The sequence below is a fragment of the Colobus angolensis genome, unplaced genomic scaffold (genome assembly GCF_000951035.1).
Source record: "Colobus angolensis palliatus isolate OR3802 unplaced genomic scaffold, Cang.pa_1.0 Scaffold16, whole genome shotgun sequence".
Lineage (NCBI taxonomy): Eukaryota > Metazoa > Chordata > Mammalia > Primates > Cercopithecidae > Colobus > Colobus angolensis.
This window is the reverse complement of record NW_012114710.1, coordinates 7,152,390-7,224,478: the sequence shown is the minus strand read 5'-3', so window position 1 is coordinate 7,224,478 and position 72,089 is coordinate 7,152,390. Positions and strand designations below refer to the sequence as shown.

The 72,089-nt window shown below is 36.4% G+C and overlaps 2 protein-coding genes across 4 annotated transcripts in view; one reads left to right on the top strand and one right to left on the bottom strand.

The window, feature by feature from the left end:
• Nucleotides 1–14,216, top strand: part of OSGIN2 (oxidative stress induced growth inhibitor family member 2) — a 25,506-nt gene extending 11,290 nt beyond the window's left edge. For both annotated transcript variants that reach the window (XM_011937074.1, XM_011937073.1), the window contains exons 3-6: nt 135–271; nt 618–809; nt 7,425–7,516; nt 10,852–14,216. In XM_011937074.1, coding sequence (XP_011792464.1) covers nt 135–271; nt 618–809; nt 7,425–7,516; nt 10,852–11,875 — 1,445 coding nt within the window. In that variant the 3' untranslated portion in view covers nt 11,876–14,216. The remainder of the gene's footprint in view (nt 1–134; nt 272–617; nt 810–7,424; nt 7,517–10,851) is intronic.
• A 5,508-nt stretch (nt 14,217–19,724) lies between these two features.
• On the bottom strand, nt 19,725–70,408 carry NBN (nibrin). Of its 2 annotated transcripts, none has more exons than XM_011937071.1 (16): nt 70,217–70,408; nt 68,390–68,523; nt 67,074–67,222; nt 66,430–66,589; nt 63,836–63,939; nt 56,708–56,825; nt 55,888–56,081; nt 49,589–49,686; nt 43,595–43,724; nt 40,132–40,404; nt 38,089–38,536; nt 34,110–34,181; nt 32,448–32,603; nt 29,586–29,699; nt 23,259–23,308; nt 19,725–21,842 (listed from the first exon to the last, which is right to left on the bottom strand). In XM_011937071.1, exons 1-16 carry the CDS (start codon nt 70,251–70,253, stop codon nt 21,812–21,814), a joined length of 2,268 nt encoding a protein of 755 aa, XP_011792461.1. In that variant the 5' UTR covers nt 70,254–70,408; the 3' UTR covers nt 19,725–21,811. The 2 variants fall into 2 exon arrangements, with proteins under 2 accessions (XP_011792461.1, XP_011792462.1); XM_011937072.1 differs by having other exon boundaries at nt 23,259–23,286.
• Nucleotides 70,409–72,089: the final 1,681 nt, after the last annotated feature.

Here is a 72,089-nt window from a genome sequence, read left to right as displayed (position 1 = left end):
ATGAAAGATCTGGTTTTAAGAGATTAGAAAAAGATTGGTAAAAGAAAAGAGCCATTTTCAAAGTAGGAAGAAAGCCAAGGAACGAGAGTATTAAGATGCATGACCTACCCCTTTCCACCTTTTATTTTTAATAGGAAATGGACCCTCAGGAATATGCCTTTCTTATATGTTATCAGGCTACAGACCATATTTATCATCAGAAGCAATACACCCAAATACAATCTTAAATAGTAAATTAGAAGAAGCAAGACATCTTTCCATTGTTGATCAGGTATTATTTCTTACATGTCAATTAAAAAAAGTTGTTTATGCTGAAACAAGACTAGTTTTTATTTATATAAGCTTTGTTTCTTAGTTGAAACCCTTTATTCTAAATAACACCTTATATAATTTTTATTTTAGATTTGTAAATATATTCTGAGTTACTTCTGTTTATTTTCTTGAATTTATTAGAGCAGAGTTTTCTGAATTATTTCTTAATGGCGATTTAGTAGGTGCTCTGTGGTCAAGTTTGGGAGTACTGCTTTTTATCATTGGAGCATCATGGTAGACATTAGAATATACTATCTGGGAAATGCTGGCTTTTTTCAAACTCTATCTCCCTTTTGTTCATTCAGGACTTAGAGTACTTGTCTGAGGGCCTTGAGGGCCGATCATCCAATCCAGTTGCAGTGCTTTTTGACACACTTCTTCATCCAGATGCTGACTTTGGGTATGATTATCCATCCGTTTTGCATTGGAAATTAGAGCAACATCATTATATCCCTCACTTAGTTCTTGGTAAAGGTCCACCTGGTGGAGCTTGGCATGTGAGTATATTTTTCAGCATTTTAGTGTGTGTGAATTATTTGTCTTGATAATACCTAGTTGATTCTTAAGCATTATGATAATGTTATATATGATGTTTATAACATTTTTATTTGAGAAGAATTTTAATGCTGTTCAGTTAGTTAAATATGGGTTTATTACTAGTAGCAGTAAATCAAGCCAAATTTTATTACCGGTACAGTCTTAGAATAAGCATGTCTTTATACTCTCTTACAAGAATTATGTAGAAGACATTTTAAGAATGTTTTGTTGTTTAATACAAATTTAAAACTCACTTATTCATTTTAGACTTTACAGAATCTCACGTAGTATTTCAAAGCAGTATCCATTATTTTCTCACATTTTCAGAATCTTAAGTGAAAAACATAAAGGAGGTTGTATTAGTCTGCTTGTCTGTGATAACAAAATGCCATAGAATTGATGGCTTAAACAACATACTTAGTTCTTAGTTCTCACAGTTCTGGAGGCTGGAAGTCCCAAGATGAAGGTTCCAGCCAGTTCAGTTTCTCATAAAGGCCCTCTTCCTGGCTTTCAGATAGCTGCCTTCTCAGTGTGTCCTCACATAGCAGAGAGAGAGAGAAATTTTCTCTTCTTATGAAGCCAGTAATCCCATTCTCAGGGACCCACCCTCATGACCTCATCTAGCCCTAATTACCTCCCAAAGGCCTCGTCTCCAAAAGCATCACACTGGGGGTCAGGACCTCAACATAAGAATTTTGAGGGTAGATACAATTCAGTTCATAGCGGAGGTTAAACCAGAGAACCAGTGAATTAAAGATTCACTCAGTACATTTCATTAGTGGGCCAGTGAGTAATAATTGTTCATCCTTCCTGTGTTCTTAGCAGTTAACACTGTGTCTAGTGTGTAGTGAGTGTTCATTTGTTATATAAATTGATGTTAAGTAATTTAGTTTGCTATGTTATAAATTACAGACTTCATGGGAACTTTAATATATCACATACCAAATTTTTAGTAGAAACTTCAGTTGGCTATTCGTATATTAGTGCACTTTTGCACATCTGAAAAGTTGTTTATGTTTATAAAATGATTGTTTCAGGGTATCGGGACATTCCTAGATTAAATACATCATGGGTTTCTTTTAAAATCTTTATTCTCTTTTTAATAATGAGTAGGAACTACCAAATTGTTGCTTTTAGCTTAAGTTTTATGATGTTTACTTTTTTATATCAACTTTAAGCTTAATTTATTTATAGTAAGCTGCATCCATTTAGAATGTATAATTTGATGAGTTGTGACAAATGGCTGTAACTGTGAAGCCACCAATACAAGATAAGAAAGAATTCTGTCATGCCCAAAACTTAAGCGTTTATATTTGCTGTTAATTAGTAGCATTCTTAAGAAAAAAAAAAAAAAAAAAGCCATATTGTATTTGGAGGTGGGAAGGGCATTTAGACTGCCTTCTCTGAATTCCTGAGGTTTTATTTTACTTATATTTTTCTGCTTTGAAGAATGTGCAGGCGATAATTGATGTTTCATTTCTTTCACTTATGTATAAAAAAGTTAAAGTATGGATAAACTCTGATTACCAAAAACGCATTTTGAGCCAGTGGTAAAAGTTAAAATATACCTAAAAGTTGCTGATTTTTTTCAGGCATGTATTCACTAGAATAGGGCTGTAAGTAAGTAAGATTTCAGCTGTGTACCAGTTGTCAGTCATCACCTCTGTGAAGGTTCCTGATGTTCCCAGACATAATTACTTGATTCTATCTGCATTCCATATCTTAATCTTACTGTGCTTGCCTGTAGTACTATTTATCTGTTTATGCGACCATCTCCCTTGCTATAGTTTATGTACATCCTAATTAACCTGAGTCGTGGCTTAAGATGTAAACTCCTTGAGTCATCACCCCTCTCCCTTACTTGTCTTCATATAGTTCTCTGTTTCTCTTGTGATCTAGTTTCTCATCACTCTTCTCTCTTCCAAACTTTCTGTGGCCCCTTGAACCAATTTAGTGGTAAACAACTTGTTTGCTTTGCCATATCTTTAACCATTCAGTCAGATGCTGCTTGTGCTCCCTTTCTTGAAAGCTTGCTATTTCCTAAAGGTACCATTCCCACTGCAGCCCTCTGAAGTGGAGCCTATTCATTCTCCCATAGCCCCATGTCCTATCAGGTTGGCTAATAAGGTTGGTCTTCTCTTCACACCCCTATGCGCTTGTTAAAAAGCCCTGTTCCATTGAACAGGTCATGCCATTTTCTAGCTTTTCTACCATTCCAGACTGTCTCCAGACTGTGTCCATTTCTGACTTTTTTACCATTCCAGACTGTCTCTAGTTACTGAATCTGTGGCACCTAATTCATGGTCTTCCATTATATCCCAAGTTTTATTATCACCTTGAATAATTTTACGTCTACAAACATGACACAGAACCAAGATCTTAACCTTTTAGTTTCTTGGTCTCCTCATTCTCGACGATGTTGTATTCTTCTTTGGCTACTCACTCCAGTGGCTCCATTGTAGATCTTACCTCTCATAACTACTCAACTTGTAAAAACCTAAATTCTCCAATGTCTTCCTTTCTGATCACAGTTTCCTGTTCTTCAAGCTTATCACCCAGTTATGCACACTCTACATAATCTTTGAATACAGAGCGTGCTCCAGGCCGTGATCTTCATATTACTTATCCAGCCCAGCTTCTATAGTCCATTGAGTTAACTATTCTCTTTAATTCCCTTAACCCATTGTCCTTGTATCACATGGGTTTGTCAGATAGGCAGTTCATCTAACTATCCAGTTTATCTTTTCTTGAGCAGTCAGACCCCCAGAAAAAAAAAAATACACAACTGTGAAAATATTCTCTACTCTCAGTTGGGGCCAAAACACTACTATAAGCTTCGATATTTCCTTACTAACTGCTTTTCAAACCTTTATCTCTTTTTTCTCTTTCATGCTGAGATAGAAGTGCTCTTGGTTCTTATTTTACAGAGAAACTGTAATCCATTAGGATTGAACTTTCACAATTTCACACTCAAACCTAAAACTTACACATTAATGCTAATTCTTTTTTTTTTTATCCCGTTATAACGAAAGAGATATTACTACTATCTAAGGCTCACCTTCCAGCTACATTGTGGATCCCTATCTTCCCAAGAACATTATTTATTTGATTTTCCCCATTTCTCTTATATCTTCAGTTTATCTGCCAGCTTCTATTGGTCAGTATGTAAACATGCGGAAATTATTTCTATCTTTAAAAAAATTTTAGGTGCCAGCTGATCTTCATCCTTTGGTTTCTAACTAACTTCCTGAAAGAGTTGCCTATACATCCTTCTCCCTGCTTTGCCTTCTGCTCCTTAGCTTATTCACTCTACCTTCTGCCACTGATTTTCCATTGGAACTCTTTTTTCTGAAAGTCAGTAACTTTCTTTTTTGCTTAATTTGATGATGAGTCTCTAAATGTATCTTTTCTGACCTCTGCAGCTTTTGACAGTGTTAATATCTTTCTTAGGTTCTCTGATTCTTCAGTCTCCTTGTTTTTCTTCCTGTTTGGTCACTCCTTTTCTGATACCTTTGTGGATTCTTGTCTTTTTTGTTGTTGTTTTTGAGACAGCGTCTCACTCTGTCACGCAGGGTGGAGTACAGTGGTACAGTCATAGCTCACTGCAGCCTTGGACCCCTGAGCTCAAATGACCCTCCTGCCTTAGCCTCCCAGTGCTGGGATTGCAGGCATGTGCCACCACACCCAGCTGACTCTTATTCTTTAAAAATGTGCTTCCTAGACCTTATGCCAAGCCTGGGTCTTTTCTTCATGCTCTTCATTCTCCCTGGGTTATCTTACCTACTTCAGTGGCTTGCATATTGATATTGATTCCCAAATCAGAATTCCCAAAATCAAAACCAGCCCGGGTTGCTGTTTCTCATATATTCCCTTGATTATTCTGCAGGTGTCCTGAGACTTAATCTGCCTAAAGCTAACTATCTTTATCATCAAGTTCCTTCAATTTCCTTGTCATTAAATGACATTCTTATGTAGTTACTCAAGCCAGGAACCTGAGAGTCTTCCTTGATTTCTCTTTCTTCAACTCTCATTTCAAATTAGTCACCAAATCTTTTTTTTTTTTTTTTTTTTGAGACGGAGTCTCGCTCTGTTGCCCAGGCTGGAGTGCAGTGGCCGGATCTCAGCTCACTGCAAGCTCCGCCTCCCGGGTTTCCGCCATTCTCCTGCCTCAGCCTCCCACCTAGCTGGGACTACAGGCGCCATCTCGCCCGGCTAGTTTTTTGTATTTTTTAGTAGAGATGGGGTTTCACCATGTTAGCCAGGATGGTCTCGATCTCCTGACCTTGTGGTCCGCCCGTCTCGGCCTCCCAAAGTGCTGGGATTACAGGCTTGAGCCACCGCGCCCGGCCACCAAATCTTTTTCATTTCTGATTTTTGGGTCCATCTATTTTGTTGCTAATATTGGTCACCACTATCTTTCACCAGAATTACTGCAAACCCTTTCTAAATGGTTTTCTTACTCATTTTGTCTTCTCCAATCCATTATCCATACCAAAGCTAGACTCATCCTTCTAAATTACCTGAGATGTTATGCCAATGCATAAAACTCTTCAGTTGCTCTCCATTCATCTAACATATAGTATGTAGACTTTGTAATGTATCTCACCATAGTCCGATCTAGCCCTTACTTAGGTTTCTTATCATATTCCTCTTTTTATCTCTGACATTCTGTTCTCTAGCATGCTTTTGTTGGGGAGTCCAAGTTCATTCTCAGACTTGAAGATTCAGTAGGATTCACAGGACTCAGTAAAGATGGTGTACTTGTGGTTAAATTTTACTACAGTGAAAGGATACAGATAACAATCAGCAATGGGAAAAGTCTCACGGGGCAGAGTCCAAGTGTAAGTTTCTAGATATCCAATCGTAGTAAAGTCACAGGTGTGGTGTCTAGGGATGTTTTCTGTGGGGTCAGTCATATAGGCCAGCAGCTCCCATGTGACTTACCTCTGCCTCCCAGAGCAAAAACTGATATTCATATAAATCACATTGTTACGATAAACTCTCAGGGTTACATTGGTATAGCATCGCCAAGGCCTTAGGCTTGCAAAACCCATGCTCATCAGGTAGAGTATTCAAGGGCTCAGAAGTTATTTCTGAGAAGGTGGCAGCCAAGCTTGGTCCTGAAGACAGGCCTTTCTTGGTAATGTGAAAGGTTGGAACAACGCAGGCCTGCTCAGTTAATCCTATCAAGCACAAGGCTGATTTTCTTTTGTCTTCGTGAAGGATATTCATATTCGCTGTCTTTATTAAGCTGCTGCATGAATTTTTATTTGGCCTTGAATGTTTTCCCTTTCTATTGGTACACTCCTCAGCCCATTTGTGTCCTTGAAGAACCAGATGCTTTCTGTATGCTCCTACAGTACTTGCTATTTAGTTTGCATCCTTTAATACTAGTCTCCATGACAGCTTGTCATGGCATATAGGTTACATGGGGAAAAAAGAAAGGTAGGAGAAAAGAGATCAAAGCACTAGGGCTCTCAACCAACTGGAAGAACTTGTGCAGTGGGAATAATGTTAAGAAATTGTTGTCAGAAAGTGAAATAGTGGTTTTTTTAAGGTTTTAGAGTTACAGGTGAAACTCTCAGGTTCCAAATAATCTCCGATAAATAACACATTCTTAACAGCTCCTTTTATGATGATTCCAGGTTCTGAACTTGGTATCAGGGTTAGCTTCCCTCAAAGCAGGGTGGCAGCTTGCTACATTCTCTTTCTTGGGTGATTTGTATACAGTCACAAATGATGCTTCACAGGGCCTAGCACATAGTAAGTACTCTGTGAATGTCAGTCAGTTACAATAATAATAATATGTCCCATTTTCAAACTGGGTGATATAGAAGCAGGGCAAGAAGTTAGGAGAAAAGAAGCCACTGCCTAAAAGAGTTGATTGAAAGAGATCATAGAGGTCAAGATATAATAGATACTTGGCCTTTGGGCTTTTCTTGCTTTGTATTGAACAAAGCAGAAATAAGTAGGTCAAAGGAGCTTGATGGCAAGCAGTGCCTCAGCAGTGGGTATGTTTCTCAGGCATCCACTGCCTATTTCTGTATCTTTAAGAAGAGATGCTGCTGTATCCACATCAGCCTAGATTTTAGAATTATAGTTGATGGAGGGGGCAAAAGCTTGGTTGCTAATTAAAAAAAAAAGTTAATATTAAAATGCAAAGCCATCTAAAATTTTGGAACTTAATGAACATTTTTCCTTTTGTTCAAAAAGTGAATATAGTGAATTTTTGTTTCCCTGACATAATATTGTACATCTGAATTATGTTGATCATAGACCAAAGTTACCAACATTGTGTAGACATTGGGTAATACTGTAAATCTGTTTTCTAAATGTGTAACTATATGAAAGAAGGTTGTTGGGATAATATCAAATGATGAAGGCATATGAAAGTTTATTGGAGTAATGTTTTTGAGGTAAGTTATCCAACCATTTAGGACTGGGGGAGCGTACCTTATCCAGAGTCATAATTATTGTAAATGAGATGGATTTGGTTAAAAAGTAGACAAACAACAACAAAAATGTTACTTCTTGGTTTTTGACTGTACTTTTTTTTTTTTCTTTAACTCTAATAGAATATGGAAGGCTCCATGTTGACAATCAGCTTTGGAAGTTGGATGGAGCTACCTGGACTTAAATTTAAGGACTGGGTATCAAGTAAACGAAGGTAAAGATTGAACTGTATTAAAATTCTTTGGTGTACATTGAAAAAGAGAATGTGGAAAAATTTCAAAATATTTGTGATTTTGTCATGGCTGAAGAATATAAATATACATGTCTTTCAAATAAAAATGTGTCCTTGAAGCAGTGATTATAATATGCTAGTTTTCATTTAGAGATGTTATAAAACTAAGCACAGAGGTAAGGGGTTATTGCAGATTGGTTTCCTGTGACTTTTTGTTAATCATGGATTTATCTACTCTTTTGTTAAATCATCCTCTGTTTAGTTACTTTCTCATCCATCCATATATTATTTTTCATACTTTATTTTTATGAGTTGATATATAACTTTATGCATATTTCTTATACGAACACCTAAACTCTGCATACCTAAAGTGTTTGACTTTTAGGGTAAAGACTGTATGTTGTATGATTGATAATTTAAAATTATGGATAAACTAGAATCTGGCTTATGGATGGCTAATTGGGTATGAAGGGACGTATTTTTTTAAAAAAAGTGTAAGAGTAGAACTGAGGGCCTGGCAGAGTGGCAGCATTTTGGGAGGCTGAGGTGGGAGGATCACCTGAGGTCAGTTCGAGACCAGCCTGACCAACATGGCGAAACCCCGTCTCTACTAAAAACACAAAATTAGCGGGGCATGGTGGCGCATGCCTGTAATCCCAGCTACTCGGGAGGCTAAGGCAGGAGAACTGCTTGAATCCGGGAGGCAGAGGTTGCAGTGAGCCAAAATCGCACCACTGCACTCCAGCCTGGGCAATAGAGCAAGACTCTGTCTCAAATAAAAAAAAAAGTAGAACTGAGAGGAAATCTCATCTTGGAAAATTATAAATGTATTTATTTTAAGGGAAAGATCCCAAAATTTAAAAAGAAATATGAAAATCCTATCAGTCATTTTCAAGGATAGTAAATATTAGAGAAGAATTACTAATACAGAGAATCTACTCTAATTTGACTACCCACAAAAACAATAAGTGAAGCAAGAAGTCACGTAACCTTTGTTAGAACAGGATGTAACATTTGAGTACTTCAATTCCTGTTAGATAACAACCATGTTAATTCATAGAAATTTTCCTTAATTTGAGGAAATTCAGGGAGAGCAAATTTATATCATCATGGGTAATTGAGATTAAACCTTTCAAAAAATTCATTTTAGATTTTTAAGAAGAATTATATATGGGTTTGAAACTTGGAAGTAAAATTAGGCAGGTTGTACAGTTCTTGATCTTCGTAAGTTGGCAAGTGAAATTGCTTAACACATTCTTCACTTTGTAAAAGGGTAAGAAAGAGAAAGCTTTATGATTTATGTACCAGAAGCATTTACTTTTCTAAATTATGAATATTGTGTTGAAGTAATATGTGCAGATGAATTTTGTGATAAATTTAGGTTTAGTTGCTGCCTTTGCATAGTGTTGAGAGAAGACTCTTAGGTCTCTAGAGATTGGTGGAGTTTGAGTTCTGACTCTGTGACTTCTAGTATTGTGATCCTGAACAAATAAACTAGTCAATTTTCCATTCTGTAAAATGGAGATGATAATACAGCCATGTATTGCTTAATGATGGTGATACGTTCTGAGAATGGAGTCGTTAAGTGATTTCATTGGGCAAACATCATAAAGTGTACTTACACAAACCTCCATGGTATAGCCTGCTATACACTTAGGCTATAGGATATAGCCTGTTGCTCCTAGGCTACAACCCAGTACAGCATGTTGCTGTACTGAATACTGTAGGCAGTTGTAACACAATTGTGTTTCTGTATCTAAATATAGAAAAAGTACAGCAAAAATATGACATAAAAGATTAAAAATGGTATACCTGTATGAGGTGCCATACCAAAAATAGTATACCTGTATAAGGGCACTTACCATGAATGGAGCTTGGAGGGCCAGAAGTTGCTTTGGGTGAGTCAGTCAGTGGTGAGTGAATGTGAAGGCCTAGCACATTACTGTACACTAAGGTACACTTTATAAACACTGTACACTTAGGGTACACTAAATTTATTTTTAAAAAAGTAATTGTACCACAACTTTAAGATGGCTATGATGTCACTAAGCTGTAGGAGTTTTTCAGCTCCTTTATAATCCTTTATGGGACCACTGTTGTGTATGCTGTCCTTTGTTGATTGAATTATGTGACACATGACTGAAGAAGTAAAAATTGAAAGTTAATTCTAAATCTTAATTATAATTGTTAAATTTTAAAAGAAAAATTTTTGTGAACTTCCCATTACAAGTTACAAACAGTCCCTGATTAATCATGGTTTGACTTAAGGTTTTTAGACTTTAAGGTGGTACCAAAGTGATGTGCATTTTATATAAACTATACTTTGGGTACCAATACAGCTGTTTTGTTTTTCACTTTCAGTATAGAATTCAGTAAGTCACATGAGATATTCAACACTTTATTATAAAATAGGCTTATTGTTAGATGATTTTGCTCAACTGTAGGCTAGTGTAAGTGCTCTGAGCACATTTAAGGCAAGCTAGGCTAAGCTTTGATGTTCAGTAAGCTAGTTGTTATTAAATGCATTTTTGACTTAAAATATTTTCAACTTACACGATTGGTCTATCAGGACAAATCCCATTGTAAATTGAGGAGCATTCATATCATGAATTATGTCAAGTAATTTGTTTCTCATCTCTGATTGGGGCAGGGGATGTTGCTTGTTGCTTTGAACTTTGGAAAATGACATATAGACTAATGCAAGTTTTTCATAAAGAACAGTTATGTTTTAGCTCTGCTTATGAGTAGGAAAACACATAGAGTGAAATGTCATCTATTATTTACCTAGATGTAAGATGACTTTGTTTAGCAAAAGACAGATCTGAATTATTTTCAGTTATTAGGAAAATAGCACTGTATTAAAATTCATTTCAAGATGGTATATTTAAGAAGCATAGATATTACAGTTAGACCTGCTCAATGATTGTCATGAAAATAATTCAGTTGATAGTTATAGATTATAATTATGAGGTGAAGTAGTCCAATTTTCAAATATCCACATTTTAATACCTTTATTTAATGAAAGTTTATCAAGCAGTGTGTTTGAACAGACACTATGCATGGCATTGGGGAAACAAATGCATTAAATATAGTCTCTGCTCTCATGGAACTTCTTCCTCTTTTACTAAAAGTAATTCATGAAGATTTTGAACTAAAAATAGAAGTTTTTTTGTTTTTTTTTTTTTTAAGTGTTAGGATAATGTATAGCTAAGACAGTCCAGCGGAATTAAAGAACTATAAAAGCTTACTAGGTAGATAATAATCATGTAAACTGAAAGTAGTATCCTTATAGGATATTTGTCCTTTTCCTTTTTTAGGAACCTAAAAGGGGATCGAGTTATGCCAGAGGAAATAGCTCGCTACTATAAACATTATGTAAAAGTCATGGGTCTTCAGAAGAATTTCAGAGAGAATACTTACATAACTTCCGTATCAAGACTCTACAGAGATCAAGATGATGATGATAGTCAAGACAGAGATATTTCAACAAAGATAGAGAAGTCAAACTTTATCAAGAGAAACTGGGAAATTAGGGGTTATCAGCGAATAGCTGATGGTTCTCATGTTCCCTTCTGCCTCTTTGCTGAGAATGTAGCACTGGCAACTGGAACGTTGGATTCTCCTGCCCATCTGGAAATTGAAGGGGAAGATTTTCCTTTTGTGTTTCATTCAATGCCTGAATTTGGAGCTGCTATAAACAAAGGAAAGTTGCGTGGCAAAGTGGATCCAGTGTTAATTGTAGGTTCTGGGCTTACTGCTGCTGATGCAGTACTGTGTGCTTACAATAGTAATATCCCCGTGATTCATGTGTTTCGCAGACGAGTAACTGATCCAAGCTTAATTTTCAAACAGCTTCCCAAAAAGCTGTATCCTGAATATCATAAAGTTTATCATATGATGTGTACTCAGTCATACTCTGTAGACTCAAATCTTTTATCTGATTATACCAGCTTTCCTGAGCACCATGTGCTTTCCTTTAAGTCGGACATGAAATGTGTTCTCCAAAGCATTTCTGGATTGAAGAAAATATTTAAGCTGTCTGCAGCAGTAGTATTGATAGGTTCTCATCCTAATCTGTCTTTTCTGAAGGATCAAGGGTGTTACCTAGGCCATAAGTCAAGCCAACCAATCACATGTAAGGGTAATCCTGTGGAAATAGATACATTTACCTATGAGTGCATAAAAGAAGCCAACCTTTTTGCATTGGGTCCTTTGGTTGGAGACAATTTTGTTCGATTTTTAAAGGGAGGGGCACTGGGTGTTACACGCTGTTTAGCTACAAGACAGAAGAAAAAGCAGCATTTGTTTGTTGAAAGAGGAGGAGGAGATGGGATAGCTTAAAGCAAGTTTACAAGTAATTAAAATGGACAGTTTGCTGTTAAAGATTTTTAATAGTGGTTTTGCAGTGTGCTGGCTTGAATTTTCTGGACTTGAGTTAACTGAAGGAGAGAGCCTCAAACTATAGTAACTTCATTTTTAAAAGTTACTAGAATTTGGTATCTTGATTTACATTGTAATGTTTCAAAGGTGTCAGTGTCAGACAAATAGAAACACTGCCAACTTGGTGTATATGAAGCTTTCACTTAACTAAAACATTCTTTTCTTCCAAAACTTATTTTTCGTGATCGTTTTTGGTTATTTATTATACTCGATTCCAAAATAGTACAGCCTTGAATCTATAAAACTGTGCAGTCATTATGCCAGAAATTATCTTAAATATATAATGGGCCACCTTGCTGTTCAAAGGGTGGTGCAAGGTCCTGCAGCATCTTCTTCATCTGTAGCTTGTTAGAAATGGGCCCTACAGCTTACTTCCTGCATTTTAACAAGATCCCCAAGGGATATGTGTGCTCATAAAAATTTGAGACACACAGTGTGTTAAATGAAAATGATATAACGTATGTATACTGGGGGTGGGGCGAGGGTAGGAGGCATTTACAACTCAGATTTTATTTATTTTGAAATTATCAATTGTATAAATCTAATTTATTACCAAATAGGGTCTTTTAAAAAATATTTTTATTGTTGAAACCTTGACAGGTACTTCATATTCTAATAATTTCAACAGTCCAATAATGTATTATATACTTTGACATCCAAGAACTCACCAAGATATTTTTCAGAGATTTATTCTAGATTTAACTATCATAGCATTTAACGAGTCTGATTTGTAGTTCAATAAATTGTGGGTTGAACTACTTATCCCTGTGTGAACACTGAATTACTTTCTGTCACTGAAACTAAGGTATTTGGGTATGGTAAGTACTTCTAAAATTGTTATACTGTTTGGGCATTGTCTAAATTATTAAAGGTTAAAATAAAAATAAAGTCAAAATTTTTCTTTTCCATTCCGAAGGTACTATAATAGTATTCATTGGAGATGACATAGCAGCTCATATCATGGTTTATTGGATTTATGTGTTCTAATTATATAAGTGTGTTTACCGTCTGTGTTTTCACACAAACCGCTAGAATTTTTAATGTTAAGACAAAAACATCTTCTGAAGTTCTCCATGGCAAATTGAATTTTTCAGTCATTTTCTCTCTTTTTTTTTTTTTTGGTACAATTACTTCATCTGGAATGTCTTCATTGAACTTCTCGTTATTCTATTTTTCTTAGAATTAAAAGTGAATTACGTGTGTTTTTCTGTTCATTTTATTGTAGTATTAAATGCTTACCTTATTACGACCATAATTCACTATACAAATATTATTGTATAGACTATATTTGCGTCATCAACTAATTGCTTCAAGATGAATTCTTAGACTCTTGATAACATCACACCTAATTTGACTTGATTTTACAAGCTGTACAATCCAGTTTTAGTTTTCTATTGTGATAACTTCTTTTTTCAAACCAGTTTCACATCTTAATGAAATCACATTCTCTGACTACACTTGCTTCAGTACTCTCTTGCTTGCCTGTTTTTGACCTCTGCATGAGTTGGATTAGATGTTTTTCTTACTGTCACTTCTAAATAGAAAATGACAGTGTTATAAAAAAGGGAAGGATAAAACCTTTGACATCCCCTTGTGTCTCAAAAGTCCACATTTATTCAAACAATGGCTTTTTTGTGATGAGGGTATTTGTTAAAAAAAAAACAAAAGAGACTTCAAGAAAAATAAAGGTTCAGTGGAGCTGCAAATAAACCTGGTGAATCATTTCATCTTTGGTAATCTCCCATTTCCTGAGTTCTTCCTCAATCCAGGCTGTCCTGTATGGTATATAACATTCAGGCATTTTCTCTGATATACTATACTTTCATATTCTATAAATTTCTGTCCTATAATTCCAACACTTTACATTTTTACTTTAGTATCGACTAGCTATTCATGGAAGGGAAAAATCACTAAATACTTGTCTAGTTACAGCATGATGTGAGCATCTCCTCCTTATCCCTCGATGCCTGGCTTGGTATCCATAATTAGCAGATGTTGAAAGACTGTTTACAAAGCAGAATTTATTTGGGGATTTAAAGTGCAATGATACAACAAAAAGATTTAATTACAGCTTCCAGTGTTTTGAGTATGTGAACCATATCCAACTACTTTTTTGAAAATCTAAAGTTTTATGTAATACATTGCTGTGGCATCAAATTTTAGTTGGTTGTATTAGTCAATAGGAAGTGGTGGAAAATTTCAAAATAAATTCAGCTATTAAATAAAAGCAACTTCCACTAAATCTCAGCATTTGGAACACCGGAGAACCCAGAACGGAACAAAATTAGACTGAATGTAAATGTCATTTAAAAATCTAACCGTGGCTGGGCACGGTGGCTCACGTCTGTAATCCCAAAACTTTGGAAAGCTGAGGCAGGTGGATCACCTGAGGTTAGGAGTTCGAGACCAGCCCTGCCAACATGGTGAAACCTCATCTCTACTAAAAATACAAAAGTTAGCTGGGCGTGATGGTGTGTGCCTGTAGTCCCAGCTACTTGGGAGGTGAGACACAAGAATTGCTTGAATCTGGGAAGCAGAGGTTGCAGTGAGCTGAGACTGCACCACTGCATTCCAGCCTGGGCCTCAGAGTGGAACTATCTGAAAAAAAAAAAATACTAAACATCTAACTCAGTTACAAAGGCTGCTTGTTGCATAGAGCCATTTTGATCTGCTCATACAGTCTTTTAAGTTGTGTACATTCCTTAGTGGGGTAGGATAAAGGGTCTGAGTCCCCTAAGGCTAGTCTGAAGAGTATGTGAAATAAGGATTAAAGAGATACCCTGATTATTTTGAACAACCCCCTCTCCGCCCCCCGCATGCAGGTTATTCAAGAGAAATAAGTGTCTTTGGGGAAGGAATAGGGTAAAAAAGGTAAAGATGATGACTGATAAAGCATAAAAACAATGAAAACCTTCAAATTAAAAGGATGGCATCCTGGTTTTAATCATGATGGAGTAATAATAATGGGGCTTACCCTTTACTGTAATAATCAACTATAAAACTCTTGAAAATACATAAAGCAGTGTTTTCACACAGTTGTAGACAGCAGTCCAGGACTGATTTTTAAGAGAAGAAACAAGCGGTGAGCTCCATAATCACCCTGACTTTCTGCTTGAAGGTACTTTGCAAACTAACATAAAGTGGAGTATGTCTGGTTGGGAGAAAATAACACAGTATAGGGTTCCTGCTAGAATTTGCTGAGCAGAGTACTGGGGAGGAGGAAGCTGCAGAGAAGCAGCTGCAGAAATCTGCATAATTTTCTTACCTCTAGCACAACACTAAACAGTACAGGGAGAAACCATGGGGCGTTAGGGGCCGAGTGGAGACTTTGAAGGTATTCAGTTCTGGAAGACTTTGGAATTCTGGCCAAATAGCAGAGCCACCACCTCAAGCATTCAGCTGAAACCCCAAAAAGGCCATGCCTTGCGAATAGGGGTACCTTAATTTGCCCCAAACTAAGCCGCAACAGGATCAAGCAGGTCTATGAGTAAATGAACTGCCTGCCAGCACAAGACTTGACACTCCTCAAGGAAGACAAAATCCAGACTGTGATAACAGCATCAACAATGTCCAGCACACAGTAAAAGATTACTGGGTGTCCAGACAAGAAAATGTGACACAATCAGAGAAAACAAGCAATCAAAACAGATTTAAGAATTGATACAAATGTTGGAAATCGCAGACAAGTACTTTAAAAGTTAATATGTTCAAAATATTAAAATGACACTGAAGAAGTGGGGAATCTCAGAAGAAATACTAAGAAGTGAACATTGTATAGCTGAAAAGTACATTCTGAAAAGAAAAAATCACTGGATGAGCTTAACATACAGGACACTGGAGAAGAAAAGATCAATAAACTTGAGGACAGGTTAATATAAACTATCCCAACAAAGCATAAAGAAAACTAAAAAAACAATTGCCAGACTTGATGGGATAATATCAAGTGTCTAACATGTATAGTTGGAATTCAAAAGGAGAGGAAGACTGAGCCAGAAAAATACATATTTGGAGAATAAAAAGCAGAAAAATTTCCAAATTTCATTTAAGAAATCTACAACCCATAGATCCAAGAAACTCACACTGCAAACAGGATGAAAAGGAAATCACACCTATGCACCTAACAGATTGCTGAAAAGTAGGAAAGTTTAAAAGCTGTCCGAGAAAAAAGGGAACAATGATGAGAAGAAATACATGACTAGAAAAAATGCAATCAAGAACAGTCTTAAATATCTTTGAATTGCTGAAGTAAAAATACTGCCAAACTAAAATTCTATATCCAGTGAAAATATTCTTCAAAACAAAAGTGAAATAGTTGTTTTTGGATATGTGAAAGTTGAGAAAATATGCTGTCAGAAGACCTGCACTGCAAAAGGTGGAAATTCTTCGCAATAAGGTACATGATACCTGCATGTATCTACATGAAAGAAAGAAAAATGCCAGAAATGGTAAATAAAAATTATCTATTTTTCTCATTTCTTAAATTATTCAAAATCCAGTTGACTGCTGAGAATGTGTTTAAGCATAAACAATTTAAACAAAAAGTAAAAAGTTGTATGATTTAGGACATGTAGAGTAAAATATACAATAATTATAGCACTGTACAGAAAGACAACTAGAAGTATACTTCCCCCCTCCACCCCCGAGAGAGGGTGTCACTCTGTCTCCCAGGCTTGATTGCAGTGGTGTAATCTTGGCTCACTGCAGCCTCAACATCCCAGTCTCAAGCGATCCTCCTGCCTCAGCCTCCCAAGTAGCTGGGACCACAGGCAAGTGCCACCACACACAACTAATTTTTTGTAGCGATGGGGTTTTGCCATATTTGCCCAGGGTGATCTTAAACTGAGCTCAAGCGATCTGCCTGCCTTAGCCTCCCAAAGTGCTGGGATTACAGGCATGAGCCACTGTGTGCGGCAGAAGTATACTTTTATCAGGTGTATACATTATACAATTAGTGGTGTGTTATTTTAGATAAGAATCCATATCCTTATGGTAACTACTAAAAACAAGTAAAAGGTACAACTATAAAGCCAATGGAAGAGATGAAATGGAATACTAAAAAATAAAGAAGGCAGAAAAAGAGAAACAAGGGACAGTGAGAAAATAAGCATGGTCATATACTCCAACTTAACCACAGCAATAATTATATTTACATACAAGTGGCTTAAGCACCACAAACTTAAAAGCAAAGATCATCAGACTGAATAAAAAGCTTCAACAAGGTTTACAATAGCTTTATCCAAATATAAAGATACCAATAGGTTATAAGTAAAACTGGAAAAAGACATACCATGAAAACACTAATAAAAGACTTCAAGACAAGTATTAGACATAGATATTTTATCACAAAGTGTTTAGTTAATGGAGAACATATCAATTCTAAATGTATATGCACCTAATTACTGAGTTTTAAGATACATAAAAGACAATGGAGAACTAAGGTGAGACAAACTCACAATCATAGTTGGAGACTGAGTAGACAAAATCAGAAAGGATGTAAAAGATATTCAATGGCACTACCAACCGCCGATCTGACATTTTATAGAACAACTACACTCCTAAACTGCAGAATACTCATTCTTTTTACATGCAACCAGAATATTCACCAAAACGGGCCAACAATATGCTTGCCCATAAAACAAGTCTCAAAACATTTAAAAAGATTAAAATATTACTGAATATGATCTTTGACCACAGTGGAATTTTAGAAATAGTGACATATAGAAATAAATAACAATTAACTATTATATCTTTTGGTAGATGGAAAAATTTTATTTGGAAATTAGTCCATATGTCAGTGAAAAAAAATCACAGGGAAACTGGGACATTTTTTGAGCCAAAAGATCACACAAGTAACCAAATTTGTCACATGCAGCTAAAGAGGTGTGTTGAGTGCAATTCTAAATACTCAGTTTTGAAGATGGGTTTAAAATCAATGATCTACAATGGACTAGGGAAAAAGAGCAAATTAACCCTAAGTAAGCCGAAGAAAGGAAAGTGAAAATCAATGAAATAGAAAAAGGAGAGGCCGCCGGGCGCAGTGGTTCATGCCTGTAATCCCAGCTACTCAGGAGCCTGAGGCAGGAGAATCGCTTGAACCTGGGAGGTGGAGGTTGCAGTGAGCCAGATCGGGTCATTGCACTCCAGCCTGGGTGACAGCGAGACACAGTCTAAATAAATAAATAAATAATAAATAAATAAAGAAAGAAAGAAAGAAAGAAAAAGGACACACACTAGAGAAAAATTAATGAAATTAAATGTTCTTCAAAAAAATTTAATGTAATTTATAAAGCTCTAGCTAGGTAAGAACTAAAGAACACAAGATTCAGATAACAAGAGACTCTACGACATATTATAGACATTTTAACACGAACACTATAAACTTTTATACCAATACATTTCACAACTTACTGGAAAATATGAAGTCCTTAAAAGACAAACTACTGAAACTACTAGAGGCAGAACATCTATAGCTCCTTGAGATAAAAAATACAGACATTGATAGCCACTGTAATAGGTAAGAAAAAGAAAAGACAACAACAATCGGAAGAAGTAAAACTGCCTGTATTCATCAATGGCATGATTGTGTACTTAAAATCCTAAGGAATCTGCGAAAAAAAAAATACCAGAATAGGTGAGTTTAGCAAGTTCACAGGATCCAAATTCTATACACCAAAAGTAATTGTATTTTCATATAGAATAAATAAATCATTGCAAGATGAACTTTTTGAAAGTATCACAGTACCAAAAAAATGCTTAGGGACAGATTTAAAACAGATGTCCAAGCCTCTACAGTGAAACTACAAAACAATATGGAAAGAGTAGATCGATCGAAGTAAATGAATAGACATATTACATGCATGGAATGGAAGACTGAATATTTTTAAGATGTCAGTTCTTCACAAATTGATTTTTAGATTCAGCACAATAATTCTAGCCAATTGTTGGGATAGAAATTGACATGCTCAGAGGACTGATGTATCAGACTTCTAGACTTCCTACATAGTCCTGACTTACCATTTTTTGACTAGATGGTAGTATAAGAGTGATATACATTCAACAGAAAGCCTACTTTGAATTTTTTTTCTTTTCCCTGGCTAGTAATGTGCCCATACAATACTTAATCTTGCAATGCTGGGCGGCAGCAGCAAGCCACAGCTCCCAGTCAGCCACAGCATCAGGAGGGTAAAAACTGATTCTTGCTCTTTGTGAATAACACTACTCCTGCTAAACCGTCAGTGTCAGTGCCCCTAGTGCCTTCAACCAATGCTTCTACTCAAGCCTAATCAGTAGGGAAATTGATAATCCTGTTGCTGTAGTATTCCCCATCATGCCGCAATTTTAGTGCAATGCTTCAAACATTCTTCAGGCCCAGTGTGCTTTCAGCTGTGTACGTTAATAGTGAGTAGCTATATAATCATTCTGTTTTTTGCTTTCAGTTTAGTATTCAATAAATTAGATGAGCTATTCAGTACTTTACAATAAAACAGTCTTTGTGTTAGATGATTTTGCCCAACTATAGGCTAATGTGTCATGAGTACATTTAAGGTAGGCTAGGTTAAGCTATGATGTAGGTTAAGGTGTATTAAATGCACTTTTGACTTAAAATACAGTATTTTCAACTTACGTTGTGTTTATCCCAACTTAAGGAGCATCTATGCAGCTACCGTAATTCAAGGCAGTGTGGTATGAGTGCAAGGATGGACAAACATTTCAATGTAACAGAACACAAAGTCCAGAAACAGATCCACCATTATAGTTAACTGATTTTTTACTAAATGGCAAGGTAATTTAATGAGGAAGGGATAATTCTTTCAATAAACTGTGTTACAATGACTGGATACTTGTATGGGGGAAAAAAGAACCCTGATCCATAATTCACAACATACATATCAATTCAAGATGGATCACAAATATAAAAATATAAAGTTTATATAATAAAGCAGAATACCTGAAATCTTGGCGTTAAATTGGAGAGAAAAAATATAAAACATCAAAGAAAAAAATAAATTTGACTTTGTCAAAATTTAAAACTTCTATTCATCAAAAGACATCAAGAAAATAGTCAAGCCAGAGACTAGGTATAATATTCTCAATACATATATCTGACAAGAGACTTGCATCTAGAATGTATGAAGAATTTCTATGACCCAATTATAGTTATCAGGGATATACAAATTAAAACCAAAATGAAACATCACTACACACCCATTGGAATGGTTAAAAGGAAAAATACTGACAACACCAATATTTGTAAAGATAGGAGGTACTAGAACTCTCATTCATTATATTCATAAATTGACAAATATAAAAATTTCTATAGGTAGGGCAGTCTTCCTTAGAAAGGGATTGTGGGCATGACAGAGACCAATATTAATCTGTCCATTATATTCCTTAACTGTAAAATGGAGACCGTATGTTCCACCAGCTTCACTCGGTAATTATGATACATGGCTATTAACAGACTCAAATGACTCCATTTCATCAATTAATATGCCCTGTCAATTCTGCTTCTAAGGTATCCCATGTTCTATCCAATGTCATACCACTATCATAATTTAAGTGTTCATAACTCTCTATAATATTTCAATAATCTAACTGATCTCAATGCATACAGTAGAAACTGCAGATTGACTTACCTAATTTCTGCTCCCTAGGAAGGCTGAGAAGCTTTAAAAAAAAACCCTTCATTTCCCTAACTCCCTTGCAGCTGGAGTTCCACCTGCAAGTAGCCAGAACTTGGAAGTAAGTTTAATTTGGTTCTGGCAAGTAGATGCACTTCCACAAGATTTGGAAAGTGAGAGTGATGTAGAGGCCAACCTCTTGTCCCTTTTGTTGCATCTGTTTACAAGGGAAGTCATGGAAATATGGCCTCCATTCCTCACTGTTCCATTTCTCATTCTCCAGACAACTAAGCAGTTGTGGTGATTCTTGATTGGAGCTTCCTTCTTGCTGGACATGAATATATTCTCGAACACAGAGTTGAAAATCACTTGTCAATAAAGTTTGAAAAAAGACATTCGTTGTTTCTTACCATCTCCCTTTAAGGTAGAAAAAGAAAACAATCTCACCATTTCTACTTTGTAAGTAGGAAAACTAGGACTCTAAATAAGCTCAAAACAGACACACACCCAGCTCAGTAAGACCACCAAAAAGGGGTACAGGTCTTTCCGTTCTGGTGAAAACTAAACCCATGTTTGATGAAGTCTCCACATGGTATTGTTTCTAGTACTAGACTAACGTGTAGGTGACATCTGCACCACTGAAGCCATTCTGTTTGGATCACTAGAGTTTAGGTAAGACTACAGCATAATGGAAAAGAAATAGTATTAAAAGAAAAATATATTGATATTCCTATAATTTTTAATCTAAGTAAAAAAGCAAGGTGTAGAACACTGTATATGTTATGCTATCATTTGTGTAGGAAATTATTTAAAAATAGGAATTTGAATAGGACTCAAAAATCCCTGGAAAGATTCATAAAAAATGAGTATCATGAATTTTTTCTGAGGGGAACCAAGTAGCTAGGACAATGGTGGAAGGGTGACTTTAGTCTTTACATACATTTAGAATTTTGAACTGTGAATAAATAACTATTTAATAAACAAAACACATTGAAAAATGAAAAAAAAAAAAAAGATGCAATGACAAAGCCTGAAAACAGAACAACTGTTACACACAAAAGGATCAAAGTTTTGTGCATTTTATTTAATAAATTTAGGCCATAAAATACTGTAACTTAAATATCTTCTATACACTATATATATTAATATAACCTTATTGGCCTGAAGTAGATGCTTACTAGGAAGTTTTTCCATGGCTTCTTTTTAAAATCCTCAGTTATCTTCTCCTTTTTAAATAAGGATTGTATCTGCAAAGAAATTGGGTTAGATGATATTTAGATAAGGGATAGTATTTCTTTTAAAGGTAAAGGACTTTCAAACTGTAGTCACACTTTGGCAAATAGGATAGGAATGACAATTTTGTCCTTAGGATCAGATATTAAGCACAGACATTTTTATTTTCATTTATCCCTTTGATGTTGCTTTGATGAAAATATGGTAAAAACCAAACAAAAAAATCAACAATAACAAAAATCCTGTAAAGCTTTAAAATAATGAAAACAGTTTAAAAATGAAGGTATGTTTACACTTCTTTATGGCTTCAAAGATCCCCATTCCTCCACTTAATAAAAGCATATCATCTGCATAAAAGAGCATAATCTCCTTAAAAGTAATTAGCACTTTACAACATTTTCTCCCACAGCAGTTAAACAAATATGGCTGAACAACCCATCTCATTTGACTAATGACAAATCAGTATTGTTTGTGAACATTTTTTTTTTGAGTCGGAGTCTGGCTCTGGAGTGCAGTGGCGTAATCTCAGCCTACTGCAGCCTCTGCCTCCCGGGTTCAGGCAATTCTGCTGCCTCAGCCTCCTGAGTAGCTGAAACTACTGGTGCATGCCACCACGCCTGGCTAATTTTTGTATTTTTAGTAGAGACGGGGTTTCTCCATGTTGGCCAGGCTGGTCTTGACCTCCTGACCTCGTAATCCACCCACCTCAGCCTCCCAAAGTACTGGGGAGAATGTCTGTCAACATTTTTACCAGTAATTTATACTCTCAAGTATGAAATTAGAGAATCAATCTAATTGGCTGCAAAATAGACTCAAAAATAAAGTATTTCTTCATTCTGTCTTTAAATTGGGAAAATATTCCTCTCCCCTAGCTGATATCTACCTCTACAGTATTTTATTAATATTTCAGAGGCAATTATTATAATAGCTTTGTTAGGTCTGCAGGAATGCTGAAAATGTATTAAATCAGAATTAAATTATAATCACATAGTACAAATCTAAAACCTCCCACAAAAACCTGCTTTGAAACTCTAATCCAGCCTTTTGTTTTTATGCATGTGCCAATTAAAACTAAACAAATAGTCTGGCATTTTACTTGTCTTAATTCAAACTCAATCATAATTCTACTCAGAGCTGAAAAATCTCACAAATCTACACAACAGTTTCACACAATTCAGGAACCGTCTTTTTGCCTGAATGACCCCATACAAATTTTAAGTATCTTATAATACAACTTAACCCCAAACCTCAATGCTATATTCAATTAACCCAATTGAGAGGTGCTTAAGTAACAAAAATAAACACTTACGTTAGGTGAAGGGACTAGTTGTCTATGAGGACACAAGAAACAAATTCTTAATTTCTATGAGTAGAACTAAATTTTATATACATCTCTCAAAGGTACATGAAAAAGCTGAATCAAACTTTACCTAAAAAGATCATCAGCAAGAGACTCTTCTTTTGCATGTTGGTTTTGTACCTGTCAAAATTAACATAATATCAAACATTTGCTCAGTGGTGAATATACAGTTAATGAATTGCTATAGTGATAGGTCACTGTCATCTTAGATAGAGATTTCCACATCCTAGAGGTCACCAAGTCTATGAGTTCTTGCCTCTACAATATTTAACGGATCTTCTATATTTTCACTCCATGCTAATATTATTACAAAAGAGCTCTAATTAAACAGCTTTCTCCCACCAATCTCCACTCAAAGACAACCAATGTATATTGCTAGCTTGCTGAGTTTCTAAACACTCTTTCCAGCAAAACCCTTTTACTAAATGAGATTTCAGTGCTTGGGGATCAGACCACTGATGAGACTAAGAGGGCAACATTTACCCCACCTTCAACTACAGCAGCTCCACAGTTAAAGGGGCTCCTGTGTTCCTGGTCCCAAATCAGGGCTTAGAGGCTGCTGCTAAATTACCTCTCCTCTAAAGTCCTTTTAAATACAAACTCACTAAACTACTACAGCACCTTACAGAGTCAAGATCAAAAAATCCCTGTGCTGAGTGCATCTTCCTAAATAAAGTCCAGCTATGTCCCTATTCTATGCCATTTGAAACCCTTCAGTGACTTCTCCCACCTACCAAGGAAAACACAAACCCTTGCATTTGACCCACTGAAATGTGCAAGGTTCTTCATAACCTGGTTCCATTTTACTTTCCTAATCACTTCTCAACCTCCTCTTCGTGGGCTCTGTATGCCGGTTAAAACTGAATCACACAAAAAAGAAAAAAGCAAAACCAAAACGAAACCCCAGAATCATCTCCTAATTCTGTGACCTTCTATCTGCTTTTGTTCATGTTTCTCCCTCTGCCAAGGAAGTTAATTCCTTTTTTTCCCTCTTCCCACATGTAATCATCTTTAAAGGTACATTCATTCAATACTTATTTAGTGCCTCTTTAGCAAAGGCTTCCTAATCCCCTTCTTTCAAAAACAATGCCTGCTATGAAGAACTCTCCCAAAACTTCAGCTACGGAATTCCCAGGATGCTTATCAATTTCTACCTTCTGTTATAATTATTTATGTTTGCACCCTATCCTCTCTAAAAGACCAGAAGTTCCTTATAGATAGAGTAAGTCCTGACTTAATGTTTTCGATAGTTTCTTGGAAACTGCAACTGTAAGTGAGATGACAAACAGCAGGTCCTTGAATCATGTTGTTTTGTTGTACTAATGAGAAATAATACTGTTTATGTCATTTCGCTTAAAGTTGCAGCTTCCAGTCTGTCTGCATTGGGGAGTTATACCTGATATAAATGATGAATTGATGGGTGCTGACGAGTTGATGGGTGCAGCACACCAATATGGCACAAGTATACATATGTAACAAACCTGCACGTTATGCACATGTACCCTAGAACTTAAAGTATAATAAAAAAAAATTAAAAAATTAAAAAAAAGTTGCAGCTTCCAAGAACCTACTGACAATGTTAAGGACTTACTGTGTTTATTTTTACTGTTACTAACTTACATTTGAATGCTTCCAGATACTATCTTAAACACTCTCTCTCTATATATATAAATATATATATAATCTCACTTCATTTTCATGTAACTTCATTACTACTATTATACTATTATCTCAATTTTAATCAATGAGGTAACAGAGACTTAGTAACCTGCAGAAGATAAGGGAACTCAGATGGAATAGCTGGGATTTGACCAGGTCTGCCTTATTAAGAGCACCAGCTCTTAACCAGGCTGTCTCAGGGCTTCTGAATCTCTACAGCAAGCCTACAAGAGTGACTTGCAGGGATTCAATCTTACAGACTGATTTTTCTATCATATAGTGAAACAAAATTACATCTTATCTTTTCAGATTTTCTAATAGGGATAGCAGAACATAAATGGGAAGACATAGTTTTAATAAAACAGTTGTCAAAATAACTACTGGTATCATTTTTCTAAATACTCTTAGAGGTTTCCTGGGGAATAATTTTAAAGTTGTAGCATAGTAAAGAAAAAACAGTGAGGAGAAAGCAGTTTTATTTCATATATTTTAGTAAAAACATATAAAATAGCATTGAGAAACAGAAATGCCTCATATTACCGGCATTTTTCAGAGGTCTGCGATAACTACTACTCATAGTCTTTCAAATTCAAATCAGGTTGGATACAGTTCAAATAATTTTTATGTTTGATATACACAATGAAAATATCTTAAATTCAAGGGAACTTCAGGAACTGACACAGTGATTATGAAAACTAAGACTGGTGGGTCTGTAGCAGAGGCAGAGAAAGAAGGATGAAAAAGAAAAATAGGAAGGGAACATAGAAAAAGAACAGCTGCAGCCAACAGGGAAATGAGATGGCAGTACAGAACATTTACATAAATAAGCAGTAGCCACGCAGCAAAAGAAAGTCAAGTCTGTTATAGAGTAAGTCCTACCAATAGCATCTAAAATGATTCTAGCAAAAAGAGAAGTGATTTGGTGAAATCACCTAGAACACAGTCCATGTAATTCCTAATGAAATAAGCAAAAAATAGAAAAACGTCAGATGTATGATGTATCATCATTCTCTCAACTTCTTCCCCATCTAAAATTAATTAAACAAAACTTGACCATGTTAATTAATGAAGGAAAAGAGTTTAAACCATGTCATACACTTAAAAAGTGCAGCTGTGCAAAGAAGCAAATGATTCTGATGCAGCTGATTCCTAATACTGTCCCAATCCATTAAAAGTGCTACAGAACTGGTCAAACCTGAGGATTCTTACTAATGCCCCAAATTTGGGGAAAAGGTAGCCTCAACAGGGAAAACAATTGCTAGTGGGCTGCTAGGAAGGGACTAATGGTATAGAAGGTGAAGAAGTGGGGCTGACACTGACCGAACACATAGGCTCCAAGGATCCCTAACAAATTAGGTAAACAACCCAATAATGCTAGGTTATTCTCTTTTAGCTACGCACACTCCCTGGTACAGGACATTTAATTAAAATCCCAGGAGACAGCTAGCCCAAGCTGCACACAGCTCTAGCTGAGCCCTTCCTCTCCCAGATTCAATGTCTTCAGACAACAGAAACTAGATGGGACATGCCATGTGCCATTGACTGTTTCAGCATGATGCCATGCTGACAGTGAGGCATGAGGGAATTCTGTTCTTTAATTTTTATTTTATTTATTATTATTATTTTTGAGATGTGGTCTTGCTCTGTCACCCAGGCTGAAGTGCAGGGGCTCCAATCATGGATCACTGCAACACTGACCTTCTAGGCTCAAGCAATCTTCCCACTTCAGCCTCCTGAGTAGGTGGGACTATGGGCACATGTATTACCATGCCCAGTTAATTTGTTGTGTTTTGTTTAATTATCATTTATTAATTTTTTTGTAGAGACAGGGTCTCAAGATGTTGTGCAGGCTAGTCTTGAACTCCCAGGTTCAAGTGATCCTCCTGCTCCCAAAGTGCTGGGGTTATAGTCATGAGCCACACCATCGTGCCTGGCTGAATTCTGTTCTTATGGGCAAGCTAAGAATGTTATAAGTAATTTTGATTATACTCAACTTCTGTCTCACAAACTGGCTTCTGAATGCAATCCCTGCATAAGATGGCATATGATCCTTTATGTAGCAAACAGAATATCTGGATAAGACATTTCCCTTTACCCAAGTAAAGACAAAAACAGGAAAGGGATACTGGAACAGAACATGCAGAAAACAGATAAAGAACCTAATCTGCAGGAAATAATAATCCATGAATAAAAAGCAAAATAGAAATATGAAAGCAATGAAATAATGACAAAAAATTAGATTTTAACAGAACAATAAAATGAAAAAAGAACAAATGCTAAGTAAAAGAACCATAATAACAGCCTTTCAGAATTAAATAAATTAGAAATAGCTAACACTCTAACACTTTCCACTGTTATAAATGATTTATATGTAGTATCTGATTTAATCCTCCCTCGTATGTCTGTGAAATAAAGGTACTATTATTATTCTCATTCTGCACAGATGGAAACAGAGACATTAAGTAATTTGTGTAAGGTCACATACTTGGTGAGAAACATTACAGACACATCTGAAATGTAAATTTTTGATACAGTGAAAAAGCCTAAGAAAACCACAGTGAATGCAGAAAAAACAGATGTGGAGGACAAAGGTAATTCAATAAAACGACAGTTACATCTTAAATGTAGAGAGCCCAGCAAATATAAAATATTTTAAACTATATAATAGAAAAAAAGTTCCTTGGGAAAGAGAATTCACCTTCAAATCAAAACAGCATACTATATGTCAGGAAAAACTAATGGAGAATGATCGACACTGAGATGTATTCTGACTGTTACTGGCTTTCAAGTTTAAGAAAGACGGCTGTGGTCATGCAAGTCACCTAAAATGGGGACAAACAGGACTGGCATAAGGTGAGGGAAGCTAGGTGGGAGGAAGTACTAATAATGTCCTCACTTTTCGCTGTAGGGAGCCAACAAATAATTGTATATAAGTTAAATATGAAGTTTAAAACAACTACCAAATCTGACTTACAGTGATTTTTATAGTTTTCCTCCTTAATATTAGACAGATCTCACAAAATTTCTTGGAGGGAAGAAACATTTACAGAAATTCAGCAATGCCTTCAGTTTAACCTCTTCCTATCAATGTCTCCCTTCCTTCCCAGTCTGTCCCTGCCTCTCAGTATTCCTCAATGAAGAGATATCTGGAATATTGTTCACTTAATTGTTTAAACAGGTAATTTCTGGGCTTTAGGTTTTCACATCTTCATTCTTTGTGTACTGCTGTGGAACGCACGTTATAAAATAATAAAGCCAATTTATTCTTTAAAAAAGGAAAGGAGAAAGGACGTGATTTCCATTCTTTCATTTTTTAAAAATAAGCATCCTGAATGACCTTAACAACTCTACTTCATGGGTGACTTTCCTAAATAACCCTTTTTTAAAATAACTGACAGAAAAGCATTTTAAAAAGCGAATTACACTATACCAACTATAAAGCAAAACAAGGAACCCTGAGAGATTAGCAAGGACCACAGTCAGCTTTTGCCTTGCCTTGTGAGTATCTGCAAGTCATGAAAAACCTGAATTCTGCTTTAATGTCTACATGGGGTATGAGTGATACGAAAGAAAACCCAAGATGGTGACTTTAATAAAAGACCCAGCACTAAAGGAAGAAAGAGAAATAAACCTTACACACAGAAGGAGCTAGCAAAGAACCTTGCCCATCTTCATCCTGGCACTTAGTGAAGGAAAGAAAGAAAAATCTCATTTGAAGTTTCTAATGACAAGCTGGCCTTCATTCACTCAGGCTTCTGGTCCAAATATTAATACATACTAACTGTCTGGGTGATTCAAAGAATCACAAGAAGATATTTTAATTTAAAGTGGTCTCATATTGGTAGAAGAAGATTGGAAGATAAAAAACATACCTTTTCTAGGGGAAATAAATCTGAACTTAAGACTCAAGAAAACCTCACAGATTGAGTTCCAAAGAAAACAATCGGTTCATATTCAAAAATCACAAAGCACAAACTTGAAAACAAGGTACTGTAAGAGCAGAAAACAGATCAAACATTTTAGTAATGGTATCATTAGGCAAAGAATATAAAAGGGGAAGTTTGAAAAAGAGCAAGGAACAAGAAGATTTAGAAAGAAATAAAACAGACTTCCAGTAATAAGAAAATAAATGAATGGATGCAATGCCAACTAGAGTTGAAGACAGAAGTAGTAAATTGGAAGATGATCTGCACCAGTTGCCAAAAATATAACCCAGAGAAACAAAGGCATGAAATACACAGGAAAGGCAAATGGAAAAGAAAATTTAACTTACATTAAACTGGAATTCCAGAAGGAGATAATGGGGAAAACAGCAAAAAGGTAACTAATATTCAAGAAAATGAATAAGAAATTTTCAGAATTGTTAAAACACAATCTCTAGATTTAAAAAGGCCAGTCCCTTGACATACTATTTAAGTGATATATCTGTAATATCCTCCACATTCTTTGAGTTTTCCTTAAATTTTTATGGCTTTTATCTCCCCCTTCTCATTAGGAGGTAAACTGAATTTCTTAGGTCTCGCTTTTTTTTTTTTTTTTAACAAAAATAAATTTAGTATTCCTTTAAAGAAGTGTTACAGAAGGGTATAGATTAACGTTGTGTAACTCAGGAATTTTCCTGAATGAATGACTTTATGTCACTTATTTTAATTTGGTTTTAAGAAGAAATTGCTTGAAGGCCACCATAAGGGACCAAAGTGCAATTTAAACAAGTTTCTGGGCCTCACTTCCTACTAACCTCCATTTCCTGCCTTAGCCACTCTTCTAGTTCTGTATTCTTTCGAGCATGATGAGGTATTAGATCTGATCCTCCAATGATGTGTGGAAGTTTTCCTGCTCCAGGATATGTGACCTATTGAATAATAAAAGTAGTACATTAAAACATATTAACAAACAAAAATGACCATTTTTAAAAAAGATTAAAAAGCAAAGATGGTAAATCATGCATAAGTACCAAAGACGTTTATATTCTACAAATAAAAGTTAGAGAGCAATAACTCTGTTCTAAACCCATCTGTTTTCGCCCTTATCTTTTATAGCTATTACTATATACAGATCTGGACATGTCATGGGATATATGTATTAAAAATAATTTAACACTTTTAATTTGGAGTTTTTATTTTAAAATGGCCTTACCTTATCATTTAACAATTAACGCAACTCCAGATGAACACAAACACTACAATTTACAGCACTACTATATTTTGTTCTAATGACTTCAAAGCTTAAGCTCTTTCTAATATTGATGAAAATTCAAATCTTTTTCAAAACTTTCCAGTTCACTGAGTCCTAGCAGGAGATGTTGGGGATGCCAACAATTTACACTTTCAATTGATATTTTCACTGTTTACAAGTAAAGAGGTGCTTTAAGAAAAGCAAATTCCATGTGAAAATGCCTATCAAGATCATTGTTAATACTTATTAGTTAATACCATTGTTAATAGAAACAGTTCCTTAATATTTGTAACATGCTTTTAAAATTCCGATATATGAAGTAAAAAGACAATCTTAAATTTATGTTCACCCCTAAGCAGTATTTTAAAAGTTTAAAAAGCACCATGTCATTAATTGGGAGGGCTGTTTGAGACAGGGTCTCACTTTGTCACCTAGGCTGGAGAGTGCAGTGTGAGGAGACAGAAAATCACCTGGTGACCACTGAAAAGGCCCCAGAGACAAAACTTCTCTGAGCAATTTAGAAGGGAACAAAGACCAACTGGTGACCATCAAACAGGCTAACCAGAGGCAAAACTCCTTACGTGGGGAATTTAGAAGTAATCAAACTTCCCTAGTATCTAAAGTTGGCTTCTGATTCCAGGCCTCTTTCAACTTTTAAAAGTAACTAAAATTTTTATACATCTCTGGAATGCCACGCTGAAACTCATTTTACAATCCCAAGTTCCCACCTTAAGGTCCATAAATGCTCCTAAGGACAATCTGCCACAGTGTGCTCACTCCTCTCGCTGAGGCACCGCTCTGCATTTTTCTGCAGCATTCTTCCTTTCTAATAAACTTTCCTTTTCCAAATCTATACTGTTGTCGGTAACTTCTTTTTAGCAGCCCATGAGTTGACCACTTCCGGTGCTGGAGCTCTGATACCTGGCCCAGCACAGTGGTGTAATCTTGGCTCACTGCAACCTCCACCTCCTGAGCTCAAACGATCCCCCGACTTCAGCCTCCTGAGTACCTGGGACTACAGGCACACATCACCATGCCTAGCTAATTTTTATATTTTTTTGTAGAGATAGGGTTTCACCATATTGCCCAGGCTGGTCTCGAACTCCTGGGGCTCAAGTCATCCACCTGCCTTGGCCTCCCAAAGTGCTGGCATTACAGGTGTCAACCACCAAGCCTAGCATGACTCAGAGATGTAAAGAACTCAGACAAATTCCTGCACTAATATCAGTCCAGTTAAACATCTTCCTATAGAAATTTTGGATTGGATTTCTTCTATAGTTTCAGAACAGATTACTTGGTTAAGGATAGCAGTTTAAGCATTTTAAGTATTTCCAAACCACTTTCCAGAAATTTATATTACTTCATACTTCTTCAGTTGTTAATACACCACTCTGTGCCAACAGTAAACATTACTGCTGTTTCTTTGTAAAACTATAAAAAAAGTATTTTGAATTTTATGAGATCTTATAACACAATATTAAACATGAAGTAACCATGTAGTAAGAATGCCTTTGTGCTATTCATGAGCCTCAGATACAGGGTGAGAAAAAGTGGGTGTTAAACAAAAAGGTATCGTGGTGCCATTTAAGTGGAAGATATTTCCATCTTCAGCTCTAAGTAGAAGAGATTCTTCCCGTCAAATGGAGTTCAGAATCCTTTAGATACTATTATAGTAGGTAGAAAACTAATTTAACTGTGAAATGTTAATAGTAAATGCTCACAGTAGACAGAAAAACCTCTACCACTTCACAGTCATGACAAGATCATGTTATAGAGGAAAGCAGTTTTCCACAAAAATTACTTTTGAGTAATTACTGTACTCTGATCAAATGGGTAAGTAAAGACTAGCAGTCAGAAGTAGGTCTGGAGCAAGAAGCAAATGTAAGACAACAAAAGAATACCTACTGGATAGAAGTCTTTTTTTAACCATTACCGAAAAAATAAGTATCAGTTCCTTAATGAGCAGAAACTCAGGTCTGATGATGGTACTCAGCATACATATTTACATTGTGTTTTATATGTAAATATAGGCTACAGTTTGAATTATTAAATATGCTCAGTTATTTTAAATACATTTTAATCTTCATAAAGTCCTGAGCTAAAGATCCTCTTCGGGTAGCTGTAGGCCAATATTAGACTAACAGAGAAGATCCTGTGATTATCAACAAAAACTTTCTGCTAATAAGGAGAGAAAACTAGGTAAACAGCAACCTGTAAAGAATTCAATCTTCATGAAATCTGTTTCATTCTAGGTGTTCAATATATTCATTAACTGCAAGTTCATGACCTTCCTAGAAGAATATTTTTAAGCAGAAGAAATAATATCAGTTATCAACATAAACTGCTTTTATTTTCGTTTAGCATCATTGGTGTCTCTAAAAACATTTCAAACACTGATCTTTTGTGATACAGTTGAAATACTTACCTTTTTGAATTTCTTGAAGTTGTTAAGTTGACCATAATCATCATTTATGCCAGACAGATTTCTGGAAGTAGAGTTTTCAATCACCAGTGATCTAAATTCAGTCAATAACAGCTTTCTTGGAAGTATCTCACTATCACCCTGAAGTTTGTCATTGTTCTTAAATGGGGTTAAGATGGATAGGTAAGAAAGAGAAGAAATAACAAAGAAAAGTCACTAGTCATTTGGGAATCTATAGAAAAAAGTTCAAATACCTGAAAAAATAGTAAAAATGTTTTATTTCTCATACCTGAACTTTGTATTTGGAATCAAATCATATTTAATTCAAAATCAGAAAATTACTTACTCAAATGCTCTATAACTGGAAATATTTATACTCATCTGTGATAGAAGGCTAAAAACTGTGAAGTATTTTTGACCTAGTAGTTAGTTCTAATAAATATCATCTCAGTAAATAATTTACCTCCAGATATATATTTTATTGACATAAAATCTCAGCATTATCTGCTTTTCATTAAAATTGTACAGAGATTATAATACATCCTGTTCTACAGGTCCTCATCTACTTTTCTTAAACTTCTGGGATTATCAATAGTTTGTATTTTTTATTACTCTTAACATCTCAAAAAAGTCAATCATTAATTCTGGACATACTATCTCATTAACTGACAAGCCATTTTTAATTCAAGATTAATGGCTGTTAAATTCGCCTGAAGAGTCTTTCCTGTTATATCTTTCAATTGCTGAATGAGATTCTTGGCTTCATGTCATTTACTATTAACTAGTCAGTTACACATCAACATTGTTACAGCTGCTTACTTAGTTCTTTTAACTGCTGTAACTATGTAATTAATATGCAAGTTGCTAACAGGTCTAAGATAAAAGCAGGCAGTCAAAAAGGAAAAAAAATGGGGAAAGTAAGAAGGTTCATCTGATAGTGACAGAATGTAAACAGCACATTATTAAGAACAGCCTAAACTTTTAGAGTTTACAAATATTTCCCACCCATTACTCTATCTGATATAAATTCCGCTAGAAAAGCATCAACCTCATTTTATAGAGTATTTGAGGTTCTTAAATGTGAAAATGACTTGTTCAAGGCCACATATCTAAGGAGTAGAAGGCAGGGAATTATACCCTGGCTTCTCTCTATACTCTTCACTGCATCATGGTTATAATATGATTGATCCAGACCGGGCATGGTGGTTCACGCCTGTAATCTCAGCACTTTGAGAGGCCAAGGCAGGTGGATTACCTGAGGTCAGGAGTTCGAGACTAGCCTGACCAACATGGAGAAACCCCATTTCTACTAAAAGTACAAAATAAGCTGGGCATGCTAACACATGCCTGTAGTCCTAGCTACTTGGGAGGCTGAAGCAGAATAGCTTGAACCCGGGAGGTAGAGGTTGCAGTGAGCCGAGATCACACTTTTGCACTCTAGTCTGGGCAACAAGAGCAAAATTCCGTCTCAAAATAAATAAACAAATAAATAAATAAATGAAAGAAATAGTAATAATAATATGATCGATCCATTTCCAGGCACAATCATGAAGTAAGCCAAAATTAAGAAAGAGAAATAATCCAAAGAATGTAAAATGACAAAAATTGATCAGATGACAGTCTCTGTAAGCCAAATCTGTAAAAAATTAATAAAACGTTTCTCACAGATATTTCTTCTTTAGTTGACCATAGTGATCCTTCCTTGAGTTCACGTTTCTTCCCAATTTCATTTTCTTGCTAAAGAAATAAAATAAAAAATACTGTTCATAAGAGTTATAAAATGGTACCTTTCTTTTTTTTTTTTTTTTGAGATGGAGTCTCGCTGTGTCTCCCAGACTGGAGTGCAGTGGCACGATCTCGGCTCACTGCAAGCTCCACCTCCCAGGTTCACACCATTCTCCTGCCTCAGCCTCCCGAGTAGCTGGGACTACAGGCGCCCGCCACCACGCCCAGCTAATTTTTTGTATTTTTAGTAGAGACGGAGTTTCACCGTGTTAGCCAGGATGGTCTCGATCTCCTGACCTCGTGATCCACCCGTCTCGGCCTCCCAAAGTGCTGGGATTACAGGCGTGAGCCACCACGCCCAGCCAAAATGGTACCTTTCTATCACTTCTTGACCTTTTGAATAAAATGAAGTGTTAAATGGTTCCTTTCTAAAAACTTAAGAGATATTCATGTTATGTATAACCAGGCATTTGGCTTTCAACTGCTTTCCAAAAGAAATTATGAGATGAAAATATATGTTGAAAGAGATACTGTAGTATCAGGGCAAAGAATTGGAAGCAATCTAAATCCATATAAATCACACGCTTAGAGAATATTTAACAGTATGGGAAAATGATTAAAGTAAATTAAAAATGACTACAAAATTGCACTAACAGTTTGCAAAATAAAATGTAAAGAGAAAATACTAAAATATTAACCATGGTTGTCTGTAGATGGTAGGATTATCAACAAACTGTCAGTTTGTTTTATTTTATACATGTCTGTATGATCGTGTATTACTTTTATAATCAGAAAAGAAACATTTTAAAAGAATTCAAGTTTACAATAGTATCTTAAATCACACTTAAAGAGGAAACAGGTACTTCAACTGTTTAAGATATTTGGAATAAAAGTGAAAACTGCCTTGTATATAGTCACAGTACCTTTCACATTAACATGTCCAGATCATGTTCTGGACGAAACAGTATTACATAAATGGGTAATGAAAAACACTTAACTTGAGATACAATTCTCTTGGATGCAAAGTGGGGGACATAACATTTTACATCACATTTTCAGTAATACAGCAGTAAGTCATGAAAGTTTTAAAAAGGAAGTTGGAAAGGGCAGAAAAACACAGGTACTTTGTGCTTGCCTACAGAGTAAAGAGGATACTGTAATCAATAGGATTAAATGTATGTTTCAGGCCTATCATGTGCCATTTTACTTAGGCTGAGTACTTTCACGTAACATTTACAGAAAGTTGTTAACACAATCAGGACATTTTACTCCCTTTATACATGAATACAAACTCCCTTTATGCACCTTCTCCCCATCCTGCCCTACTCTCTCAAAGTTGCTCTTCCTCCTGAAGAAGTTTTGATTTTCCAACTCAAAGAATCATAAAACCTACCTAGATACTCAGACTATAAGCTTGGAAATTATCTTTTATCCTTTCCTATCTATTTATTTCCCATATAAGCAAATCACCAAGTCTTGGCGATTCTACCTCAATGCCTATCAAACTTCTCTTCTCAAACTGTCTTTCACAGTAGATGCCTAATGCCTACAGTAATGGAATAACTGAGTGAATTACACAGTGAAAGCTGACAAAAGGAACAGTCAAAAGCGCATGGCAGACCTGTGTTTAAGTCCTAGTTGTCAAACCTAGCTATGTGACCTTGGCAAGTTACTTAATAACTCCCACTGTCAGTTTCCACATGTGTTCAATAGGTGTATTTAACTACTGCATTGTAGGGTTGCTGTAAATATAATAAAGGTATCCAGTAAGTGGTAGCTATTACTACAGGATACTGGAAAATGCTATAGTTTTAAGAATTTACTAATGAGTATTGAAAAAACGCTATATAAAAATGCTTAACTTGAGATAGGAGGGTGGAATGAAGTGAAGAGGAAATACACTATAGATATAGGGGATGCTGTTAAGGAGAAGAATGTTAAGGATCTTGAGTCAGTTTTGCATTTTATGGAGACTGTGAAACTGAAAGTAAGGCCAAGACACAGCTATCTATGCATAGCTATCATTCATATAAGGATAAAGTCCTAGCAGGAATATTAAGCTAATAGTTTTCCATTTCAGCTGACAGGAAATCTTACAGACATGCTATAATCTAAATTTAGATCCAAAAACAGAGAAATGACAGTTCTGTAATATTAAGTAACTGAATACAGATTCTGAAACAGTCTGGAACTAAAGTAATAATGTAAATCCATAATGCAACAGAATAAAGATAGCTTTACAAACATATGTAAATGGATTAAACTTAGCAAATGATGTCTTGGATTTCAACAAATGTCACATTAAACTAATTTACCTAGCTCTCCACCATAGTAGAAATTGATACAGAAGTGACTTATAGAACATATAAATCTCGTTTCACTTAGTGCTTCTGTGAAATGAAAGCAGTCTTAAATCCTTCACAATAAAAAAAAAAAAAAACCTCTGTCTCTGAAGTTCTCACTCGAGCTGCAAAATGGAATCGGGTAATTCAACATTCATTCTCTCTTTCTTCCTTAAATATAACTCTTTATCAAGGACAGCAATGTGCCAAGTTTAAAACATTTCCAGACTCTTCTAGATTGAGGATAGAAAGTGGCTAAATTATATCCAATTCTGGCCAATAACAAAAGTTATTAAGTTGGGTTTCTGAGAAAGCTCCTTAGAAAACAGGCAGGAATTCACCTGGAAGGGCCTTTACCCTGTCTCCTCATCATCACATTCTTCCTCCCTGGAAAGTAGACTTGATGGTTGGAGGCATCCTCTCAAAGAGCAGAAAGACAGACACCTAGTAAATTAATACCATGGAAAGCAGCTCTGATTATCTACTTCCAGGCTACTTTTATAGAGGAAAAAAGATTCTATCTTATGGAAGCCACTGATTTTAGAATTTTTAAAAATAGCAAAGGAATTCTTAGCTAACACAATGAGGGAACTTATCCTGGGAAGGAAAATCAGATATACTGAATGAAAATCTCGGGGGCTCTGGTCTGGGAATCTGTATTTTCAAACAGCTTACCACCTGACTTCAGCGCAGCTGGTCCACAGAAGGGCATTCGGGATCACTTAGAAGAACTAACAAATAATGGGGATACCCTTGCCTATACGAAGATAACAATATGCAGGCCAAATAGGACATAACGTTCTGTTTTTTGAGGAGTAGTTACAGATTTATAAGGTCCTTGATAAACTCTAGGTTCTCAACTGCTTAGCTAATAAACTATAACTGCCATTCATTTAATCCTATCCTTTCGCCTATTCCTGTCCTTACTGTGCAGGTGTTATAGGAGAGGATTACCACAGCCACGAATGAGTGGAGCTAATGAAACCATGTTGGAGATCAGAATATTAAAGTTTTACTTCATCAGGTCTGTGCTCTCATCTAAAGAGCTAACAAATCTAGAGCCAGATCAACTTACTGATGTATATAAACAAGAAAATAATCTGAGGTGTTTTCATAGGTCAAAATAGGTAAGACAAATTATCAACATTCATGAAAATAGACAAGGACATTAAAAAACCTAAATGAAAATGCAAATTCCTAGTGATGTTATATCCTAAAAATTTATTGAGTAGATACTTAGTTTTACTAACTTCATCTTTCTGTGCCTGTTTCTTATACTGAAGTATCTCCTACACTTATCATCACAGCCAAATGTCTTTTTTATATAGTATAGCCTAATTTGGAAATCTATTAAAACAATCTTATATAAAAGTTTAATCTGTGGTCATTTATTTTACACTACTGAAGAATCACTGTGCTTTTAACATTTACCATTCACCTTATCAACCTACAAATTCCTATAGTACTGAGTGTTAAAAACATTAATGGATGCTCATACTGTCAATACAAAATCGAAAAGTACCTGTTAACATTCTAAGTTTTTATGTACTATACCTCTCATTTAAAATGTTACTTACAGATATTTTGTTACTTTCTGGTACTGCTTCATCACTGAAAGTCTCATTTGTTTCTATATCCATCCTTGGCCTTTTTCTAATATTGACATCTTCCTCTTGTTTTTGAACTTTCACACCAGTTTCTAAATCTGGTTTTGTGTCCTTGAATAACTGTTCCAATACTTCCTCTTCTATGGCCACATCATCCATTTCTCTTTTTTTATTTGACCTTAGCTTTTCTGAAGCATGAGATTTACTGGCAGAATTTTTCACACTGGATTTTAAATCTGTATCTGTAAATAAGTTATCGTCGGAGTTTGTGTCCACAGGCTCATTCTGAGATAGACGCTGCTCCTTATTTTTCCATAATGAGGGTGTAGCAGGTTGTGTTTGTTCTAAAACAGAACAAGACATTTCTATTCTTGCTGATTTACATGAAGACATTTCTTGATTTTCTTCATCCCTTTCCCTTAGATTTAAAAAAAAAAAGAAGAAAACAAAACAAGAAAATGAACACAGCTAAGTAATCTTTTAGTTTGGCAAAATTCATCACTCCCTTCATTTAGTTCACAATGTACTCTTGATTTTATTAATTAACACTATTACTGGAAATCAACAAATAGACCTTTGAAAACAGTGCAGAACTCCTATTTCTGCTGTTTTGATAGAACTGATGGACCCTGTGGCTAAAGCAGTATGGTGATCGCTATCTTCTCTGCTTAAGTTGCATTAGTTGATAAATTACAGGAAAAGGCAGAAAAATATAAAAATACAAAGAACATGCTGCCAGGAGACAGCAGCTTACTTTATAATGTAGTGAGGTTGTGGGCAGGGAAAATTACTCTGGGAATATAACCTGACAGGTTAATGAGAGATGGATTTAAGATAGTAAGTCAGAGTGACTAAATCTACAATACGGTACTGACTGTATACTGCAAATGCTATGTGAATATATCACTAAAAGTTTCCTACACAATACTGTATCATTCATTCAATAAATACCAAACACTTTATACAAACTGCACTAAGCCCATAGAGGACACAAAGACCTGGGACTCTGTTCTCCAGGAGTTTATTGGATTCATGTTGAACTAGAATAGTCAACCCAATGTTCTATTAACACTAATTTAATGCCAAGGTACTATAGACAAACCAACCGATCAAGAGGTTTTTGTAATAATTTAGGTGGTCAGAATTTGAGCCTGGCAATAGATGGAAATGGAGGGATTGATAGACACTGAAAATAACAATCAAAAACACTGATTTCAGGAGCCAGAGGACAAAGAGTCAAAAATTGTAACAATGTAAGCTATTTTACTAAAAAAAAAGAAATCACATTGGGTGAGAGGACAGAAAAAGTTTTTAGGTCTATTACTGGGGAAACAGCATGAAACTCCTTAGAGAAGAAGTAAAGCTTAAAGGAAAAGTTAGGGCCAAATATGGTGATTGTCAGTAATAAAGTCTCAAAACCTGAAGGTAGAGTATAAAGAGCAGTAGGGGGAAGAAAAGAAGTCCTCCAAAGTTCATACAGAAATGGGAGAAATAACATCATCTTTTCTGAGAAGCTTAACAGGGATGGTACAAGACAAAAGGCAGTAGTAGCTAGAGGAAGAAATCAGGTCAAGAGAAGGTTTTCAAAAATAAAGGTGAGATTGAACTTTTGAAAACAGAAGAAAAAAATCTAGGATGATCAATATATTCAAAATATGGAAATTGAGAAAATAATTGATGGAATATGGTATTAGAGGGAGTGAGAGCGGTTCTCAAGGAAAACCAGCAGAAATGTGATTTTAGAACTGAGATGGGAGCTTAGTTCTTATTGAAGAGAATTGCGGCAAGTAAAACAACACATAAGTACATGTATAGAAGGAGATAAAGGAGAAGCTGTCTAGTGGCTCTAGCGAAGGAGATCAGGGACATTTCTGAGAGGGAAAGGGGTCAAAAAGCCGCAGCAGGAGAAGCATACTTAATCAGAACAGACTAAAGACAATACCATTCTACAACAGGATAAAAAAACTTTCATATTTTTTTTCAGAGACATGAGAGAAGTTATCAAAAACAGACCTTTTTTTGGTAGACGGCAGAAAGTAGTTTCTGATGGAGTTGGTCTGCTGCTGCTGAGAAGCCCTATCTTTACTTTTATTTATACTTGGCAATTTAGTTGGTGAAAGCTGATAGTTTGGGATTCTCATCTTAGCTAAAGTATTTGATACCATACTACTATTATTGGAGCTTGTTTTGCAGGACTCCTTTATAGTGGGTGCGTCTTGTGAAAGCATTCTGATTTTTTGTTCCGTTTTGGAGACTTTGATTTCTTTCGGCCTTTCACTCAAATCCCTGTAGAAAAAGAAATGAATGCAAGGTAAACAATCAAGTTGACAGCAACTTTAATACAGAAACAAAGATCGTTAAATAGTTCTAATGTAATATAATTTGAAAAGATAATTTTTAGACAAAAATATACTGAATATATTTTACCATCCCAAGAAAACAACTCCTTTATTACCTAAGCAAAGGATGATACCTTACTCTTCTTCACCCGCTAGAGTACATATTGTTGCTCTACTATAGATGACTGACAAACACACAAAGAATACCAACTTAGGATAGCCTACTGTAAGTTAAACTAGGTTATAATCCTAGGCAATTTCTGTTTTGTTTAAAAATTTTTAATTATTCCCACATAAAATCACTATTATTATGGTACTTTCATTATTATTTATTATTATATTATAGTACTTTTTTATTAAAAATGGAAAATCAGAATAAAGTCACATATAAGATATTCAGGTCACTGTAAATGAACTGATATGATTATATTTCAGTCAGATGGCAGGCTCTAGAATAGAACAGAACTCTAGATTACCAGAAAAATATTTTAAACACACATGCACAGAGTATACTTTTACATACTTTTTACTTTTACAAAGTATGGTTAAATTAGACACTGTCATTGCTATTCTTACTTTACAGAAAAAAAATAAAAGGTCAGGCTGTCATTCAAGCAACTTCCAAAACCTTAACAATTTCTCTTGAAAAAGTTAAATCTGGCCTCAATATGAGTGTAGCAAAAATTAAAATAAGTATGGTTTAATATAGTGATATCTTAAGTATCTTAATATGAACACTTCATTATGTAATATTTAAAATAAAAAAATACTGTTATAAATAGAAAATAACAAATAATATAAAAGCGCTAACCCCTTCCATTCAAAAAAACAAAATAAAACCCCTCTTCAGATAAAGAACCACAGAAAAACTATCTTTATGGACAACTGTTAACTATTTAAATAGCTAGGTAGACACATATAAAGTATCTTCAAAATTACAAGTGATATTCAAATATAGGCAACATCATACAATACAAATACATGTATTTCAAACTTATCTCACCAGTTACAAATAAGTTGAACAACTCTTTCCAGTCATCCATGTACATTTGCAAGGAATAAAAAAACTATCCCAAGACAGGAGTTGCCAAGCTACAGCCTGTAGGCCAAATCTGGTCTGCCACTTATTTTTATAAACACAATTATTAGAACACAAAACTTCCAATTACAGTCACCAACAGCATATAATGATATTTCTATCAACAATGGACTGCAACATATGATGCCGGTCCCATAAGATTATAAAGAAGCTGAAAAATGGCTATCACCTACTGACAGCACACTGCAACCCATTAAGTGTCTACGGCGATGTTGGTGTAAACCAACCCATGTTGCCAATCATATAAAAGTATAGCACAGTAGCACATACAATTAGGTACAATACATAATACTTGATAATGATAACAAATGACTATGTTACCGGTTAATGTATTTACTATATTATACTTTTTATCGTTAGAATGCACTCCTTCTTATATATATACACATATATAAAAAACTTTAAAACGGTCTCAGGCAGTCCCTTCAGGAGGGATTCCAGAAGACACTGTTATCATAGGAGATGACAGCTCCATGTGTGTTAGTGTCCCTGAAGACCTTCCAGTGGGACAGGATGTGGGGGTGGAAGACAGTGATTGTGATGATCCTAACCCCGTGCAGGCCTAAGCTAACACGTATGTTTATGTCTTTGTTTTTAACAAAAAAGTTTAAAAAGTAAAATAAAATATAAAAATTTGAAAACAGAAAAGCTTAATGAATAATATGAAGAAAATATTTTTGCACAGCTATACAATATTTTAAGTGTTTTAAGCTAAGTATTATTAAAGTTTACAGAGTACAAGTTATAGTAAGCTAAGGTTAATTTATTATTGAAGAAAGATTTTTTTGTATATAAATTTAGTGTAGTCTAAATGTAGTGCTAATAAGGCAACGATCATGTACAGTAATGTCCTAGGCCTTCACATTCACTTACCAGTCACTCACTGACTTACCCAGAACAGCTTCTAGTCCCACAAGCTCCATTCATGGTGTCTTCTTACACAGGTATACCATTTTCTGTCTTTTATACAATATTTTTTCTGTACCTTTTCTATGTTTAAATACACAAATACTTCCCATTGTGTTACAATTGCCTACAGTATCAATATAGTAACATGCCATATACATGTGTAGCCTAGGAGAAATAGGCTATACCAGCAGTTCCCATCCTTTTTGGCAGCAGGACCAGATTCCTGGTGAGGTTGCAGGTTTGCCGGTGTGGGGAGAGGGGGGAAACAGTTTCGGGATAATTCAAGCATATTTATTGTGCACTTTATTTCTATTACTATTATATTGTAATATATAATGAAATAATTATACAACTCACCATAATGTAGAATCAGTGAGAGCCTTAAGCTCGTTTTCCTGCAACTAGACAGTCCCATCTGAAGGTGATGGGAGACAGTGACAGATCATCAGGCATTAGATTATCATAAGAACCTAGATCCCTCACGTGCACAGCTCACAATAGGGTTTGCGCTCCGATGAGAATCTAATGCTGCTGCTGATCTGACAGGAGGTGGAGCTCAGGCAGTAATGCGAGCAATGGCGAGCAGCTGTAAATAAAGATGAAGTTTTGCTAGCTTGCCTGCTGATCACCTACTGCTGTGTGGCCTGGTTCTTAACAGGTCATGGACTGATACTGTGGCTGAGAGACTAAGAACCCCTGGGCTATCTATACTATATAGCCTAGCATATAGTACTCTATACCACGTAGGTTTATGTCAACACACTGTTCAATGTTCACACAATGCCGAAATTGTGTAAGGAAGCATTTCTTGGAAAGTATCCTTGTCTTTAAGAGATTACATATTGTCTCTTGACAAAGACTACATATCATCTATGGCCACTTTCATGCTACAATGGCAGAGTTGAGGAGCTGGGACAGAGACCAACAGTCCTCAAAACTGAAAATAACTACTCGCCGCTCCTTTACAGAAAACCTGCTGACCCTTGTCCTAAGATACCATTTTCCCAGGGATCCCACTCTCCCATGGTTTCTCTCTCAAGAGACAACCTGATAAAGGTATTACTTCCTGAATACACTATTAATTTATTGATAGAATAATAACAATAGTTTGGTGACAAAGAAGCTTTACCATGTATCTGCTTGCTCTGATTCCGTGTCAGCTACGCATGTTGTAGTGTTCACTGGGGCGCTTGGCATTAGTTTTTCATCAACTGACAAGCCTTGTGAAAGGCTTGGTCCTGGAGTTGTTGTCTTTAATCCTGTAAATCACACAAATAGGAAGAAATAATCACAACTGCGAGATACAAGGTGAACATCTGGTCACTTAAAACTGTTGGACTATGCCATGCTGAGGGGATTAACTAGGGAATACCGCACATGGTTTTCTCCAATGAGTGGCACCAACAAACGCAAAACAGTCTATAAGCAGCCTGCTGGCATCTATGACGGGCTTATCTAAACCAAATCATTTTAAAGCTACATCAGACCCTTTGTGCTAAAGTATTATCAACTGAAAGAAAAATAAAATAAGCAAATTCTAATTCAAATTATCTTTTAAGTCAGTGGGCCAAAAAATTACATTTATTCCCCCACAGAAAGTATACACACCCTACCATCTATACAAATCAGAATCAATGAGTTTTATTTTCATAAGGAATACATTATTTGAAACAAATCATGTAAAACCATCTTAGACATAAACTTTTGGCTACTCCAGAAAACCATAATGATTACCTCATCTTTTTATTTACCAGTTCAAGTGCCACCCTTCTGGAATACTTTTTTTCTTAACACTTTTTAAATGTTTATTATCATTATTATTATTTTTTAGACAAAGTCTCGCTCCGTCACCAGCCTGGAGTGCAGTGGCGCAATCTTGGCGCTCACTGCAACCTCTACCTCCCAGGTTCAAGCGATTTTCCTGCCTCAGCCTCCCGAGTAGCTGCGACTACAGGCGTGCACCACCCCGCCCAGCTGTTTTTGTATTTTGTATTTTTAGTATCACCACGTTGGCCAGGGTGGTCTCGATCTCTTGACCTCATGATCCGCCCGCCTCGGCATCCCAAAGTGCTGGGATTACAGGCATGAGCCACCGCGCCCGACCTGGAATACTTCTTTTCAATCTCCCACACTGAATTAAGAGCTCTCCAATTCTGCTTCCATATCACCATGCACATCATTCTATTAACAATTCAAGCCAGGTGCAGTGCTTCACTCCTGTAATCCCAGCACTTTGGGAGGCTGAGGCAAGAGGATCACTTGAGCCCAGGAGTGTGAGCCCAGCCTGGGCAACACCGGGAGACCCCATCTCTACAAAAAATAAACAAACTCGCCAGGCATGGTGGCACACACCTGCGGTCCAAGCTAATTGGGAGGCCAAAGTGGGAGGATCACTTGAGCCCAGGAGGTCAAGGCTGCAGTGAGCCATGATTGTGCCATGGCACTCCAGCCTAAGACCCTATCTCAAAAAACAACAAAAAAGCAATAAACAAAATTCACTTATGACTAGCTGGGTGACCTGTGTTAAGTCACTAAACTTCTCTATGCTTCCATTTCTTCATCTATAAAACGAGAATAATTATAACACCCACCTCACAAAGTTGTTTGGAGGGTTAAATAGCCCCTGGAAAAATGCTTGGAACATAGCAAGCACTGTGTCAGCATTAACTGTTATCATTATCATCACTTTACTTGTTTACTTGCTACTTTCCCTTGTTAGACTGGTGTATCCTTGAGAATAAGGACTAAGTCTTGCATATTTCTACGTTACCAGTACCTAGAGCGATATTTGGTATAGAGTAGATGTAAAAAAGTTTACAGATTAAACTGTTAACTGAAAAAATTTTTAAGTTGATGTTTACTAAATACCCAAGCTAAATTATTCTGTTAGGTCCTTGTGACATAGGATGTGCTTAATAAATATTTATTACTAATTCTAAATTCAGATACTTAAATGACTTCTGCCACTTTCCCGACGTGACCTCTAGAAGCTCACTGGCATTTCCTTTAAGACACATATCTCTAGAATTCATTTTCACTGGCACGTAAGTTCGGAAAGAGTAACAATTATAAATGTTTATATAATCACTGAGTAATTTACTATAGGCTTGGCGAGGTGGCTCGCTGCTGCTCAGTACTTTGGGAGGATGAGGCAGGAGGACTGCTTGAGACCAGGAGTTAAAGAGACCAGCCTGGTCAACACTGTGAGACTTCACTTCAACAAAAAAATTTAAAAATTGGCTGGGCATGGTGGTGCGCACCTATAGTCCCAGCTACTCAGGAGGCTGAGACAGGAGGATTGCTTGCGCCCAGGAATTCAAGGCTGCAGTGAGTTATGATCATGCCACTGTACTCCAGCCTGGGTGACAGAGCGAGACTTTATGAAATAATAAGCTAATGACCCAAAAATAACAGATGTTTGTTGACAGATTACTTACAATTTTCTCCTTGTTAAAAATACCATAAGGGCAGGAACTTGGTCTCATCTATTCACCTCTTTATTTCAAATGCTTGCCATAACACAGGTATGCAACAAATGTTCAATAAATATTTGTTGAATGACAAAAGAGTGAATATAAAAACAAAGGAAGGAGGAGAGAGAAGGGAGACGCATTCACTCTGTTCCCCCAAACATGGTTGTGCTATAAAATTATTTTAATATCAGAGGATTATGACTTGGAGCCCACATAAAACTACCTATGAAAATGTGCAGGAAGTAATACTACTTACAGTGTACTTTTTAATTCACTTTCATGACTCTGTTTCTATACGAAATAATACATTAGAAAAAAGTACCAGTCTGGTAGTCAGAAAACCAAATTTTAGAATTGGCTTGGCCATGAAGTAGTTATAGACCTTAACTTTTCTCAGCCTTGATATACCTTATCTTTTAATAGAATGATTAGATGATCTCTAAGGCCCTTTCATCTATAAACACAATTTCGACAGTGGGTGACAAACTTTTGTTGCTCCACACTGGAAAACATAATCTTGTGTACCAATAGCTTAGTTCAATTATGCGAAATATTTATACCTACTACAAACAAGTACCATGCTTGCTGCTGTTAGGGGATCCCAAATTAGTAAGAGCCTACAATATATCTAGTGTCTGAAAGAGGCGTGCAAACAACTGGTTATATCCAAAGTAGGAAGAAACTCCGGCTGGAATGCAAAAGAGCTACTGAGCATAGAAACAATAGTTAAATCTGACTTGGAGGAGTTGGGAGGGAAAACAATTTAGAAGAGCCTCACTTAGGAGGTGATCATTTGTAGAATGAGTCAGATTTTGACGAGCAGTACTGAGCATTCTAGGAATGGAACGTTATGATCAAGGTGAGGAAGTGTGGGAACTATAAAAAAATATGGCACATATATTCTGTAGAGAGGCTGTGTAAAAAAGCTGAGGATAGGAGGAGGAAGGCTGCAGCTAAACTACTGGGGACTCAGAAGTCTAGACAAAGGGTCTTGGAGATTTATTCTGTGGATAATAAGAGCTAGTTAAAGTTTTTCAGAAAAGAGAAGGTAATTTAATAGTGGCATAGTGAAATATTAACTGTAGAGATGAGTTTGGAGTAATGACCATTACTAGAGCAATTATTAATACAATCAGCTCTCCAGAGAGAAGGATGTAGAGGGTTCAAATAGGGCACTGGCTGTGAGAAGGGGACAGTCACAGACCTCTTGAGCAGAAGCTGTAGAGTGAGAATTTCAGGTCTTGCTGATAAAATGGAAAAGGAAGAATAAAAAATGACCAGAGTTTCCAGTCCGAGTGCTTCTTCTTTTTATATAAAAGAAGACTCCTCTCTAGTTCATTTCTTCCCAAGATTATTCTAATTTAGTGGTTTTTGGAGTTTGTATAGGAAACAGGAGCTTAAAAATCAAAACAAACCAAAAAACTCAGATGTCTAGGATGCATTTCAGAACGTTCTGAATCACGGAGAATGTACATTTGAATTAAAGATTGCTTCTGAAGCATAATATCTAGTTGAGAACTGATTTTCTCAACAGAGAAACACAGGACAGTGACCCCAAATGTGTGCTGAGACAAGGGGAGCTACTAACTTAGACTTAATCACCATTTTTATATGTTTGTTGTAGTTAAAGCCTAAAATTACTGATACTGGTCTTTTTTCTGTAACTGAACAGAAATCTATCAACAAAATAATATGTATAGCACCTGCTCTTTCCAAAAGTTGGGCATATTTCTAGTAGACAAGGAAGGAGTAGTTCCTCCTAGAATATGGCTCTCTTTGGTGTCCACATTTAAAAAGTTCCCTTGCCAGGAGTCTGAAGAGTTGGTCTTTAGCTTTTCACTTTATGGATGAATTCTAGGAATTTGGTGAAAATATAAATCATATCACAATTCCACCAAAATAAGTTATTGGGATATATTTAAAACTTCACAAGCACTTAGGACTGTGTGTATTTGAAGGTTACCTATGTACAGACACAAACATATCCAGTATACTCAATGGGATAGGGTAGAGATATCAGTTGAATCAACATTCTTATCCAAATAATAAAAACAGCTTGTCAAATTTTATCAGATGTCTATCCTTTTGCATCAGCTCCCAATCATCCCTACACCACCATTTCTCAAAACGTCACACATTAAAATATAAGCCATTTGCACTGCAATGTAATAATGTCACAACAGCTTTAAGATTCAGTTTGAACCAATTACTTGCTATGTGACCTCCAGCTAATTTCCTAACCTCTCTGTCCGTCAGTTCCTTCATCTATGAAAAGTAGATGATGCCCTTCCCTCTATCTTACAAGGATTGTTTTGCAGATTAAAGTTTGATGATGTACGTAAAGTGCTTACTCTAGTCTCTGCACACACCAGAGGCAGCAGTTATTATTACTACTCATGGTTACTAATGATCTACATATCTAATAGCTTCCTGGTCATTAGGCCCTAATGGCTAACTCCTTCCAAAATTTAGCTTAGCACATTCCTTACTTGTTTAAACCAAAGTTGCAGAGCACAAGGAGATACACGGACTGACTCCACAGTGGCCATTCAATGGACTACAGTAAATGATGCTCCCCGGACTGTGCAACGCAGTGGTGCTGTTCTCTAACTTGTCTCTTTTTGCCCAAGTTCAATAGCTGCTGATGAAATAACTACAGAACAAATCCAGGAAGCAAATAAATATATATAGGAATACAGAATGGATGCTCTGAGAGTTAGGCAAATTAGAAAAGTTAGTAGAGAGAATAAATGTAAAAATCTCCAAGGTAAAAAAGCAAGAAGAAAATAAAGAAACCATTTTTACAACAGCTTATTAAAAATTTTTTTTTAAACTATGGAAATGTGTTTTAAATAATAAAGGGGAAATAGTGACTGTCTCTGAATACATTGACTTTCGTGATCAACAATGAGATTATTATAATGCACAGTCTTCATCTCAGTAAATGGCACCACCATCCACCCAGTTACTTACGCCAGGAAACTAGGAGTCATTTCCATAGGAAAGTCCCACCAGGTCTAGTTCTAAAATATATCCTGAACCTGTTCATTTTCCTGCATCTCTACTACTATCATGCTGGTCCAAGGCACCAGGCTCTTTCACATCTAGATTTCCACAACAGCATTCTACTCATATCTCCTCTTACATTGTTGACCCTTAGAATTCTCCACTCAAACCTAAGAGTGATCTGTTACATCTACCTGGAATTATCCACCACCCAGATCCTCACAAAGCTGCCTTTTCTCATCATTCAGGCTCAATTGTCACCTCCTGAGACTTTCCTTGAATACCTATCTAAAACAGCCTACTACCATCACTATTACATACCTCACCTAGTTCTACCTGTCTTTATACTTGGCTCGATCTGAACTTATTATGTATGTTTGTTTGCTTGTTTACTAAATCCTGATCTTCAGAACATAAAGTTTACAATAACAAGGATCTCACTTTATTTACCACTTCATAACAGTGTCTGCTACATGGTAGCCATAAATATTTACAGAATGAATAAATGAAAGTATAATAAATGGATGAATTTTAAAATATAGTGAATATGCTCACCCCTAGCAAGTATATAAGCAACGTATATTTAGCTTATCAATTTACATAATAAAGTTGCTAACGAATCAATAAAATCATGCTTTAATTACCTGTACTGGGATGGCCCTGAGGATCACAGTAATTCTTTGTAGTCATGAATATCACCGCCAATCCAATTTCTGCTTCAGGAATAGGTCTAAGACCTTGCCTATTAGAATAAAATAGTTGAAGTATGATAATACATTAAAACTAGCAACTTTCATTAAGACAATGTCAAGATAAAGCAACCTCTTTTTTTTTTCTCCCAAATAATTTTACGGTATAGACAAAATTTTAAATGTAGAGTACTATAATAGTTTACTCGCTGGGGCACTGTTACGTTGACGAGTCCACCATCTTTCAGTAACTCCATTAACTTCACCTGTAAAAGAAGGGGCTAAAGAATATAGATCTTCCCAGTTGTACAATTCTACCATTTTTGGAATAAAAAGAAAACAGTACTACCCACATTAAACAACAGAACAGGCTTTTATGGTCAGGCATGGTGGCTCACACCTGTAATCCCAGCACTCTGGGAGGTTGAGGCGGATGGATCACCTGAGGTCAAGAGTTTGAGACCAGCCTGGCCAACATGGTAAACCCTCGTCTCTACTAAAAATACAAAAATTAGCTGGGTGTAGTGGTACACGCTTGTAATCCCAGCTACTTGAAAGGCTGAGGCAAGAGAATCGCCTGAACTTGTGAGGTGGAGGTTGCAATGAGCTGAGATCATGCCACTGCACTCCAGTCTGGATGACAGCATGAGACTCCATCTCAAAAAAAATAAAAAATAAAAAATAAAAATAACAACAGGCTTTTACAAACAAATCTATGGATACTATGATCCTAAGATGAAACTTCAAAGAGAAGAAAAAAAAAAGGGAGAGAGGAAGGATGGAGAGAAGTAGAATTAGACCTAAGGTATATCTATACATGTGTTACAACTTTAAGTATAGTAAATCAAATCATTTTGCCAAATTTACACGTATTAAGGTATCTTCACATTAAAGGAATCTTATGGTGAACCTATTTTTTGTTGTTCTGTAAGGTCAATGACTGATTTTTATATAAACAAAAATATACCATTTAATATCATATAAAAATTACACCTCAAATTTTAACAAAGAACAATGACGTGTCTTTTAATACTCATTGTAAAGTTTTTTTTTTTTTTTTTTTTGAGACACAGTCTTGCTCTTTTGCCCAGGCTGGAGTGCAGTGGCACAATCATGGCTCACTGCAACCTCTGCCTCCTAGATTCAGGCAATTCTCGTGCCCTCGGCTTCCCAAGTTGCTGGAACCACAGGTACGCACCACCACATCCAGCTAATTTTTGTATTTTTAGTAGGGATGGGGTTTCACTATGTTGGCCAGGTTGGTCTCGAACTCCTGGCCTCAAGTGATCCGCCTTTCTCAGCCTCCCAAAGTGCTGGGGTTACAGGCGTGAACCACCTTGCTCGGTCGAGATATTTTAAATGGTTACTTTGTAAGGTCTTTTTCAAATGCTTAATGTGTCTTTTTTTTTTTTTTTTTTGGAGACGGAGTCTAGCTCTGTCGCCCAGGCTGGAGTGCAGTGGCACGATCTCAGCTCACTGCAAGCTCCGCCTCCCGGGTTTTATGCCATTCTCCTGCCTCAGCCTCCCGAGTAGCTGGGACTACAGGCGCCCGCCATCTCGCCCGGCTAGTTTTTTGTATTTTTTTTTTAGTAGAGACGGGGTTTCACCGTGTAGCTCAGGATGGTCTCGATCTCCTGACCTCGTGATCCACCCGTCTCGGCCTCCCAAAGTGCTGGGATTACAGGCTTGAGCCACCGCGCCCGGCCCTTAATGTGTCTTTTTGTGTGTATTGAGCTTACTTAAATAGGATTCAGTTACATGTGCAATTAAAGTATCAGACTAAAAAAACAAAATTTTAAAAAGCTTTATAATTGAGTGATCACATATACCTACCTATAATTCAGGTAATTCAAAACTGGTATTTTATTTACTCTACTAACTTTTGCAACTATAAATTATACTATGTGAATTAGTTATAAAGAATGGTTACGTAAAATAGAAACGTTTTAATACGTATTTAATAATGCTCTACAGAAATTACATCACCCTTAATGGAGAAACACTGGAAGCATTTATTTTAAAGTCAACAGTGAGATAAATGTGGACATTATCACCACTTCTAGTTAACACTGCTCTGGAGGTCCCAGTTGGTATGAAACAAAGAGACAGAAAAAAGAGGTATCAGAGAAATAAGGATTAGAAAGGAGGATGGAAACATTCCTTATAGATGATATGATTTACAGAAAAGACTATAGATAAATTATTAGGAAAAAAGAGGAATCTGGCAAGACGGCTGGATATAAGATGAATATCTGAATGTCAGCTGAATTTCTTTACAGCAGTAGTGAACTAGAAAAAGTAAACTGACAATATCATTCACTTATAATATCAGAGAATATGTACTAGCTAGGAATAAATACAGTAAGATATTCAAGATCTCTATACACAAAGTATAAAATTCTATTAAGAGATTTCAAGAAAACTTAAATAAATGGAGATACCACATTCAAGGATAAAAATAATTAAAATTTATATAAATTGTTAATTCTCAAGTTTACTTGTAGATTCAGTGCACTTCCTAATCAAAATCCAAACAAAATTTAGCGAAAGATGATTCTAAATGTAAATGAAAAAATAAAGGGCCAGGAATAGCCAGGATGCTTCCGAAGAAGAGCAAAAAAAGACTTGTTCTACCAGCTAGGAGGACTTCATGAAGTTGTACTAATTAAGACAATGTGGTATTGGTACAAAGAAAGGCAGACTGATGAACGAAAAAGAATAAAGTCAAAAACACAGAAGTGCATGTACGTAACTTTGGTATAAAACAGAATTCCAGATGAGTTAAAAACAAATGTCAAAAACAAAAGATGGTATCAAAATACTAGTAAAAAACATAGGTGATTATCTTTAAAGCACTGATTAACACAGAAAAGATTTTTACTATATAGCAGGTCCTCAAAGAACAGCATTTCATTCAGTGTCATTTCATTATAACATCGGCAAGAAAAAAACTGATTCCTAACCAGGGCCGCTGTCTGTGTGGAGTCTGCACTCTCCCCCAGTGTCTGTGTGGGTTTTCTGTGTATACTCTGCTTTACTACCACATTCCAAAGATGTGCACATTAGGTGAACTGGTGTGTCCAAGTTGTCCCAGTCTGAGTGACTGTGGGTGGGTGTGTCAGTGTGCTCTGCAATGGAATAGTGTCCTACCCAAGGTTGGTTCCCACCTTGCACCCTGAGCCGCTGACTAGGCTCTGGCCATCCACAACTGTTAACTGGATTCCGGATGACAGTCATTTCACACAGGAGAAAACTGGGCTAGGGGTAACCATGTAAGTTATTTTCAAAGATCTGGCTGGTATTTTAGATGATAGAATTTTTTCAGACACTTACTGTCTGAAAAATAACTAATTAAATAATTGGTGAACAAAATAAATGTGTATTATGCACAGATCAGTGATGAGCATGTGTCACAGACCAAGGATTATGATTCATCCAATTCTGTGAAAGGCTGGGGAACAGGTCAGGAAAGAAGGAAAAGCAGGAGGAGATAATAAAGAGAAAATAATTAAATTAATAACAGGAAGAGTTACCAAAATTTGAGCTGAGATACCAGAAAAAGGCCTCAGCAAGAACAAAAATCAGGGTTGTATTGTTCCCCTGGACTTCTAATCTTCTCCAGAAGACACTCAATCTTTACCACAGATTTCCTATACTCACTTCTGACATCTAGAGTCACGGCAATCACCGATCACAACGTTGTCCTGTTGAAGTTCGGTCAATAGCTGGCTTTACTGGCCACTCTGCTTCATATAATTGTTCCTTCATTGGCTTGAACTAAGTTAACAGGTATTATTTTAAGTGACAGTCTTTCTCAAAGTATAATACTGCACTCCCTCCAAAAAATGTATTGTGGCGAGGTGCGGTGGCTCACACCTATAATCCCAGCACTTTGGGAGACTGAGGCAGGCAGATCACTTGAGCTCAGGAGTTCGAGACCAGCCTGGGCAACGTGGCAAAACCCACTCTCATAATAAAGAAATTAGCAGCAGCGTGGTGGCGTCCACCTGTAGTCCCAGTTACTTGGAAGGCTGAGGCAGGAGAATTGCTTGAGCCTGAGAGGCGGAGGCTGCAGTGAGTCAAGATCACACCATTGCACTCCATCCTGGGGCAAGGGAGTGAGACCCTGTCTCAACCCCCACCCCCACCAAACACCCAAAAAACTATATCATAACAGGAGCCAAGTGTCACCTCATGATCAAGCATCTGAGCTACCTGGTACTCCATCTACTTCTTTTTTAACCTCAGGGTGTCAATATATGCTGAAAGTAAAGAGCCTGGCCTCCAGAATCCAACTGCCTGGGCTCACATCCTGGCGACCGTGCTCACTGCCTCTGCTATATGCAAACCCCCTTCTGCCTCACTTCCCTCATCTGCACAGTGAGGACAACAGTAAATAATATATAGGCTGAGGATTAAATGTTTATACATACATAAATTCTTAGGCCAGGACCTGCTATGCAGGATAATTTTTTCATTATTATTATGTATTACTGCTGTTGCTCTGCCTGGCACATGCTTTCTCTGGCTCTTTGAAAAACTGGTCAGAGGTAAGACATTGTCTAAAAGAGGCCTTCTCTGTTTAGAGTAAGCTTCTTCCCCACTGCCAGGTTACTGCTTCCTTTATATACACGTGTAATGATTTGTTTACTTGTCTTTCTGTGTCTCTCCCTCTAGACAGTAAGCTCCAATGATGGCAGGGACCATGACTATCTTGTTTTTCATTATATTTCCAGTGCCTAAAACACAATAGAACTACAGTAAATTTGTGTTGTAGTAGTAGTAAGATAGTATTTTTGTTATATAGTACATCTTCTTTTTTACAGTAGTTAATACATTTCAATTAAGTAAAATATTTATAGGATAGATGACTAAAATTTTACTTTTTATTTCAGCAAGCCTGTAAGAGAAAAATAGAAAATCCTCATGGTCAGAAGGATTCCTGGGACAGGAAAAATGAATCTTTTGTAGGAAGTTGGCTGTGGACTTTTCAGGCATATAAACACTTTAGGACTCACCTACTTTTTGCTACATGAAGAGCAATTTAGTCAGAAGACTGCCAAGCCTGGTATTTCTATAATACGTACTGGCTTCAACAATGCTAAGACTATTAATGCAAATTAAGGTCTAAGGAAAATCCTTCAGTTAGCTCTTTCACAGTCTCCCTCCACACTACAAACATCATTTCAACCAATCTGCCTTTTTTTCTGCTTTCCCATAATAGCCTATATAAGGATAGAAATGTTTGTATGTCTTTCTAATGGGTAATAACCATCAAAAGGCAACTACATTTCAACTCCAGGCAACTGCAGAAAACCTCTCACCTTTGAGTTTTAACTTTCTTAAATGCAACATATTCTGTAAAAAAAGTTAATACTTTGTTAATTTACAGAGGTAAATTCTACAAATTCTATTAAAGTAACAAAAGAGCATAAAATATTTTTGAGTAAAACTGTCATGAATAAAGATATTCTATATCTAATATACCAAGTCACAATTAATTTTCAAGTATACTACACTATAAAACCTTTTATTAATTCTTGTATCAGCCGGGTGCAGTAGCTCACGCCTGTAATCCTAGCACTTTGGGAGGCCGAGGTGGGTGGATCATCTGAGGACAGGAGTTTGAGACCAGTCTGGCCAACATGTTGAAACCCCGTCGCTACTAAAAATACAAAAATTAGCTGGGTGTGGTGGTGCACACCTGTAGTCCCGCTACTAGGGTGGCTGAGGCAGAGGATCGTTTGAACTCAGAAGGCGGAGGTTGCAGTGAGCCAAGATTGTGCCACTGCACTCCAGCCTGGGCAACCGAGTAAGACCCTGTATCAAAAAAATAAAAAATAGGCCGGGTGTGATAGCTCATACCACTAATCTCAGCACTTTGGGAGGCCGAGGCAGGTGGATCACCTGAGGTCAGGAGTTCAAGACCAGCCTGGCCAACATAGCGAAACCCTGTCTTTACCAAAAGTACAAAAATTAGCTGTGCATGGTGGCGGGCACCTGTAATCCCAGCTACTCAGGAGACTGAGGTAGGAGAATCACTTGAACCCAGGAGGCAGAAGCTGCAGTGAGACAAGATGGCGCTGCTGTACTCCAACCTGGGTGAGAAGAGCAAGACTCCGTCTCAAAATAAATAAACAATAAAAAAAAAATTCTTGTATCTACTTTTACGTTGTTAGGTGAAAAGCAACAAAAAAGGTTAAACACAAAATCTCCTACTTGCAGTTTTCTACTAATAAAGAATAATTCTATACCTTTGGAGCATATCCATTATTGACTGAATCCATTTCTTCTGGGAGTCAGGAATTAAGGTCTGTGAGTTTGTTATTCCTGTATCAACAACACACGTTTCCGGAGCCAAAAAGAAATTATGTTCTTCTTCATGTTCTTCTGTTATCAACCTAGCTTCCCCACCTCCAAAGACAACTGCAGAACTCAATTTCTTATGCTAAAAATGGAAGGAAACATTTTAAAAAGTAAAATGTAATAATGTCTTGAACACATTCTTGTAAGAATTTGATTTGGGAAACACAGAAGTACAATTCAAGAAGACTTGGTGCTACTTTTTGAGTAGGTAATTTCAGCTCCCACTCTGAGAAAGTCCCTAGTTCAACAGGTCTCTGCAGCCCTGGAACTGTTACACTCTCTGTGGTTCCTCATCACACTTCCTAACAGCACTGTAACTGTGGGCTTATCTGCATTTCTCCACTACAACATAAACTCTAGGAAACCCCATTCTGGCACACAGAACATATTCAACAGATTGAACTTCTTTAGTTAGCTTACTACCTAAAGAGGTTTAGCTTACTAACTAAAGAAGTTAAAACTACGTTTCCTGTCCTCCTCACTTGTGTATTTATGAATAGGCCAGTTATCACAGATTTTAAGAAACCCTGTAATCACAGCCATGATCACCGACTGGGCAGGTCTGGTGCCTGGGCAGTTTTTTATTCTACTTCACACTTTCACACAAAATCCCAAAACGAAATACATTAACAGCTATTGATAAGAGTTAATAATGTATTCTAGTTTGTAAAGTATTCTTCAAGAAAATTTAGCTTATAACATAATTACCTGTTTGGCACTCAAAAATATAAATGTTTTCCCTCTGAAGATTTGTTTTCTTTCCTGTCGTCCTGACAGATCAACATTTTTACTTCCAATAGACGGTTCATCAAGAGGTGGGTAAAAACTGTAAAAATAATTAAAGTATATTCTAATTACATACTACTACGTTTGCTATTAAATTTGTAAATGGAGTGATTATCTGACACTCAAAAGGCATAATTTCCATAATACCATTATAGCAATTTTTTTTTTCTAAGTAAGAATTTTATCTGGGACAAAATGACAAAAAGCATCTAACTGCCTTTTCTAGAAATATGGTGGCAGGTGACACAAAGAGCTAGAATTGATCATTAATACCTCAAAATAAATAATCCAAGGTAGACAATCATAACAATATGAACATTAAACACACATGACTCAAACAAGGTAACTGAATTACAAAAGGCTGAGAGAAACATCCCTAAAGATCAAATTCTATTAGCATCTTGTGTTTGCTTAGGAGCCAATATCTATTAAAACGCTCATGTTTCAATTCTATTAACACAATCTATTATGAGTGTTTTGTTAGAGATCTCTTTGGAGAAGTTCAGGAAATTTTTAAACTTACATTATTTACTCAGTTTAAATAAAATTTACAAAACAAGACTAAAGAATATAACACTTTAGCTCTTTAATTTAATGCTGTAAGAACATCTTAATCATCCACGAAAATAAAGGAAAATAAGAAAATGGAGAAATATCAACAGATAATTCTTAAGCCTCTCATCAGTCTAGAGTTTCACCTTCCTGCCCAGGCACCAGACCTGCCCAGTCAGTGATCATGGCTGTGATTACAGGGTTTCTTAAAATCTGTGATAACTGGCCTATTCATAAATACAGAAGTGAGGAGGACAGGAAACTTAGTTTTAACTTCTTTAGTTAGTAAGCTAAACCTCTTTAGGTAGTTCAGATCTTTTGCTACAGGTGTTCATAACTGACCAGCATTTCAACTTCTCTCTCTTCCTTTTAGTAAAAATTACTAACCCATGATGATGATGATAAGGCGACAATGTAGGGAGGGAGAAATTCACAACCTGGACAATCAGTCACAAATCAAGAGTTAACTATCTGCAGAGATCAACATCCAGCGTGGTAAAAACACTGCAGTCATTAAGAGTCACCATCCAGCATTTTAGAACTAATTACCTTACATCTTTCCCCTGGACTTCTCCTTGGAAACATACATGTTTCATAAAGTAAAGCTGAGTTATGACTGAACAGTTATATTACTTAAAAATTTTTTTGATAACTGATGCATGTATTTTAATTTCACTACAATGGATGCTATAAGTCTATTTTAAAGTAATGATTTCCGGAAGCTGCAATCTCAAATGCGTTATCTGCAGGCAAGATCAGACTCACTTGGCAGGACAGAATGCAGGACACTGTGTTAGTTCTGGTTTTTCTAAATAACCAACCTTAAAATTCTATTTATTTTACTTTTAAAATATACAGAGAACAGTGGAAACTATTTTAACTGCTAACAAAAACTAAATCTACAATAAGAGTACTGGAAAGTTAGTAGACATTCGGACACATAAAAAGGATCAATTTTAGTATCTCTTTGAATCCTTTTTATCCCTTATCTCTTAATAAATATTCCCCCATAACTTATACTTCTTTTTTAGTGTAAAAGCTAACTAACACTTTACTTATATACAAATAACTAGTTTACCAGTTAGTCCACACAATAATGTAACAATACTAGGACAGATTACAGAGCCAGTCACAGACAAAAACAGTAAGTAAATACTTAACACATATGACTGTGTGTTACAGTCATATATGACTACAACACTAGGACTGAGTAGATGTGAGATTCTTCCTGCTTTCCCAAAACACTAAAGTTGAATGATTTTTAAATTATCTACCGCTTTATATTATTCACACTATCATTCTTAATTATGCCATAGATAATAGTTTACAGTAGCCAGGGAGCAGCTAACTGTAGCTTAGTTCAATGAAGTCTGAGCCAGGTTCCTAAACATACATGTATGGTAGCCTGTTAGGCCTCTCTAACAACTCTACCAGAGTTCTAACTTTATTAGTGTGATTCTTTAACAGCTGACTCCTCCACTAAGTGCCATGAGGGCAGAAACTGTAACTTCTTTTGGCCAATCATTATATCCTCAAGTCTATCTTGCCTGCTTCACAGCAGGTGTTCAATACATATTTAGAAATAAACTGACATTACAAAATATAAATAAAAATTCAATCTAATAATGTAAAAGTGAATAAAAAGCATAAACATTCTTCAATTCCCTCAAGTATAGATTTGGGTATTAAAATTCTAGAACTTGTACAACGTATTTTGGTTTTGTTTTGAGAACACTGATAAATTTGAGCCCCAATACTTGGTAACATCAATCTTGAACAAAAAAATCCAAAACTGTATTATCTAGAAGCTAACCAAATGCTGGCTATGACTCCAACACGGGTTATTCTTAGTAATACATATATTGGATATATGATACATTCATACATAATTAATACAGTGATTAAAAAACACTATGTTCTAGAACTTCAAATACCTACATAAGCCTTCTTTACCAGTATAATGATGAGAACGAGAAAGAAGAGACTAGTGATGAATGTGAAGAGATTAAAAAATTATCATTTCTAGAAGTTTCAGAGCATTTCTAACACTCTAGTAATTTAATAAACTAGTACAAAAACTGGAAAACAGGAAAGTAACCTGTCAGAGACCTAGGTTAGAAGCATATTGACTGAATATAATGATACTACAAATATAAAGTGATCTCCAATTTTTATCACTGAAAAATTAAAATGTCTTGGGTTCATTTATACAGAAACTTCAAGAGCTACAAATAATTATGTTTTATTACATGGTAATTGGTACATATTATGAATCATACATTCTATAAAATGATGTTAATCTAGAAATGTTGCTTTTTCCCATTCACATTTTCTACTTAAATTCATTACATGATCTTCAATACATTTCATCTAACCTACAGTATATCATCTTCACTTCTGTACCAAGATTTTGCAAATACAGAATTTTTCTGAATCTATGTATAATTCTGGCTCTAGAAACTGTATCCCAAGCCACACATATTTATTTGTCCAATATCTGGACAGCTGCTTATTTCATTAGTCCTGAGGCATACGTTCATAATTTCTAGAACCATTTACTATATGGCTTTATTTATTTTTTTTTTTTTTGGTGATCTGGAAAAGGCTAGACTAGAGTGACATCCACAATTTGCAAATGTGAGGTTCTATCTCCTGAAAAAAATTACGAATACTAGCTAAATTTCTTGCCTTCGATTTAAATTAACTATGTAAGGCGGCCTCTATAGGCTTCCTAAACCGTCAAACTTTCATTTACTGAGATTATTTCAGGCCAATGTGTCTTTTGGGTCTGAGATTTGATTACCAGCTGATGCTGGCAGAAGACAAACACTCCTGAGTCACAGCAAAGCAAGCAGCATGAGCCCCAGTATGTTTGCTGCAGGTCTCCTCTCTGACCAGGTCCCATAGGTAAGACGTAGGGGGTACATACAGTGGTGTGTGTTACGGGAGAGAGGAATACTGAACTTGGGAAACCACCAGCATTACAACAGGCCATAAGCAAGCCTACATTTTGTCACAGGAAGGAAACATTACTTCATCCCTCGAGGTTTCTCACTGCAAACATACCCTCGAGAAATGGTCTGCATAAAGGAGAGTCAAGGCCTTGCATTCTTGGCCTATTCAGCAAATTGTTTATGAATGCAAGGGACCCATGGAGGACTCCATCCCTCAAGAGTATCTCCCTAAAACAATACTTGTTGTTTGAAATAATTAATACACCATCCTACAACATGACTTTGTAAAAACTCAAATAAAAGCCAACTCCCCCTCCTTTCTAGGGGATAATCTCCTTACATTTAGACATATAAATCTCCTCTATTAGAGCACAGATTATCGAAATTAAACACTCCTTTCAAATGTATTCTTCTAAAAATGACTTCATCTACTTTGATGACAGTCAAGGAAAATGAGATATTGCAAATCATTTTATGTACATGAAGTTATAACTGTCACATCCTGTTTCTTGATAACAGTGCAAAGATGTAGACATAGCTGTACTAAATAAGACTGTACATTTTATTGGAAAAAAAATATTATAGTATGCCTCCTAATTTAAATCCAGGACTAGCAGTCATACTTTTTTGGAACATTAGAGGTACTTACGTAACCAACAGAGTTACCACAATTTATTTCACATCCCTTTCGTAACCCATTCCTTCTACTAGTTAATGTTTATAAACTGAATCTTTTTTCTGTTAATTGAGTACTCAGACAAATGAGCTTTCAACAAGCACATCAAAATGGATCCAGATAGGTACAGGACTCTATTAAGGCAAATAACTACATACATTTAAAAATTTTATTATCAATTGCCATCATCAAACATGGGCTAATAGAATAAATAAGCTGTTCTAGTTAACACCGAATTAGCAGTTATTCAACAATCTTATGGTAGGGATGTTGCATAGTCATCATGTACATTGATACAATCGAAAACTGAATCTAGAAAAAAATTATGTTGAACTTGATCAAAAACAACACTAGGTTAAACACAACTGACAATCTGAACAAAAAGAGGAATCAACGACTAATTCTAAAAACTCCAAGACCACAAAATATATCACTAGTAGTGAAAACTTATCAGACTCCTCTACCCTCAAGTATAATCTAGAATTAAGAATAGTTCATTATCTGTAGCCAGAGTCATTATTTACAAGATTTTATGTACTTCCTCAGGGAGACTTATCAAGAGGCTTCAGGGAAAAATGTGATTCTGTTAAAATACTATGCAAGTTTGTAGTTATGTCAGTGAAGTTTCTTGAGGAAAGACCAGTGTTTTCATCTTCTTTTTCTTTTTTTTTTTTTAGACAGAGTTTCACTCTGTCGCCCAGGCTGGAGTGCAGTGGTGAGGTCTTGGCTCGCTGCAACCTCCACTTCCTGGATTCAAGGGATTCTTATGCCTCAGTCTTCCAAGTAGCTGGGATTACAGGCACCTGCCACCACACCAGGCTAAATTTTGTATTTTTAGTAGAGACGGTATCTCCATGTTGGTCATGCTGGTCTCGACCTCCTGACCCCAAGTGATCCGCCTATCTTGGCCTCCCAAAGTGCTAGGATTACAGGTGTGAGCCACCAGGCCTGGCCTGCTTTCATTTTTGCAGGAGTTCAGTCAGGGTGGTGGGAAAAAATGTAGAGGGATGCAAACCTTGGAAGGCCAGAAGGTTTTACATTTGAAGGCAGCCAAATTCTCTTATACAATGCCTGAAAGCTTAGGTTAGATAACAAGGGATGTGAAGAAACTGATCTAGGTAAGTTACTTAGCTCAGAACCTGGCCTTTTATCATGCATAGGGCTGCTGTCTCCGGACGGGAACCATGTTAATTATCCACAAGTGTGTAGACTCAAAGCCTTTGTCATTAAATGTATACTGAATAAACGACCATAGCACCAGCTAGTTGGGCTGTGGCTGCTAACTCTACAGCACCCTCCTCAGTGTCTGTGGGTGGCTCAGCCCCCTAGCTTGCTCTTTCACTGGATATCTGTGTTTAAGTGCATTTGTTCATCTGTCGCTGGGTCAGGGACTGTGGGTCAGACCTGGCACATATTCAGGGGTCTTGGACTCAAAAAATGTTAAGAATCCTCTATTTTAAAATCTGGGTATCTTTTTCCAGAGTCCAAATATATTGCGTTATCTGCCAACTGGAGTATAAAATACCAAAAAACTTCCCAGATAAAAATTATAAACAAAGAGAAAAACCTGATTTTTGGTTACTTTTAACAGCTGTTACCAGGTATAAACAGTCCCTAAAAAACTAACATTAAGCAAAATAGCTTATAACAGCTCAAAACAGATTAAAATTAGTAGCAAAATTTCTAACTGGCATAACATTTTAATTTTTTTTTTTTTTTTAATTTTAAGTTCTGGGATACATGTGCAGAACGTGCAGATTTGTTACACAGGTATACATATGCCATGGTGGTTTGCTGCACCCATCAACCTGTCATCTAGGTTTTAAGTCCCGCATGCATTAGGTATTTGTCCTAATGCTCTTCCTCCCCTTGTCCCCTACCCCGACAGGCCCCGGTGTATGATGTTTCCCTCCCTGTGGCCATGTGTTCTCACTGTTCAACTCCCACTTATGAGTGAGAACATGTGGTGTTTGGTTTTCTGTTCCTGTGTTAGTTTGCTGAGAATGATGGTTTCCAGCTTGGTCCATGTCCCTGCAAATGATATGAACTCATTCTTTTTTATGGCTGCATAGTATTCCCTGGTGTTTATGTGCATGGGTATGGACATATACCCAGTCTATCATTGATGGGTATTTGGGTTGGTTCCAAGTCTTTGCTATCGTAAATAGTGCTGCAATAAACATATGTGTGCATTTCTCTTTATAGCAGAATGATTTTTAATACTTTGGGTACATACCCAGTAAAGGGATTGCTGGATCAATTGGTATTTCTGGTTCTAGATCCTTAAGGAATCACTACACTGTCTTCCACAATGGTTGAACTAACTTACACTCCCACCAACAGTGTAAAAGCGTTCTTCTTTCTCCACAGCCTCACCAGCATCTGTTGTTTCCTGACTTTTTAACTCAGCTAGGTAAGTATTAGTCTCAATTTTGAAATGAGTAACTGGAGCTCAGAAAAACTGAGCTACATTCCCAAAGCTATGGTGCTGTTAATATTCTGGAGTATGTGGCTCCCAAAGAGGGCTGCTGCACCACGCAATTCCAGAGCTAACTGTGGTGTGATGCCCGGACCTGAGAGATGTGCTCTTCTGACCACACCTCAGTGCCATTTACTGTCTTTCCATTTTTTTCTTTAAATATTAGCATATATTTAACATTTGTTTCAGAGATACAGAATAACCAACAAAGAAATCTGGGAAACTCTTTCTTTACATACTAACAAAAAACCTTCCATTAATAATACTGAACTATAACAGCAACTATTACATTCTGAAACAAGCATTAAAGAGGGAATCAACCTAAATAAAAATCAATGTTATCATATATTATAAGTGACATCTTGTTATATTTAAAACACATAATATACCTTTCAATTTGTGGAGGCTGCTTCTTGGACTGAACTGCTTTCAGGAATTCAGTAAAATATTCTGGCTTTACAATTGGACGTCCACAAATGAGTGCACATATAGTCTAAAATGAAGAAAACATGTGAATATATATATTCATATGATAGCATTTTTTTAAAGAAAAGTTTTAAATTATAAACTACAAAGAGGCTGTTTACATTCATAAAAAATAATGTTTTCCCTTTCATCTCTCTAAATTTATAAAGAAGCCACAATCTATAAAATAGAAGTCAGTCTTTGGTCACTGCATCATTTTAGAACATAAATCGCAATATAATCACTCAATTATAAGAAGTCACCATTTATAATACTAATTTTTAAAACTGCTTTTTTGGAAGGGGTGCAACAATATAAAATGAAAGTCAATTTTAAAATGCATTCCACTTTCAAAGACATTAAAGTGTTAAAAATTATTTTAGAATTGAGAAAATGTAACATCTGCTGCAGGGATGACAATATTAGGAGATGAACATGAGATATTTTTAGACTAATTGTCTTTCAAAAAAATTGTAACTAGGCAGTAAAGCCTTTTTGAGAAAGTAAATAAATAAATCACTTTTGGTAAAAGCACAAAATAAGTACATATAAAGTGGAAAAAAAGAAACTTAAACTCACATGTGAATTAAGCTATAAGTCTCAAATATGATACATCCAAAAAATATGACAAACATTAGAAAATACTACAGTGGGTAATGAAGTGGTAATAAGATTCAGAATAATATAAATATGCTTTTTTATTTTTGAGACAGGGTCTCGCTATGTTGTCCAGGCTGGAGTGCAGTGGCGCGATCCTGGTTCACTGCAGCCTCAACCTCCTGGGCTCAAGCAATCCTCCTGCCTCAGCCTCCTGAGCAGCTGGGACTACAGGCACATGCCACCATACCTAGCTAATTTAAAAATTTTTTTGTACAGATGGAGTCTTACTATGTTGCCCAGGCTGGTCTCAAATTCCTGGGCTCAAGAAATCCTCCCACCTTGGCCTCCCAAAGCGCTGGGATTACAGATGCAAGCCAGAACACCCAACCATGAATATGCTTTTAATAACACAGGGTATTTTATTGTCTAAATAGGGACAAACAGATTTAGAGTGTCTCTCAAGTATGGAACCTGAAAGATATCACCTTCCAAAGTGAAAGAAATAAACTAGCATGAACCAGTAATGTGCAAATCAACACTGTACTGAGTAATCTCTAATACACGTGACTTGGGAAATTAATTGGTCCATGCCTCAGTTTACACTTCAGAAAATAAAAGTTGAACTGAAAGGTTTTTTTGTTGTTCTTCTTCTTGTTTTTTTTAAGTAGCTAATAGTAAGAAAAAATGGTCTTTGACTTCCTTTTTGGCTCTAACATTCAATGACTTAAAAAATAAAAGCTAACTGTACTTTCAGAAAATTTACCAAAAAAAAATAGAACAACAAGGTTTTCTATTTTGGCATATGAATGATCAGGAATTTTTTTTTTTTAACAAATTAATCTGTAAACCATGTTGGTATGTGTAATAAAGCAATTCACAAGGTGGTCATCGGCATCCCACTCACTGGAAGTGCCAGGTCTGTCACAGACGTAGTAAAATACCTCTCAAGACAATCTAACTACCGTTGACCTTATTTCACACCAACCAAGCAAGTGTATGATTACCTACCCTATTTCTTAAGTAGTATCTTAAAGAGGACTGTGCTAGGGCCCACACTTAAATATTCTGGTAAAGGTGCATCCCTTCTGAAAACCATAAATGGACACTTTGATTTGTAAATCTACTATTTGTGAGTTTATATGCATGTACTAGTACTCTGGAGGCTAATCACACTGCTGAATTTATAAAATCAATTTCATAAACTTGCAAAAATAAAAAAACCCTTGATTACAGACAACCCCACCAAAGCACAAGTGGAGTTCCAGCTGAGCAGCAAGCCTTTCTCCATGATAACTCTTTAGCTATAAAATATAATTCTAGTTTAATTATATTAAATATTAAAGGATTTTTAATAAAGGAATCTAAGTACTTGTGGTTTTTTACTATAGATATTAATCCAAAAGAATCCCACAAACCTATAGTCAACCTGTTAAAAAGGAGACGAATCACCTGGAGACTGGAGGAAGACAACTTGATAGAAGAGACATGAGATGCTAACTTTGAAGACTGGCAGTTAATCTCTAGTTGCGTTGCTTTAAGACTGAAAACACAAACTATGCACTGTCATAACCTTCTTGGTGGAAGGACAACAGAATCACTTTTTAAAATGCTAAACAAAATGTGAAATATAATTCTAGTTGCTTTGGCTTGTCTCAGATGATAAACAGGTTATCTGAAAAGCCACTCAAGCCTCACCAGCACACAAAGGGACGGAGTGGGTGTACATACATCTACAACTAACAGTTCTGATAGGCTGAAAGTCATTGAAAAACAGTACACAAAGGGATGGAGTGGGTGTACATACATCTACAACTAACAGTTCTGATAGGCTGAAAGTCATTAAAAAAAATCTGTGTACAGTGGGTAAGCTTAAAGTCAAAGAACTTATTTTAACATAAGAACAAGGCATTCAACCTACTTTAATGGTAACTTTCACTGATACCATGACAAGGTGAGTGCATTCTTCTGTCCAATTGTTTACAGTAAATCCTCCAAGTTGCAATACAGCTTGATTTAAAGCAGTTTTCCCAGAGACATCTAAACAAGAAGAGCATGCAACCAAAGGCTCATACTCTATTCTGTAAATAAGAATAAGTTAAATAAAGTTATAGTATCATAGTTGCAGAGATGGCAACTTTTAGTACTTTAAAACTTTAAGCTCACATCATATACTGTTATCGTAACTTTTATTTATTGTTACCCTTTGTAACCTATGAAATTATCAATTCCTCATCATCATTAAGCTTTGTAACCTAGAAAATTATCAATTCCTAAGTCCTGAGTCCAAATGAAGAAAAAACAATGACCAAAAGTTAACATTATACTTTCACCAATGAGGAATCGAAGAAATGTAATTTCCCATGAAGTCCCTCAGGGCCCACTCAAACTCCCATCACCATGATGTACAAAATGCACTAACCACCCCTGGCACAGAGTCCAATACCGTGCTAAGTAGGAACTAAATTACACTGTTTTAAATTCATTAATCAGAAATATAATTTTCCTTTAGGATTTGGCTGAAACAAAGCTGTCCATTTTAATATCAATTTAAAAATGTCTTACCTGAATTTACTTTCAAACACTCCAAAAGTAATACTATCCCCCGACTTCAAAGTTCGGGAAGAGCCATTCTGCATTTTTTCCTCATTAACAAAGGTACCATACTTAGAATTATCTTTTAATGTCAATACAGGGATTTCATCTGTTTGACTCTGAAAAGTTAGCAAATAATTTAAAGTCTTTTACCACTCAGTACATTCACTTCTCAGAGAAAAAGGTTTCAAAAGAGAAAACAATAGGCAGGTGGCAAACCTCCCAACACAGCAGAAAATTACTGCTTTCGTTGCCTTGAAAGGAAGATCCCTCAACTAACAATTCATATTTCCCCTTAGGGAAGTTTCTTAACCCAGGATTACCCCTCCCAGAACACACATTTTTTTACTTGTGTACGTCAGTGGGGATTTTCCTGACCCCTCACACACATTTGAGAATTTTTTGCTTTGGTGCAGTCTGTTTCATTTAAAACATCACAACTTCATTCTTAGATCTTTTTTTGTTTGTTTTACAGTATCAAAACCACATTGCAAAAATTAATCCCATGAGAATATGAGGTTATAGGCTAGTGTTTCTGACTTACAGTAACAATTTTACTTTTTCTGCAGAAATTTCAATAATGTTTTTCTATACCTAAAAGAATAGAAACAAAACCTAAATAAAACTAACAAATTCAGATCGCATATATGCAATCTTTGATTAAAATAATGGCTTATCTCTCTTATGCCACCAGCGTTATCATGACTACAGATATTTATGTATTTATTTTAGCACTTTTATCACCCACGGTTGTGATCAAAACAAACTCAAAGCCATTTAAACGAGCTGTGGGCCTAAGTAAACAAATGAATTCCCATTGCAAAAACTTGTGTTACATGAGAAATGCCCATGTCCACACAGCTACATAACCTCTTTAAGAGCCAGAGCCATGAAGAACTGTTCATTGTGCTATTCTCAGGGTTGGCACAGTTACTGACACATAAAAACATATTACTGCTAACGGCAAAAACAGCAATTACTTTTGCACCAAACTAACAGTAAACAATATTTAGTAAGCAAATAAAAATAAATATGTCCTACTTCCTCTGAGTTTCTAACTAACTAAAACAAAGAGTAAATTACTGAAATAGAAACTTCAAATCTCAAAATAAACAAATACCATTGGTACCACTGCCAAAATATAAGTATTTAATTTTGTTAAAAAAGTCTACACAGCTCTATAAAATGACAAGTCCTGTGATCTCTCTCTCACATACACACCAAGAGAATATTTTGTGATTTCAACCGCCTTACTAGAAACTAGTGAAACAAAATTAGTAACATACCAGGTTGGTTACAGAAAAGTTAGCAGTTAACACAGCATGATTTCGGCTGATTGACTGATCATTTTCAATTAGAATGGCACAGTTTTTCCTTCCAACAATGTACTCAACGCCAGTCAAAAGTCTGTATGGCTCTCCTGAGACAAATATTTTTTAAAAAAAGATAAGTTGATAGACACATACACATGTACACGAACACACACATACATGTAAGTATATATGATATGGGTATGACAAATATTAAATAAAATATCTTTATTTTGTTATTCAAATGTTACTCAACTTTATATATGTCAAACTTGTGTTTTCAGTAAAGCCTCACTGAAGGATACCAAAGCTTATCTAACTATGGTGTTTCAGAAGTAACAACAACAAAATTTAAAACACAATAAAAAAGAGAAAAAAAAAGGTTATCTAGATAGAAGGCTACATCATTTTTCTAAAGGGAAAGCAATGCTGAAAGAAGTCAATGTTCCCTCAAATTAACTTAAAAACTTAATGTATTACCTAGCAACAATCACAATATTATGTTTGGAACTTGATAAACAAAAATATCTGGAAACCATAAAAAAGATATTCAAGCCTGTAATCCCAGCTACTTGGGAGGCTGAAGCAGGACAATTGCTTGAATCCAGGAGATGGAGGTTGCAATGAGCCGACACGGTGCCACTGCACTCCAGCCTCGGTGACAGAGTGAGACTCTGTCTCAAAAAAACAAAACAACAAAACAAAACAAAGATAGTAAAGAAAAATGTGAATAATATTATAAGAGCTTGCCCTACCAGATGGCAAAATATGTCATAAAACTAAAAGGATGGTATTGGACCTGGAGTGAACATCACAGACCAACGCAACAAAGTCCAGACTAAGATGCACGTGTACATTTTTCGCAATTTTGTTTTTATCTTAAAGACAGCATCTCCCATCAGTGGGAAAGGGTTATCAGTTTCTTTTAAAATTGCTGTAAATCATAAGTTGTTGGAGTAACAGTATATATATTGGAGACATGCGGAGTTCCATCTGGGAGCGTGATTTCGTTACCCAAGTGGCAGAGCGATTAGGGCAGATAAAGAGTAAGGAGTCCAGGAGAGCCAGGTCTCCAGCGACGCCTTGACCTGTGAGTCTTCACAGTATAATATTTATTTTGTTTGGCCGTCTCCACACTCTCTTACCCTGCCAGTCCATTTAGTCTCTACATAGATCTTTGCTAATCATCACGTAAACTTCCTGAGGACAAGACCCTTCACACCCACCACATTAACATGTAATCACATTAACATGTGATTACATTTCACACCGCTGGAAATGAAGGGGGAAAAAATCGACTTTTCCCGTTGTTCTGATGACATTGTGGAAAAGGAGTCTGAAACAAAACTGAAAGTAAGCCTTCTCGTGGTAGTCATTTCCCCAAACTGTCCAGTAGTTCTTCACAAAAGTCATGTGTGGCTCCCGTGTGGTCCGCCCATGCTAACTTCAAGCCGGGGGTTCCCACTAGGCGCCGGCTGCCGCTCACCCGCAGGCCATCCAGCACCGGGCGCTGCAACCTCGCCGCGGTGAGGCTGGGAGGGACGGGGTGTCGGGAGAGGGGCGCGGAGGACGGCCACCAGGGGGCGCAGCAATCACCCCACCGCCCGCGCTGTATTCCGCCTCACAGCCGCCTCGCCGCCGGGAATACGCGCTTGCCATACAGCGAACTCGCCGCTTCTGCGGCCGCTTCCGCAGCGTCCCCGAGCCGGAACGGACGCGACGCAGGAATCATCACCCGCAGGCCCTCCCCCGAGGCAGTCGCTACCGGGAAAATGGGCCCCGAGGCTTCCCTTCCGCCCTTACCTCCTGCCGGACCCGCGACGGGCAGCAGTTTCCACATGGGTCCGGCTCCTCAGGGCTCAGGCCGACGTGCAACCGCGTAACCGGGGCTGGTAGACGAGCGCGGATACTGCGCCTGCGGTCGGCACGGGCTCCGGGACGTGCGCGCTCCCGGGAGCCACGCAGGCTGCCTTGGATGAGGCGGGAGTGCGACTTGGGCGCTTGGCCGCCACCTGGTGGTTGGTAAAGGAACAGCAAATCGGTATTGAAATCTGCTGCGTTAAAAGGGTAGTTTCTAAGGTGTTGCTGAGTATAAGGTTACTACCTTTCCTGATTATGAACGAAAAGAATTTTAAAAACTAACTCCAAAGCAACATAAGGAACGTTTTTAATTAAATGCATTAAAATACTGACCAGTTATGTAGTTTCGTGCATTTGCAATTTCTTAAATTGCAGGTGTTCTTTTGGATTCTAGGGATGGTGATGATAATGACGAAGATAAGGATTTCACCTGAAAGTAAACTCATTATTTTTACTCTTTTCTAAGTTCAAATCAACTTGTCCTAACATCTTTATTTCATAATGCCACCGTTTCATCTCATCACATGCTAACTACTGGGCAGTCTCCTGTATTTAATACCCTTCCTTTCCATTTCCACTTGTCTCAAGCTCGTTCAAGCTCTCCTCCTAATTCCAGTAGCTTCCTAACCCATCACCACCCACGTCCCCCATAATGTAGGCTACATCCCGCACTACCAAATAAACATCTGAGAGCACACTCCTGATCACATACATTTTGGCTTTCAAAAGCATTCTGTAATGGGGGGAAAAGTCACTTTCAAAAGGCTCGTTTAGGCCCAGCACCATGGCTCACGCCTTTAATCCCAGCAGTCTGGGAGGCCAAGATGGGAGGATCACTTGAGGCCAGGAGTTTAAGATCAGCATGGGCAACTTGGCAAGACCCTGTCTTTATAAACAAATTTAAAATTAGCAGGGCATGGTGGCATGCTCCTGTATTCCCAGCTACTCAGGAGGCTGAGGCAGAAGGATCACTTGAGCCCAGGAGTTCAATGCTGCAGTGACCCATGATCATGTACCACTGCACTCCAGCCTGGGCAATATGAGCAAGATCCTGTCACCAAAAAAAAATAAATAAATTAAAAAAAGCTGGTTTACCAATCTCTGTTATCATCATAGATGCAAAATCCTAAACACTGTGTTAGCAAATTGAATCAAGTAGTATTATAAAAAGAATAATCATAACTAAGAGGGATTTATCCAGAAACAAAAGGATGGGTTAACATTGGGGGAAAAAATAAATGTAATTCATCAGAATAATTTTTAAATAGGAGAAAAATCATGATTATCTTGATAGTTGCAAAGAAATTGATAAAATTCAACACCCATTTATAATTAAAAACCTCTCTGCAAAGTAGGAATAGCGAAAACATCCATGATCTGATAAAGGACATTTACAAAAAAAACTACAGCTTACGTTAGACTTAAGGTAAATTGTTGAACATTTCCCCATGACATCAGTAATGAAACAAGGACGTACCTGCTCTTACCACTTATTTTCAACATGGCTTTAGATGCTCTAGCCAATGCAATAAAGGAGAAAAAGTAACAAAAGACATTAAGTTTGGAAAGGAAGAAATAACAGTCATTATTCACAAATTACATGATTGCCTATATTGAAAATCAAAAAGACTGTTGGCAAACTATTTTAATTAATAAATCAACTTAATAAGGTTCTGGATATAATATCTACATACAAAATTTAATTGTATACTTTTATTCCAGAAAATAAATAGAAAATTACATGTATGATTATAATGGCACCAAAATAATCAAGTACTTGGTAATACGTTGATCAAAATATGTAATACAAAATATT

What these genes read in the sequence shown, in the direction of transcription:
- NBN (XM_011937071.1), bottom strand. Translation starts at nt 70,253, where the DNA reads ATGTGGAAACTGCTGCCCGTCGCGGGTCCGGCAGGAG. An exon ending in GTGTTTGAAAGTAAATTCAG is followed by an intron (nt 66,590 to 67,073) that starts GTAAGACATTTT and finishes TCTTATTTACAG; the next exon opens with AATAGAGTATGAGCCTTTGG. An exon ending in GGCTAAGGCAGGAAATGGAG is followed by an intron (nt 23,309 to 29,585) that starts GTTAGTAGGAAG and finishes TAATTTTGACAG; the next exon opens with GTACAAAACCAACATGCAAA.